The sequence below is a fragment of the Salvia splendens genome, chromosome 2 (assembly GCF_004379255.2).
Source record: "Salvia splendens isolate huo1 chromosome 2, SspV2, whole genome shotgun sequence".
Lineage (NCBI taxonomy): Eukaryota > Viridiplantae > Streptophyta > Magnoliopsida > Lamiales > Lamiaceae > Salvia > Salvia splendens.
Genome location: NC_056033.1, coordinates 14,491,293 through 14,545,025, shown reverse-complemented (window position 1 = coordinate 14,545,025; position 53,733 = coordinate 14,491,293). Strand labels below are relative to the sequence as shown.

Here is a 53,733-nt window from a genome sequence, read left to right as displayed (position 1 = left end):
TTTCAAATTTAAGTTGAGGTGCCTACGTATCCACAATTTTATTGAGGAATCAAAGCCCACGTAGTTCTCTTACCTTGCTTACCTTTTTGGTCGGCAGTGCTCGCCGTTCACCGCCCCCGTCGACTCATTGCTAATGTTGAGTGCTATCGCTTCTGACCTCGTCATCGCCATCGGAAGAAAATTCTTCACCATCACTCTCTACACGGAAGTCGAAATCCGGCTCTTGTGCTCTCATGTCCGCCTTTGCCCAATCGTCAAGTAACATAGTGGCTTCCATGTTCTTGGCGGAGAGATTGCTCCTTTTGTCGTCTAGGACACAACCGCCGACACTAAAAGCTTGTTCAACGGCGACGGTGGAAGCGGGAACGGCGAATATCTCCATTGTCGCCTCGTGCTCCGCGCCGCCTCGAAAGCCACTAAACCGGCGGTTAACCGCCGGTTTTTCCGGTTAACTGCCGAAAAACCGGCGGTTCCGACCGGTTTGGAAGATCAGCACCGGCCCCCATCCCTCTGCCTCGATTTAAGCGCCGGAACCGGCGGTTCCACGGTTAACCGCCGGTTCCGAACCGTCCCGAACCGCCGGTTCGGTGACGGTTCCGGTTCGAAATATCTTGAACCTGAACCGGACCGCGAACCGAATTGCGACGGTTCCGGTTCGGGAATATTGCGCCGGTTCCGGTTCCGGAACCGGAACCGGTGGGCATGTCTATACCAGATAATATTTTAGTATGTATTAAATAGGTATAAAAACTATAAAACAGTGTTATAAATTAATTAGCAATATTAGGTAATGCATTACACGAATTAATTATAAAAATCATAAATGACTGGCAGTTGTGTCTTGGAAAACGATCTATATAGTAAATGAAATTAATTGAATGGTCCATTTACCTTGCCCAATAAATGACTGTGCTGATTGGTATTTCCTCTACTTAAACTAATCCAATTTTGCAGGAGTTCAAAACCTTTTGATTACAACCCTAAAAAGCAGCCGCCTACCACTCTCTCCACAAGAAAAAGATAGAGACAAAGCCATTCAAAAAGAAAGCTACCTACACAGAGGCTGCTAAAGTTCTGAAAATGGATCCTTCCATAAGAACCTCTTCAAGTCTACAAAGGTGAGGAGATGGCCAAGCAATGCATATCAAAAGGTAACACATTTCATTAATAATATTAGTTGTATATCAATTCGAATAAGTATCATAATACCCTTTCTGTAACAAATTACCAATCATTAAGTACACTTCTAACATCAATAGAATACACCTAACTATCTTCCTATCAGTATAGAGTGTGCACTATACAATTGTATAAATTCAATACAGTTAATTCCAACCTTAATATCTCCATTTTATGCACAGGTTATGAATTCTCATAAGGAAGAGAAGCAATTCATACCATAAATTAAGGTAATTACATTGTTGTCCAGAATACTTGTACTACTTATCAGGTAATTACATTACTTTTCAGAATATTTATAGCAAGATAATTACATTACTTTCCAGAATACTTATCCTACTGCTTTCAAACCATAAATTAAGGAACCTTCTTCAATTGTGTTATTTGCGGATAGAATATATTGCAAGATTACTACAAATTACATATAGCACTGTACTGACCTATTCTTCAACTTTTTCAGGGAAAAATTGCATTGGAAACAGGTTTAATACTCTAAAAAATTGCTTATCAAGAAAGATATATTTAGATATTAAGCTGTCTCCTCTCTCTCTCTGTCTCTCTCTCTCTGTCTCTCTTGTATTCTCTCTCTCTCAATATCTCTCTCCTCTCTCCATCTCTCGTGTCTTATATTTCATATTTCATATTCTAATTTGTGAGTTGATGCTCTTCCCAATAGTGCTAAATAATACTAAATATCAGATTTTATAATTACAAATACTAACTTGGTGAACTGTTTTTTGTACAATAACACACTAAACGAATGAAATTATGTGTGTTATTTAATTATAGATGTATTCTTAATTTGTCACAGTAACACATTTGGAATTTTACTAGATATTTACAAAATGATACTCCTAAAAAGAATTTACAGCTTTGGAAACATTGCATATTTCTTGGTTGCAGTGTAGAATGGCCAATCAGCCGTCCATTTACAGGCTGTTGAAAACAATAACCTAGATAGCTTTGCAATTGTATTAAACATTAAACACTGTTTTAAGTAAATAAATTTGAATATAAAATATAATTGAAAACCTGCTCTTCAATGGTTGGCCATATGGAGAAATGACAAAAAGGGTAATCACAATAGCAGCACAATTTCCCGCCACTGTTACTTTAGATTAGTATAGATGTATGTCTACATAATTAAAGGTAGAATTTAACAGTAGATGTTAGTATACATACACTCCCTTCCCTCAATCTCATAAAAAATAAGTTATATTTTCATTTTCATCCGTTTCATAAAAATATTAATAATTATTTACAGAAATTTTTTTCTTTTCTTTTTACTTCATCATATAAGAGTCATAATACACTACACAATTTCAACTAATTTTTCTCATTCTCTCTTATTTTACCAATTATGCAAAAACTTGTGCCAACCCTAAATGACCATTTTAATGGAACGGAGGGATTATAAATAGGGGTTGTTACTGGTAAACCAATCTTACATGCAAAACGTCATATAATGCACATTATAGACACCAATAATGTACCAGTACATTATATATATATATATATATATAATGTACTATCCCTAATAATATACTCTCTTTGTTCCATAGTAGTAGAGAGTATTTTTGTCATTTTAGTATGTTCCATAGTAGTGGAGTCATTTCCCTTTTTAGTAAAAGTCAACACATTTCTTCTCACTTACCTTTCCTCTCTCCTACTTTCTTCTCTCTATTTTTCTCTCTCTCATACTTTATTATCTTTTAATTTAATACATTACACACCTTTTTATTATATTTCGTGCTGAAAAGAAATGCATCAACTACTATGAAACGGAGGAAGTACATAATTCATATAGTTTACATTATATACCTATAAAAATATACATTACTGATGTTTATAATGTACATAGTTTGACGTTTTGTATATATTTAGTGTATGAATCTTAACACATCATATATACTACTCCCTTCATTGCATAGTAGTTGAGTCTTTTTTTTGCCATTTTAGTACGTTCCATAGTAGTGGAGTCATTTCCCTTTTTAGTAAAAGTTAACACATTTCTTTGCACTTACTTTTCCCATCTCTTATTTTATTCTCTCTACTCTTTCCTCTTTCTTATTTTATTATCTTTTTATTTAATACATTACACATCATTTTCTTAATCTCTATGCCAGAAAGAATTGCATCCACTACTATAAAACGAAAGGGTACTATATCACTATAATATTGTATAGTCAAATTTGTGATGGATTAGAAAATATCATGACATAACACTTTAAAAGTTTAGTGGTTATTGTTGTTATCGCCCTTCGTTCCATGATAGATGTAACATTTAAATGATGATAAAGAAATTTTAGAAGATATTATTTTGTATATTAAATTAAAAGAGAAATATAATTTTATATATTATATGATAAATTAATAAAGAAAAATGTGATATATATATTGGGATGAAGGAATACTTGTTACATCATATATATGACAAGCTTCGGTATACCCACAAATTATTTGAATATATTACTCCCTTTATCCCAATTAAGTTAGAGTAAAAAAATTTGGGCACGGAGATTAAAAAATTGTGTTGGAAAATAGTAGAGATGAATAAAGTAAAAAGATAAAGAGTGAGTAAGTAGGTGATGTAATAAAGTAAGACTTGTTGAATGTTTTATTTTTTTTATCAAAAAAAAGGAAACAACTCAACATAGTTAGGACGTCTAAAAAATGAATACGACTCAATTTTGTTGGGACAAAATGGGTAATTCATATAGTTGACTAAAACGACACCTATAAGAGTGTCCATTATGGGTGGACAAGGCAACCGCCTCTGGAGGCGGCGCGGCCGCGACTCACTGTAGGGGAGGACGCTGGCGGCCGAGGCGAGGGGTGGAGGACGCGGGCTTGCCAGGTAGCTGGCAGGGACGGGGCGCAGGGAGAGGGGCCGCGGCGCTGCCCGCGGCGGCCTATAGCAGGGCCCTGAGAGCCGTGGCGCTGCCCGAATACTTTATTTTTATTTTTTTTTTATTTTTCGTTTTTTCTTCTATAAATATTCACTCTTCCCCTCATTATTTTCACACCACTCCAATCTACACTCTTCTAATTTTTTCTCATTTCCACTTTCAAAAAATGGATAATGACGATTGTCAACAAGTGTGGGATGAAGTGTTTGATTCTCTGGTTCAAGAGGTGCAGTGGCAAGCTAATGAGAAAGCGGAGCGGTTGGCGACGACGGCGGTTCCTCGTCCGATCCATCCTCGGCGGACAATCTGACGTGACCATGCGAGTGCTCACCAGCGGCTGATGAATGACTACTTTGTCGATAACCCCCGTTATCCGGCAGAGATTTTCTGGAGGCGTTTCATAATGTCTCAACGGCTCTTCACCCATATAGCGATGTCATTGGCGAGTCGGTACAGGTGCTTCACCCTCCGACGTGATGCGACCGGCTAGATCGGACTGTCGATGTTTCAGAAGTGCACCGATGATCCTAGAAGTCGTTTCTGACTACCGGTTGCGGATCTGGCATGCATATTTCGGTGTCACAGGGTCGAACAACGACATCAATGTTCTGCAGTCGTCGCATCTGTTCAATGACGAATGCCGGAGTGAGGGTCTGGAGGTCAGATTCGTGGCCAACGACACTCAGTACAACATGGCCTACTATTTGGCATATGGGATACAACCTTGTTGGCCCGTATTTGTCAAGACAATCCGCCATCTGGTTGGTCCGAAGAAATCCTATTTCGCGCTTCGTCAAGAGGCTGCTAGGAAGGATGTTGAGCGAGCTTTTGGTGTGCTATAAGCGCGATGGGCCATTATACGGGGCCCGACACGAGTTTGGCATGAAAATGATGTCGTCGATATCATGTATGCATGTATAATATTGCATAACATGATAATAGATGATAAAGGATTTGTTGCAGAGCGCTGGACATTAGATGAAGGTGTTAGTTCAAGTCACGGTGTTGCCACCACACCGATACAGATGGGTGTACCACGTAGTAATGAATACTTGATCCAATGGTTCACCGATATGAGGATGGAAACAACACATACGGCACTACAGGCTGATTTTGTTGAAGAGATCTAGGCACGTAGGGGAGGGGGCACATCCGACGTTTGATGTAGTGTTGTCTTTGTGATGTCGATAATTTTCGTTGTATAATTTTTATCTTTTTATAATACAATGAAAATTTGGTTTTAGTTTTTTTTTATGTTAAATTATATATTTTTTTCTAATTATTATCGCCCGATAATTTTTATTCGAATTGAACAAAAATATACCAACAATTAATAAAATATTGTGATTTGTGGCTGTGGACAAGTCCACTATAGGACTTAGACAACTATTTTTGTAGATGTGGACAACTTTATGTGGTTGTGGACAACTTTTTATAGCCGTGCCAGCAGCCATATCGAGAGCACAGTGGACACTCTAAGCACATAAGCGAAAATCTCTATCATTATTTGCGAAATTAAATTCTTAGACCTACCATTTTATAGTAAAATTAATTTAGGTTGACTAAATTTACTTTAGAGTGGCCGCATCTAAAATCAACGTTCGATTTAGAGCATCAGCAATGGCGGACGTCCATGCGGAATTCCCACCGGGGTGCGGGAATTTCGTGGCGGACGTCCGTCATTGTGCGTCCCTTCCACGGATACGGAATTCCGCGAAGGAATTCGCAGTTCTGCGGCGTTCCGTGGAATTCCGCGGGGAATTTCGTGTGGACGTCCGCCATTGCGTTGACGCCCGCAGAATTCCGCGCGGAATTCCCGTTTAATGCATTAAATGTTTTTTTCGGTTCCTATATATACATCCCGTTGAACTTCATTTCATTCGCACCACTTGTATTAACAAGTTTCTCTTTCTCTAAATTTCTTTTATATATCCGTAATGGCCGGTAGTGGTAGTGGTGGTGGTGGTGGTGGTAGTGTTAGTGGTAGTGGTGGTGGTGGGCATTATGAACACATGATGCAGATGATACACGCACGTGTGCGGGAGGCCGCAAAGAGGGAGGAACAAGCGGCCTTGGCGCCTCGACCCATCCATCGTCGCACTATAGTGCCCTAGGATCACCTCGTTGCCCACAGGCGGTTATACGAGGATTACTTTGCGCCGAAGCCACGGTTTGGGGAGAACCTATTCCGACGATGGTTTAGGATGCATCGGCCGCTCTTTATGTGTATCGTGGGCGCTTTGGAGCGTCGATACAGGTATTTTAGGGTGAGGGAGGATGCGGCTGGTAAACCCGGCCACACGCCGATTCAGAAGTGCACTGCCGCAATTAGGCAGTTGGCATACGGAGGTTCGGCCGACATGTTCGACGAGTACCTCCACATCGGCGAGACGACTGCGCGCGACTTCCTGAAGTATTTTTGTCAGGGCGTTAGAGAGATATTCGGGGATAGGTATCTTCGGAAGCCTACCCTCGAAGATTGTCAGGCTCTGTTGGATATGCACGAGAATTAGCACGGGTTTCCGGGGATGTTAGGCAGCATAGATTGTATGCACTGAGAATGGAAGAACTGCCCCACTGCCTGGAAAGGGATGTACACTACTGGTTTCAAGACCAAAAATCCCACGATGATCCTTGAAGTGGTAGCTGACTACCGGCTGTGGATTTGGCATGCCTATTTTGGAGTAGTCGGGTCGAACAACGACATCAACGTCCTCCAGTCGTCGCCCCTTTTCAACGACCAGTGCATGGGCGTTGGTCCGACCGTCAACTTCATCGCCAACGGCAACCAGCACAACATGGGCTATTATTTGGCGGATGGGATATACCCTATGTGGCCCGTCTTTGTGAAGACGATCAGGTTCCCAGCAGATGAAAAGAAGATAAATTTTGCAGGTCGCCAGGAGGCAGCGCACAAGGATGTGGAGCGGGCATTCGGGGTGCTACAGGCTCGATGGGCGGCAGTGAAGGGTCCCGCACGGCTGTGGTATGTTGACAACATCGCTGACATCATGTGCGCATGTATTATCATGCACAACATGATTGTCGAAGATGGAGGTCCAGCACTGACTGATTGGACCAACGATGGCGCGGATGCTGCGGGTCCAAGCCACGGCGTGGCCACTGGCAATGTCCGCAAGGGGATACCCCACGACGATGTCGATCGAGTCCGTGCATTCGTCGACATGTGCCAAAAACAAGCCCATGTTCGACCCCAGAACGATATTATTGAAGAAGTATGGCAGCGGATGGATCGTCGTTGATTTGGGGTGGGCATTATTGAAATGTATTTTTTAATTTGGTGAAATGTACTTTTCTTTTTTTATTAATGGAATATTTTTCCCTATTTGTGTCGAATATTTAATTCCGTAAATTTCTTACTTTTGGAAATTGTTTAATTTGTGAATTTGTAAATTTTTGTTATTGTGGGAATTCCTTCGGGAATTCCGCAGGGAATTCCGCCACTGTGCAGTGGGAATTCCGTATGACGTGGCAGTGTAGTGGGAAGTCCGTATGACGTGGCAAGAAGTGTTTTTGGGAATTCCGCGGAGAATTCCGCCACTGTGCAGTGGGAATTCCGTATGACGTGGCAATGCAGTGGGAAGTCCGCATGACGTGACAGAAGGTGTTTTTGGGAATTCCGTGGGAAATTCCACCGGAAATTCCGCAACACTATTGATGCTCTTATAGCTATTATTATTGCAGTTTGCGTCTCTTGAATTATTTTCACAAGTTTAAGTTTGACCCACAGTAATGAACTGTCTAACTGAACTTTCAGAAGCGTCTGTCACATCTATAATTATTTAAATTGTAAATAAATAATACTACATCTATGCATTTTTTCTTTTTATATAGTTTGCTCCATAAAAATATATATTTTGTAATTTTAAATTTTTTTTCTTCATTAAGGTAGAATTCATTCTTTACTAATAATATTTTAATTACTTTTTTTATCTCTTTTATTTTATCAATTATTATTGAATATATGCTCAATCAAAATAGTATAGATTATCGTAGGATGCAGGGAGTAATAATATACGATTGATAGTCTAGGAGTCATAAGTTATCAATAATTTATCAAAAATGTAGCTAGATAAATTATTTTTATCAAAAATGTTGCTCACCAGATGTCATAGCTAGACTCACAGTAAATTAAATCATTTTTCCACATATTCATCATAGATCCCAAAGTTTTGCTTTTGATCCATATTTACATTAAAATTAGATTAAGGTCCAAATTCTAACGGGACGGCCCAAGCTTACTGGGCACCGTAAGGCCTGTGGTATTTAAATCTCATATGCTTCAAGTATTATACTCTCCATAACAAACAAATTAAAATATAGTACTATTATTAATCAATAAATACCAACGCACTTGATAAGAGATAGAATGTGATTAGGGCTGGGGAAAAATATCGAAAAATGATATATCGCTCGTATCATATTGAAAATATCTAAAATTATCGAATTTTCGGTATATCGTAATTTTCGATACGATACGGTATCATATCGTAAGTTTTCGATACGATATGAATTTCCTTATATCGCGATATATCTTTATATATCGAATATATGATATATATCGATATTTTTTGGTATATCGAATTATATTGAAAATCAATCATATTGAATTATCGATATATATCGTATATATCGAAATATATTGAAATTTAATATATTTTTGAATTAATTTTTGTGTTATTTTTCAGTTTTGAAATTATATTTTTTGATATACAGGTATTTGAAACGGTACGATATTTCGGTATATCGTATCGATCTTTGATATATCGTTCTGAACGATATATCAAATTTCGGTACGATATATCGAAATATCGATACGATACGATAATGATATTGATATTATCCATATCGAAAGTTCGATATATCGAAACTTTCGATACGATAACGATATGAAATTCTTTCATATCGATATTTTCGATACGATACACGATACAACGTTTTCGATACGATATATCGTATCGACCCACCCCTAAATGTGATACGAATAAATGGTATACTATGAAATAAACGGCAAGGGAGAAAGAGGGAAAATAATTAGCGATAAAAACAAAGTATAAGGAGAGGGAGATTAATCCGTTTTAGGGATTAATCCGTTTTAGGGAGTAATCCGTATGTCATTCATTTGGTTAATTATTACATACTTTTCAGTTAAATATATGGCTACAAATATATACTATACTCCGTCCGTTTTATAGTTTGAGTAGTATTCTTTTTTGGTTGTCCCATATTAGCTAAGTCATTTCTTTCTTAGTAAAAAATTATACTCTCTTCGTCTCATAGTAGATGTCACACTTTCCTTTTTAGTTTGTCCCACAAAAGATATCACATTTCCTTGTTTGGAAAAAGTTTCCTCTCACATCAATTATAAAATTATATTTTCAATCACCACTTAACACACAACAACATCTCCTAAAATATCGTGCCATCTCCCAAGTGTGCCATCTTCTTTGGGACGGAGGGAGTACATTTCTTCTCTCCTATTTTATACTCTCTTCTTCTTTCTACTTTATTTCTTATACTACTTCTTCCCCATATCAATCATCGCTTAACCTGCATATTTTTAAAACTATATGTAGGGTTGAGTACTTGATATACACAGTGAACACATAACAAAATATATTTTTCATAAAACATGGTTTGTCAAGCCACCATTGAATGACCTCATAGCTTTAACTTTAAAAAGACTCGAGTACACTAAAACATTTCATCATAAAACATGGTTGCGCAGCCCATCATCCGTCACCCTCCTACCATATCTGAACATACATAATAAGGAATGCTACCACATTCCAAGTCACTAGATCGGACAAATCGAAAGATGATGCATGATCTAGCATAGGTATACACTAATTCGAGTAGGGTTTGTGGCTCTACTAGGATCCGAATTCGATTTAACATACTCCAAATCAACTTTCAGTTCAAGCCACTTCAGATAGGTTCTATAATACAAAAATATGACATGACAAACATACTCCAAATCATCTTTTACGTCAAAACATACTTAGAGCATAGTCTTTATTTAAAAGAAAATTCACCTCATTTGCTTAGTTCCTCAACTCGACTTTCCGCTCTGATCATAAATAATATGTAAAAATCTCTATTTTTAAAAGAAATAACATGCTATATTAGCCTTTAAGATAAAAGATTTAATTAATTAAAAAACAATGCATGCACATGTTCAAAATATGGCATGACAATGCATGTTCATTTTTGTCTTTTTTTTTTATTTTTTATAGGTAAATGAATTTAAATTTATTGCTATAGAAGTTTTGAACTTGAGATCTTTAGCATGAGACATTAACCTCTCTATCGCTTGACCCATTTAAACCAATCTTTTTTGTCTTTTCAGCATATGATAGTAGATGTGTTTTGCCTAATTTTATTTGGTTAGGTTTCCTCTATCGGATATGTTGCCCGCCTCACTTCAACGACTTATACAACTTGAAAGCTTACAGTTTTTATATTTTAGACGGCATATATAAATATATGAGTTTAACTAGTGAAATAAAATCTCAAGTTGAAGGATAGCACAACTATTTTCAAAGAAATCTCACCATCTTGAATATTTGTTTTCGCTTAAGCATGGCTTAAGCTTCAGTCAAGATATTTTAATAGTTTTTGGTTAACAACCACCTAATATATTATATATTTGTGTACATTATCACTACCCTTATATATAATTATAATATGACCATATGGTGTAAGTAAAATGATCGACATTAATGTCCGATTCAAACAAGCAAACAAGTGTCACTATTAGGTACAGACAAAAAGAAGTAGATGTAATAAGAAAAACATATTTTTCTCCTATCTAAAGGGTGAAAGTATTTCTTAATATTTTTACTGTAAATCTTTATCCAATTAAAGTTGAATATATGTCCTTATTCCTTGACGTCTACGCAAATTCTCTTATCTTGTTTTTTTTTCTGTAATGTTCTTATTTTGTTTTTCTTTGTTGAATAACTACAATACCAAATGTTTAGATCGAAAGTATTGTTTGTAATTGCTTTGATCACTATTACTTTTTGTATAATTAGTAAATATACGCTATTTGTTTTTCCAAAAGATGCAAGAAGAACTCTTGTTTTTTTTAATTTTCTTTTGATATGTATGCAACGCTGATGTTCATGATTGCTGCATGGTTTTTAGAGTGTCCACTATAGTATAGGCGCGCCGGCCGCCCCGGCTGGGGCGAAGGCGGGGCGGTCTATAGTGGGCGGGACGTCCGCCCCGAAGCGGACAAAAAAAAAGGGGCGGAAGGCCTTCTGCCGAGAAATGTGCGAGGACGCGCTGGTCTATAGTGGGGGCGGTTTGCGGCGGGGCGGGGCGTGGCGGGGCGGACGATTTTTTATTTTTTGTTTTTTTAATTCAATTTAATTTACCTATAAATACACCTCATTTCACTCTTTATTTTTACACCATTCCAATTCTTCACTCATACTTTCTCTAACTAAAATTTGTGGATTCATTGGTATTTAAAATGGACGATTTGTGGAACGAGGCGTGGAATTCTCTGATTCAAGAGGTGCAGAACGACGCCGACGCGGAGGATGCGGCGCGCGCGGGGGAGATCGCGGAGGCCGCGATCCCTCGTGCGATTACTCATCGTCGGACCATCCAACGAGACCATAGTGGAGCGCACCAGCGTCTAATGGCGGACTACTTTGTGGATAACCCCCGTTATCCACCCGTGATTTTCCGTCGGCGATTCAGAATGTCGCAACAGCTCTTCAACCATATAGCGACGAATTTGGCGGAGCGGTACCGGTGCTTCACCCTCCGAAGTGATTGCACTGGTCGGATCGGGCTGTCTACTCTTCAGAAGTGCACCGCTGCAATCCGGCAGCTTGCCTACGCCGGACCGACTGATATGTTCGACGAATACCTACAGATGGGTGAGACGACTAGCGTAACGGTGCTCAGACAGTTTTGTAAGGGGATCCGGGAAATATCTGGTAGGGAGTTCCTACGAAAGTCCACCCCTGATGAGTGCCAGAGACTGCTACATATGCAAGGTGCGGTTCACGGTTTCCCCGGAATGTTAGGAAGCATCGATTGCATGCATTGGGAGTGGAGAAACTGCCCGGTGGCGTGGAAAGGCCAGTTCACTACTGGTTTCAAAGGCAAACATCCCTCGATGATCCTGGAAGCCGTTGCTGACTACCGTTTGCGGATCTGGCATGCGTATTTCGGTGTTGCAGGTTCGAACAACGACATCAATGTTCTTCAGTCATCGCCTCTATTCAATGATGAGTGCCGGTGGGAGGGTCTCGAAATCAGCTTCATAGCCAACGGCACGCAGTACGGTACGAGATACTATTTGGCAGATGGGATATATCCTCGGTGGCCAGTATTCGTCAAGACAGTTCGCCAACCGGTTGGACCGAAGAAATAATATTTTGCGCGAAAACAAGAGGCTGCTAGGAAGGATGTTGAGCGAGCTTTTGGTGTCCTCCAAGTGCGATGGGCCATTATACGGTGCCCGACACGAGTTTGACACGAAGATGATGTTGCGAATATTATGTTAGCATGTATCATATTGCATAATATGATAATAGAAGATGAAGGATTTGCTGCAGAGCGCTGGGCACCGGAAGATGGAGCAAGTACAAGTAACGGTGTTGCCTCCGCGCCGATCCAGATGGGCGTACCACGGAGCAATGAATATTTGATCCAACGTTTCACTGATATGCGCAGGAGCACAACACATACCGCACTCCAGGCCGATTTGATTGAAGAAGTTTGGGTACGTAGGGGAGGTGACGGCTCAGTGTGAACACCATCGTGATGTTCAATAGATTAATATTTCATTGTATAATTTTTCCAGTACTTTAATACTACAAAAATCTAGTGTTTAATTTTAATTTCTTCACTTATAGCCATTTTTTTCTAATTATGTATAATCCAATAATTTTAATTATAATTAAATTAAAATAAATGAAAAAAATTGAGGCTATTGGATGTGTCCGCCTATAGTGGCGGAAACCTTTTTTTGGGCGCGAACAAAAAAAACTGGGACTGTGAATAAAAAAGGGGCGGAGCTATTGGAGTTGTCCGTCTTATAGTGGACACTCTTACTAGTTAGACTTAGCTTTTGCTTTGTTTATCTCTGATTCGGATTTTTATTGTCTTTTCTTATTTATCAGCATTGCGGTTGATATATTGTTTTTTTTAATCTTTTATTATAGTTGTTTTTTTGTTTTATACTCTACCTTACGTCCTTACTATACAATGCCCGATTTGAGATTTAGGAGTTATAAAAAAAGGGACAATAATTATTTAAATCACAAAATTAGATCATAATCATATTTATCCCTTAACTATCAAAACTGGAATACTAAATCACGAAATTTTATCATATCATAAACATCATTAAAAGATACTCCCTCCGTTCTAAGGAAGATGACCCCTTCCTTAAGCGGTATGAGAATTTATGCAATTTTATTTTGTGTGTGAAGATGAGAGAGTAAAGTAAGAGAGAGGGAATAAAATAGAGAGAAATGTGTTTCTATTTTTAGTAATGAGTCATCTTGGTTGAGACAAATCAAAAAGGAAAGTGAGTCATCTTTAATGGGACAGATGAAATAATATTTTGTATATGAATAAAACAATTAAGAAAAATTAAAATTCTTTAATATCTCACTTTCAAAAGTCATAATACAAACTATAATTTGATTAAATTTCTGGTTATTATATATCCTTAAAAGAAAAATGGTGTAGTTTTAGCCTCTTGTCAACTTACTGAAATTTCCAGAGAATTTCAGATATTTATTCCGTTAGTGTGTGTCACATTCAACTCGCCCACACGCACTCTACTCGTCTATGATTTATATACATATTCTTTCCTACTATTTTATAGTAGTAAAATGTAATCAACCTACTGCATTCATATATATACATCACTGTATATGTCATACAAGCCCTCATGATGTTGAGAGTGTTTTAAACATATATATTTAACACGGAATTGGAAGAGTGAATGTTAAAAATAATTCCAATCCTTCAATGTTAAAAATAATTCTATTGACATTCAGATGCTTATACAAAATTGTGGATATTTTTGCATGTAAATAGGTCATGAAAGTCAGACCGACCTAAAAAATAACAGAAGATATCATGACCAGCTTTCTAAGTCATTTAATAGAAACATATATAGTAATAATAGATTTATAATAATTCCTTCTAACGTCACTAAAGATATGTGCAGCTAATTTCCAACAACACTTATATTTTGCAAGTTTCAATTATATTGATCTTTCTCTATTCTTGCCTTGCTTGTGTGACGTTTGGCAGCATACCTCATTGTATCAAATTTTCCAAAGTTGGACAATTCTTTGTAGCATTTTTTCTTTGTAGTACCAATCCTAAAGTAAAAAATGACCACTCTGCATCCAGCTAGGCTATCTCTCTCATAGTATTATATGCATATATACGTAGTTGGTGTTAATTATTTTTTAGATGAAATAGTATTAGTACCCATATATAATCTAGGATTAAGTTGAAAGAATATTTTAGTTGGAAGGGGTTGGCTATATCGTCCAATGTGGATTAGTGTATTGATTCTTGCTAAAGTCCACATGTCAATCTCAGTCATCCACACTCTAGATTTAGCGGCCCTGATTTTGTAGTATATAAAGTGGTGTTGACATTATAACACGACCCTATTTACATATTTATAAAATTTACTTATAATACAATGCCGACATTGTGATATATAGTATCAAAATTTAGTATGTCGTACAATTCCGTTATACAGAATTTTGGTATGACATACAGAAAAGATGGTATGGTATTGGTATTCACTACTAGAAAATTGGCTTGTAATGACACTTAAAATTGTCACTAGAAAATTACTGTGCTGACACTTCATCTATAATGGCACTTATGCAAGTGCAACACCGGGTACCTGTAGTAAGAGGTAGTGTGTAGATAGTACATCTATGATGACACTTTTTATGTTGAAATGCAGTAACAATATATTATAAAATGCAGTGAAAAGCTAGTGTGTAGATAGTACATCTATGCTGGCACTTTTTATAAAGTGTGATAAAAAAAGTGTAGTGAGAAACAATTTTTCTAGTAGTGATTGAAATTGATTATACTGAAGGTATACCGAAAAACTCAATAAGATAAAGATTGGTTGATTAATTATACTTAATTTTTGATATAGTATACGACATGTCAGTTTCAGTACCGATTCACATTATATCCAATTAATGAGCTTCATAAAAAATATATATGAAAATATTTGTGTTAAAATGAAAATATTGAAAGAGGAAATTCTCTTAATAAATTTTGGAACACTACAAATGGATAAAATGAATAGTTTAGCTAAAATAACATAGTAGTAGAATTAAACATAGAAAGTGAAAAGAACTAAACAATCAAGTTGATGTGGAAAATTAAAGAGAGAAGAAGGCTCTGATTTACTAATGAATAGTTCAATGTCATAGTTACTATTTGTATGTTCTAAGAATTTTAATTGTATAAAAGTTCGACGTTTTCTAGACCTTATTTTAAAATTTTCAACTGCCCAATCCGAATAATTCTTTCCTCAAAATTCAAAAATTTGGACGCAATGAACCACTATGATGGATCCGCGAATTTCTGATGTTAGTAAATGCTGGTAGAGAATAAAGACTACGACACAAAGAATTTACGTGGTTCGATTTACTGAAGTAAATCTACGTCCACGGGAAGAAGGGAGGGCAAGATTGTATTGCTTGATCTGGGATTACAGCTTACAACACAGACTTGCTATATGATATTTTATCTCTAGAGAGCTTAACCTTTTTCTATCTGATCTAAGTTCTATTTATACATTGAACTAAGATCGTGGCTTGCATCACCACTAATGATGGTTGTGGATGTCGTGGAGGTCATGGCCTAAGATCGTGGATGTAGCGTAGGTCATGGCCTACGATCGTGGCCTGAGTTGACACCACGTGGTAGTGGGTGTGTTGGAAGTTGTGGAAATCCTGTATGGGTCCACTAACTCCTTGTTCGGTCGAATGCTGAGACCGAACTGCTTTGGTTGCCGATCTGAGAGTAGAGCTTGATGCCGACCTGAGAGCAGAGCTTGATTGGTTGGCTTTTACCGAGCTGTAGGCTGAGGCCGAACTCTTTGGTAATGCCGATCTGAGAGTAGAGCTTGATGCCGACCTGAGAGCAGAGCTTGATTGGTTGGCTTTTACCGAGCTGTAGGCTGAGGCCGAACTCTTTGGTAATGCCGAACTCATACTCTTCCTTGGGCTTTGGGCTGATGGGCCGTCATTGCTGTTGGGCTTGTTTAGTACGCACCCCATCACTACCCCCCCGAAGGGCGAAGTGAATCACTTCGGCGAAGTGAGTCACTTCGGCATTCTGGATAAAGGCAAGGGGGAGGCTGATGTCAGGGGACGTGCCTTGCATTAAATGCGACAGTAAAATCCGGCCGTTGAATCCTGAAAAGGTGGGATTCGAAACGGTGCGACGATTTTGAAATCTTCGCCGAATCTGATAAATACCTCCTTTCTTCATCATTGAAGCACTTTTGCGACTGCTTCTTCTGCACTCTCTCTTTTTTGCGAAAATTCTCTCTCCGCTTTCAAGAATTTCTTCAGACTTTCTTCACCTTCAAAAAGTAAGAAAAATGTCTTCTTCTTCTTCTTCGGAGTCGGGTAGCGGTAGGAGAGGCGGTAAGGGGTCTTCTGGCCGGAAAGAGTCCGGTGAGAAGACCGTAGAGTATTTCCATAGTATTTTGAGTAAGGATACTGTGATATCCCTACCCGAAAAATACTTTTTTCCTGGGGGGAAGGCGGTGGTACCTGACGGTGATCATAGGGCTGACTCCCCGCCGGAGGGTTACGCCACCGTGTACGAGGCCTGCTTAGAATGCGGGCTTCGTTTCCCCCTCCCTTCTGCCTTTATAGATTTACTAGATTTTTTTCAGCTTCCTTTAGGCCAGGTGACTCCGAACTCTTGGAGGCACTTGTCGGCCTTCGCTGCCGAACTCCGTAAGTTAGGGAGGGATTTGTCTTTGAAGGCGATCCTTAAATTCTTTCAATTTAAGAGGAAGGGGTCTTGGTTTTACTTGATCCCTGTACAGCCCTTTAGGGCCTTTTGTAAAACGAAGTGGCCGAAGTGGCAAAACCGCTTCTTCTACTATGATAGGACCGCGGCTCCTAGTTTTCCCTGGAGAGGGCCGAAGTCCGTTATCCGTCATCCTCGGCCTGAACCGTTGGACGAGCTCGATGACGAGCTCAACAAGATTCCCATAGTTAGGAAACAATACACGGAGTCTGAGCTCGTCAAGGGCGACGTCGTGTTCGACATCTCGTCTTCGGACGAAGAGGCCGAGGGTGAGGATTTCTCTTTATCTTTATGCTCTACTGCTTTAACGAAGAAAACTAACCTGGCTTTCTTGCTTTTTGGCAGTGTACATGTTGAATAAGGCTATCCGAAAGTCCTCCGAGCTTGTGGAGCCGGAGAGGCAGAGAGCCCCTCGCTCGGCGTCTGAAGCCGAGAAGAATCCGAAGAGGCAAAAGACCTCTTCTTCGGATCCGAAAGAGCCGGAGCCGTGTTCGGCTAAAGGGAAGGGGAAATTTCATGAGTCCCCAAGAGTGCCGGGGAAAGACCTGGTCATCTCCGAGGTGGTTGCAGACATCCCGGAACACGTCCCTGAGCCTTTTCAATGGCCGACGAATTTTGTGGAGGTAAGCTTTTTGACTTGGCTTCTTTTCCACATTTTTTGATGGCCATTCTGTTGAGTTTTTTCCTTGTTCATCTTCAGAGAGCCAAGCTCGTCTCCGTGGAGCTCTCCAAAGCATCCCACGACTACGAGGAGATGCAGAAGAAGTTGCATCTTGCTCGTAGTCTGGCCGAACAGGCTGAGGCCAAATTTGAGAGGGCCCGAGCTGCTAGGATCTCGGCTCAGGATGAAGCCCGGTCAGCCAAAAACCAGCTCATCATCCTGCAAGAGCAGACGAAGCACCGGGAGGCTCAGAAGGAGGCTGCCGCCGTGGCTGCCCAGGGGGAGGCTCTCCGTGTTTACACGGAGAAACTCTTTTTGAGCGGCCAGTTCTCGGCCTTTGTCGGTAGTCTGGTAAGGCTAATTACCGATAAGGGCGAGCAGGGGGCCGACGTCGTGCTGCCTCTGTACAGCCGAGAGATAGCAGCTTGGCTTCAGAATTTGCCGCTCCTTGAGGAGCTCGCTTCATCCTCGGTCCTGCTTTCTGCAGACCGAGTCCGGAGTTGTCGAGCTGATCGGGACGAGAACCTGGAGGCTATCTTTGCCTCCGTGGGACCCGTTTCACCCGCTTCGACTTACAACGGAGAGGGTGAGGCCGAGCCGCTGGAGCAGGATGCCGAAGTCGAGCGGGCCGGGCATCCGGAGAAGGAAGCCGATCAGGAGGCGGAGGCGAGGCCGGCAGGATGCGAGGCCGAGGCTGAGGTAGCTCAGGAGAAAGAAGCTGAACCAGGCCGAGGAGCCGGAGACGAAGCTGGCAGAGTATGATTTCGTCTCCCTTCTCTTAGTCTAGTTTCTTCCTTGTAAAATGGCGTTGAAGCCCTCCTAGTGTAAAAAATTTTCCTTGTGAATGAAAAATTCTCTACACTTGTCTTCGTATAGCTTTTCGTACTCGCCTTTATTCCTGTTGTATTTTACTATCTGCTCGGTACAGTTGCCGAACTAATATAGTTGCTTTGTACTCAAGGAGATGGAGATACTTCACTGGAAACGGCTGTACTCTTCGGCTTTAGACGAAGCTGAGAAAAGAGCTATAGCCGATCAGACGAAGAATGACGAGCTTTTGGCTCGTTTAGTGAAGCTGGAGGCCGATAATAAGGACTTAGAGTCCGATAAGAAGGATCTGGAGGCCGAGCTGAATACGACCATTGCTGAGAGGACTGCGTACGAGGATTACATCCGTGTGCGCGGGGGAGTGACCATATCAGATGTTCAGAGTCGAGTTGACGAACTGTGGGAGGAATATCATGTACTCCGGAGGAACAATGCGCTGGAGAGCTCGGCTTGCCAACAAGTTGTGAAATCATTACGGCGCTGGGCTTCTCGGTACGACATCATTCTTTCCCGGCGTCCCTCAATCGAGAGATTCCTTAGGCATTTCCCGCCAACAGATGCTCGCACTCCAGATCAAGCCTCTGGTTCCCTTGTTCAAAATCCTACTCCAAGTCAACAACGAACTCCGGAACAGCCGGAAACGTCAAGACGAGAACGGGCTCAGGAGCAACCGGAATCGTCAAGACAGGGACGGACTGAAATTCGCCGAGGAGTTGTGACTATGAGCGAGCAAGATCAGCAGATGCTTATTGCAGAGACTCTTCATCGCCGAGGGGTTAGAGCTTCTGGGGCTCGCGGAAGAGGTGTTGGGTCGAGGATAGCATCTCGTCGACCTGCTTATTCTTCATCTGCTCGGAACAACCGAACTCGGCTTCCAGAGGATTTTGCAGATAGGTGGCTCAACTTTAGCAACCCCGGACAGTAGAATAGTCCTTTGTAATAGCGTAACGCCATTTTGTAGGGTAGCGGAGTTGTATGCCGAACAAGATTTGAAAAATGAAATTTTGTTTTCGCTTCTAACACTGTGTATTTACAGCTTAGCGAAAAAATTTCATCGTACTTGTCCTCGGTCTTATGAAGTAAACTTCTTTGACCAGACTCGTCTTTGGTCTGATGAAATAAACATCTTTGACCGGACTCGTCTTTGGTCTGATGAAATAAACATCTTTGACCAGACTCGTCTTTGGTCTGATGAAATAAACATCTTTGACCGGACTCGTCTTTGGTCTGATGAGATAAACATCTTTGACCGGACTCGTCTTTGGTCTGATGAAATAAACATCTTTGACCGGACTCGTCTTTGGTCTGATGAAATAAACATCTTTGACCGGACTCGTCTTTGGTCTGATGAAATAAACATCTTTGACCGGACTCGTCTTTGGTCTGATGAAATAAACATCTTTGACCGGACTCGTCTTTGGTCTGATGAAATAAACATCTTTGACCGGACTCGTCTTTGGTCTGATGAAATAAACATCTTTGACCGGACTCGTCTTTGGTCTGATGAAATAAACATCTTTGACCGGACTCGTCTTTGGTCTGATGAGATAAACATCTTTGACCGGACTCGTCTTTGGTCTGATGAAATAAACATCTTTGACCGGACTCGTCTTTGGTTTGTGTTCTAATTTGGCGATTTTTGTTGCCGGGATCGAACTTTCCCTTGTCCTAATTCGGCGAGTTTTATCGCGTGGATCGGACTTTCCCAGTTAACCGAAGTGGTCTTATGCAGTAAACCTCTTTGACTAGACATGGTCGTCCTCGGTCTTATGAGGTAAACTTCTTTGACCGAACTTGGTCGTCCTAATTCGGCGAGGTTTATCGCGTGGATCGGACTTTCCCTTATTGCAGTTCGTTTCAGACGAAGTGCTTATTTCTTAAGCCGAATTGTGGTCTTGTATCTTCCTGAGAAGCTTGGACTCACAATCGTTGGCTTATTGCAGTTCGTTTCAGACGAAGTGCTTGTTAAGCTGAATTGTGGTCTTGTATCCTCCTTAGAAGCTTGGACTCACAATCGTTAGCTTATATATGTTCTAAAAAGGGGATCAGCCTTCGAAGAACAAGATACCTCAGTAACATTTGTAAGAGACGACACGCACATAGACAGACAAAACGCATATAGACAAACAAAAACGCAAGTAAAAAACAAAGAAAGCACATACCCCTAGGACCGAACTAGACACAAGACTGACCGGACTGTCTCTTACAAATGGAACTTTTTGAGGTTTGAAACGTACCATGTTCGGGGTGCTTGTTCTCCTGACATGTGAGTCAATTTGTAAGACCCTTTGCCGAGGACTTCTGACACCCGATATGGACCTTCCCATGTGGGTTCGAGTTTGCCCAGCTTTTCTGCTCGGCTTACTTCGTTGTTTCTCAAGACGAGATCTCCCACTTGAAATTGCAGCTTTTTCACCCTTTGGTTATAATACCGGGCTACTTGCTCCTAGTACTTGGCTGCTTTTATGCAGGGCAATTCTCTTCTTTCTTCGGCCAGATCTAGTTCGGCTCTCAGTCCGTCCTCATTCAGTTCTGTTGAGAAATTAAGAGTTCGGGGACTGGGTATGCCGATCTCAACTGTAATCACGGCTTCAGTGCCGTACACCATCGAGTTCGGCTCCGGTGTGACTTCGGTCATTTCGCCTGCCTCTGACTCCGGCTTGGATGACAATGGCGTCTTGGTGATGAGAGATGGCCGGGACGGGATCAGCATCCGAGAACGTAATCACTTCGTCCTGCTTCAGCCTTTTATGCGTTGGCTCCTCTCGATTGGAGCCTCTGCGCTCTGACTTCAGGGACGACTTGGTCTTCCCGGCTGGGAGAGCGTCAATAGTCTGGATTACTCCATCATATTGCGGCTCGTCATCGTCTTCGGGATCCGGCTGCCTTTTCGGATCCTGAGGAGCGCAGTTCGCACCTCTCTGCTTCTTATTCTTCTTTGACTGCTTGCTTTGGTATTTTTTCAATGTCCCTGCCCTCACAAGAACATCGATACCTGCAGCCAAGTTTCTGCACTCCTCGGTATCGTGACCGTGGTCTTGATGGTAGGAGCAGTAGTTATCCTGGGGTCGGCGCGCGGCTGATTTCGTCATCCGCTTTGGCTTTTCGAACAGGTCAGAGTGCAGTTCGAAAATTTCCGCTCTCGGCTTGTTCAGCGGTACGAACTGAGCGGGCGGCTTCTCGGGATTGAGACGGGGTCCCAATCTGTCTTGCACCGGAGTCCTTTGAATCCTTTCAAAAGGAGTTCGGCGAGGATGTCCCTGATCGCCAAAAGGAGTTCGGCGAGGATGTCCCTGATCGCTATGATCGGGCTTCCTCCTGTCTCCTCGGGATGAGCTGTCTAAAGACCGTTTGCGACGGTCAGCCTCATCGGCACGGGAGAACTGGTCCGCAATGTCCCACATCTCTTGAGCTGTTTGCGGACTGCATTCCACGAGCTTTCTGTAGAGAGCTCCGGGCAGGATTCCATTTTGGAATGCCGAAATGACAAGTAGATCGTTGAGATCATCTACTTGTAGGCATTCCTTGTGGAATCTCGTCATGAAGTCGCTGATCCTTTCGTCGCGACCTTGACGTATAGAAAGCAGCTGAGCCGAAGTGATCCGGGCTTCCGCTTTCTGAAAGAACCTCCTGTGGAAAGCATCCATTAGATCTCGGTAAGATCTAATGCTGCCTTGGGGGAGGCTATCGAACCACCTTCTCGCGTTCCCGATAAGCAGCTCGGGGAACAGCTTGCACATATGGACCTCATTGAGACCCTGGTTCGCCATGTTATACTGATAGCGTCCCAGGAAGTCATGAGGATCCACCAACCCGTCATAAGTCATCGACGGAGTTCGGTAGTTCTGTGGAAGGGGAGTTCGGGTGATATCGTCCGAGAACGGAGTCTTCAATGCTCCGTACATGGCGAACCCGACATCTCTTCGGTATGGAGGAGATGGAGATCTCCTGTGATTCCGGTACCGAGGAGGAACAGGAACATGTCGGGGTTGAGGATTCTTCTTCCTGGAAGACACGGCACTACTGCGGTAGTGACTTTCATGTCTGGATGAGGAAGGAGAATCCACCGTTTTCGTCTTCGGCTCTTGGCTCTTTTGCAGGAAGGCTAAGAACTCATCCTGCTTCTCAGCCAAGAACAGCTTGACAGCCTCATTCAAATCAGGCTGCTGGGAAGACTCGGTGTGTGGACCTTTTGAGCGGCTTGTTCCTTCATCGTGAAAACTGGAAGTAGCTGTCTCCCGAGGCTGTTTTCCGGACCTGCGGGCTGGACTAGCTTCCTCATGGTTTTCACGAACGGTATTGCGGGTAGTGTGTGATCTGGTATGCATTTTTTTGGGGTGGAAAAAGGGTCAAAAATTCGCTTTATCACAAATTTGGTTCTCTGTTTCCCACAGACGGCGCCAGTGATGGATCCGCGAATTTCTGATGTTAGTAAATGCTGGTAGAGAATAAAGACTACGACACAAAGAATTTACGTGGTTCGATTTACTGAAGTAAATCTACGTCCACGGGAAGAAGGGAGGGCAAGATTGTATTGCTTGATCTGGGATTACAGCTTACAACACAGACTTGCTATATGATATTTTATCTCTAGAGAGCTTAACCTTTTTCTATCTGATCTAAGTTCTATTTATACATTGAACTAAGATCGTGGCTTGCATCACCACTAATGATGGTTGTGGATGTCGTGGAGGTCATGGCCTAAGATCGTGGATGTAGCGTAGGTCATGGCCTACGATCGTGGCCTGAGTTGACACCACGTGGTAGTGGGTGTGTTGGAAGTTGTGGAAATCCTGTATGGGTCCACTAACTCCTTGTTCGGTCGAATGCTGAGACCGAACTGCTTTGGTTGCCGATCTGAGAGTAGAGCTTGATGCCGACCTGAGAGCAGAGCTTGATTGGTTGGCTTTTACCGAGCTGTAGGCTGAGGCCGAACTCTTTGGTAATGCCGAACTCATACTCTTCCTTGGGCTTTGGGCTGATGGGCCGTCATTGCTGTTGGGCTTGTTTAGTACGCACCCCATCACACTACGGCAGTGTGAATTTAAGTGTAAAGAGTAGGCTATTTTAAGAATGAATTAAATTATTAAATCATATATATGTTACCCATCTAATAAGCAAACATTATTTACAAACAGGTATAATCTCTTAACTTAGCTAACAAACGAACGCCACGCGTTAAGAACAAATGACCATTGACTTGGCATTTTTTTTGGACAACGACCTTGACTTCATCCGACAACAATTTCCTCGACTTTTCACATACGTATAAAACTAGGTTTCTTGCAAGAAATAGTGTGCCAAATCAATTTTTCAATAAATTTATGCACAATTTTGTCAATACTACAAATAAAGTTGCGGTTTAGATCTTGAAATATAGTATTTTCAATTTTATACACATTTATTGTAATAGGTTCTAACAGAAAAAATGTTAGGCTGTATTCTGATAAACACGTTAATAGTAATTTGAGCCATATTATAAAATTAAAATAACATTAAAGGCTACCACCTAATAATCAATTAAGCTACTGATGTTAAGCGTTCCAATTTCACTTTTTCTTAGAAATAGTAGGTGGACATTTAACGAATTAAGATACATTTGAAATGTTATTACAATTCATCACCAATTTTTATAACTTATAATCAATGATAAGGCACTGCAAATTAGAAGAACAAATTGTAGAATATGAATTTCAACCACGACTTTCTGGAAAGGCTTCAGGAATTTCCTAGTGACTTTCCTGTATCAAAATCACGACATCTATGGAGTCTTTCACATTATCTCCAATTATTCACTTTATTTTATTTATATATATCTGTCTTCCACACTACAACTCATTCACATAAACCATTCGCAAATTCCAATGGTAGAGGACTCAAATCTTACTATTGATCTCAACTCCAATCCCAACCAAAACCCTAATGAAATTAGTGGTGGAGAATTGAAGTCTCTTCCTAAAAACAATCAGGTATCTATTTATATATGTTTCATATAATACTTATAGGGGTTGTTCGATTTGCAAGATTGTATCTCGGATTAAATATGTAGTGTGTTTGGTTCATGAGACTGAATTTCACAACTTAATCTGGATAATCATGTGATAATTAGTAGTAGCAACCCCCTCCAACTAAATTAATTTCACAACTAATCCTAGATTATATCTTGGTATTATTTTATCTAGCAAACCGAACAACACCATAATCTACTTGCAGATTGAATTCTACACTCTGATCACAACACTAATTACTACTACTAAGCAAGGTTTAAATGAAAAATAAGAATATAAATTAAACAGAATTCAAAATCGATTGCAACTTCACATTGGTGACAAACAAGAAAATCGATTATGTGCAGGATTATGAACTGGTTGAAGAACTATGTCGAGTGAAATCCGAGAACAAGAGACTGACAAATTTGCTGACAATTGTGAGCACAAATTTGTGTGAGTGTAAGCAGATGCAATACGAGGAGGAAGAGCTGTCAAGAACAAGAAAGAGGAAAGCCGATGGCATTATTAATAATCAAAATCCCCAAAATAATTCACCCGATCATATCATGTGTTCTGGTGATTTGACAAATGTGATTAGACCAAATACTTCAATAGTCTATGTAAGAATTGATCCGTCTGATATTAGTCTGGTGAGAGCTCTCCTACTTTATTAAGTATCTATTTTTTCCTTTTCTTTTGAGGATGAAATAACAAAATATTGATTTCTTATTGATGTATAAGATGAATATATAGGTAGTGAAGGATGGATACCAATGGAGAAAATATGGACAAAAGGTGACGAGGGATAATCCTTCTCCTAGAGCTTACTACAAGTGCTCCTTCGCCCCGGCTTGCCCAGCCAAGAAGAAGGTATGAACACGAACACGAACACGAATACTTGTATGTCTCGTATGATTTTATTGTCGATAATAGATCTAACTTATTTATTCGAGTAATTAATAAGCTTGTCAGGTTTGTTTAAAATAATTTAGTACATTTTCCAAATAATTAAACTAGTCCTAAATTATTTTATAACTTATCACACAAAAATTATAAGAAAATTCGCACATATATATGTATGTACAACTCCATCCTTTCATCCTTTCTTTGAATATAAATTTTAGGACTAGCTTATTGAACAGTCTTATTTGTCAAAATTATAAATATGTGTAAAAGATGGGGTTGTGTAGATTATAAATATTTGTATATTATATTGTTACAGATTGACCCATATAAAATTCTATTACATAAACTTTTGCTTCCTACGTTACCGATTTAAAAATTATTATCGCAATTTAAAAAATTCATTTTTTCACTTTTGTATTGAGATTTACAATCACAAATTTTTCTTAAAGTCAAATAATTTTTTAAAATTCCTAACGACTCAAAACAACTCTTTATGGAAGGAGTGCAAAGTTGTCTCACATGTGAAGGTCCACAAAATATATATATGCACTAATACAGAGCCTTGATTTTTACGAACTAACATCAAATAAAAAAGTCAATAAAATATTTAAATACAATATATTATAGTAGAATCAAATTAAACTAAATATGCATAAAAAAAGAGTGATGTTCAAATAAGATGCTCACATAAAATAAGTAACATAAGAATATACTATATAGTGTATTAGTATAAAACAAAACTAAAATATTCTCACTGTACATAAATTTGTAGGTGCAAAGGAGTGTAGATGATCCAAGTCTATTAGTAGCCATATATGAGGGCCACCACCACCACCACCACTGCCGTTCGGCTCCAGCTGATTCTTCCGTGGCATCACCATCGGGCAGAGGAGCTCCATCTCCCGGACAGCCGGCACCCGTTCCGTGCGGCGCTAGTGATGAATGTAGCAAATCACAAAGTGGTAGTGACCAGAGCAATGAAATCCACCAGTTTTTGGTTGAAAAAATGGCTTCTTCTTTGACAAGAAATCACAGTTTCACAACTGCGTTAGCTGCAGCTATAACAGGAAGAATTTTCGATGAGGTTATATCGTCGGAAAGTAGTGACATTAATATTTCAAATTCTAGAGGTTTTTCAATGTAATTTTCGATTTTTGTTAGAGATTTAGGTACCTATACTAGAGAATAATGTTAACTATGATTTGTGTTATATATAGATGTTCTTCTTGGATCAATATTCTTGATGATAAATGCGCTGAAATTTGCCTAAAGGTACGTGTGACGTGTCTTATTTCAGCCTAACGAAGTATTTGCGATTGGAGTGAATTGGGAGTGAGATCGAGAGAGTCGGTCGATTTTGGGGAAATAGGGTAAAATGAAGTGATTGAATTAATTAGGGTAAAATTTGGGGGAAGTTTTTTAAAAATTGCATTTAAGGGTTTAGGGTTACTCAGCAGCCACGTTGGATCATTAAAATGACACGTCACCTAGTTCTTAATTGGAAAACCCGACACAAAAAAAACGGCGCACTCCGAATAAGGTCATGACATTGTATGCTACAATGGAAGGTAGTGGGAAAAGTCTGAAAGTCCATTACTCATGTTTGTATGTGTGTAGTAGGGGTGTAGTAGGAGATGTTATAGGCGATCCTTATTGCTGTTTTAGGTAATTGTCCTTCAAAAATATGAGAAAAATACGGAGAACAGAAATTTGGAGGTGAGCATAGAGTGAGGAGGAAGGGTATATATAGGCATGCACACGGGTCGAAAACCGCCTATTCCGGTTCATGAACCGGCTGTTCACGGTTCATCATTCACAAGGGTCCCGGCGGTTCCGGTTTCGGTTAAAAAAACCGCCATTTCATGAGGCGGTTCAAAATCGCCGGTTTTTGGCCTGAACCGCCGGTTCCGGACCAGTTCGTAAATTTTTTTTTTTTTGCACTTCATCTCGTTTTAATGTTTATTTCAACTAGACTACATGTCACAAGTCACAACTTATAAGTTACAATTTACACTTAATATTGGACTTGAGCTTTTGGGTTAAAAGAGAGTTTATTGGATGATTCTTTTTTATAGCTACATGTTCTTGGATGTGTTGCTCTTTCTTTCTGTGACGCCCCGGGTTTTTAATCCTTTTATTTTGATTAAGTCGGATTTATTAGCTCGATTAATTCTCGTTTGGAGAGCGTAGAATTTTTCGTGGTAACTCCCGACGTCGGAATAAATACTGTGTGGAGAGAAACAAGTTGCAAGGAGATTTATGCAAATAGGAAGGTAAATAATATACTTTTGCTGAAAGAACAATTTGTGGGATACAATTTCGTGAAATTATAAAGACATTAGTAGTACATACTACATAAGTGATGGAGACTACACACATCTACACTACATCATCCCTTCTTCCACCTCTAGTAATAGAATTCTAGAGAGTATCCTAATTTGGTATAAAAACCAAAGTAGTGCAAGGGTAGATTCTCTTCCCTTCCTCCATCTCTTTCCTTCTCGAAGTTGATCCCCATGAAGCTCCAAGCAATTGTGGCAGCGAGTGCATCTCGAGGACCCTGCCAATTTACACAAAAAAAGGGATTAGCATAGACTCATAGTTGGAAAATAGGGGAAGACCAAACCAAAATGTGGAAGGGGACAAGATAAGCTAAACAAGATAGCTAAAGAAACCAAATAAAAGCTGTAAGAGTCAGCCCGTCGGTTTTTCCCAAGGTATCATCAAAGAGGAAATCAGTCAAAAAAGCCTCGATAAAGTGAGCTCATCACCTAGCTCAAAGGAGCAAGGTAAATCCACACAATCCTAGGCTGGAGAATCAGCCTACAAACAGCCCTAAGGCTTACACAAATGTAGCATGTTCAACATACTTATAGAGCTCGAAAGGGAGCTATGGTGATAACCAAAAGGGGGATCACAATGCCCCAAGTTTCTGCCACAAGAGGCCAAGGCAGCTGCCTATAAATACCACCGCCCTCTTCCCCACTCCACAACCATATTCTATCAAATTCTCGCGCAAGGAGCGTGACGGAGTGAAGGACGACAGAGTGAGGGGCGGCGGCAGTAAAGGGGGCAGCCGAGAGCCGAGAGGAATCACCGAACGAGGTAATCCCCTCGATAACACCCTCTTTGCATCATGTAGAACAAAGATAGCACAAGAACTTAGTTTTGCCAATAGGATCCTCATATCCATTATAGAACAACAATAAACCATCAAGTCTTCCCACAATAAGCTAATCAAGGAAAAGTCAAGAATCGGTTTCACATATGCCACTGCAGTAAAGAATCTCTCCAGTGAGCTAATGCTCCCATAAATCACAACACATAGCCAAGAATCCCCATACCACCAAGCTACTGCCCAACTTCCCCTCAAAGCACAAAAATCACAAGAACAAGGATTTAATATAACAAGACAATAGCAAACTGCTGCATAGCTCGGAATAGATCACGAAATGGCGAAAGGGGATAGGGAAAGGGGACTTAGCTTAGTGTGTAAGGCTGTCCGGCGAGAGCCGAGCATCGGATGGCGATTTCGTCGGATGGGAGAAGAGCGAGAGAGAGGCGATGCCTCCTCCGCGTCGGTAACTCCGTCGGAGGCGGCGGAAGCCTCGCCGGCGTGAGGAAGAACCGGCGCTGCAAGGATTCGATGGAGGCGGCGAGCTGCTGGAGTCGACGCCGAGCGACGCCGCAAGCGGCAGCCTTGCGCGCTGAACGGCCAAGCTCGACGGAGAAAGGGCAGCTGCTGCTACTTCAATTGGTGATTGCTTAATTGTAGAATTGTAGTGTTGAGGAATGGAGCAGAGGAGGAAGCGAGCGCCGGAGGAACCCGGCGAGTCTGGTCGGCGAAGGGAAAGGCGAGAGGAATTGAGATTAGGCGATGCTGCGGTGGTTCTCAAATTAGGGAATTGGGAGAGATCCCTAAATCTGGAAAGAGAGAAGTGGGGGAGAGAGAGAGAGACGCGGTGAGGAAGAGAGAATGAGTCACGATGGGTGAAAAGAAATGGGCTACCCATTTTGTGTATCTTATTCTAGATTGGGCCTTTTGTTCTAAATTAATTAATTTGGGCCTTAGTAGCTTAGATGAGTATGGGCTGAAAATTTTATTTAAAGCACTGGGCCAAATTATTTAATTACTTGGAGCAAGGGAATTGGAAATAAAAGAATGAAAAGTGAGGAGTGGGTCGACGGAACTAATACGTGGAGAAATTGTGAGTAGGGCCATGAAATTAATTAAGCTGGGCCAAGGAGGATTTTGAGAGAATAAGTGGGACACTTTATTACATTGAGGATTTGGACCTCTAAATTTAAACAAAGAAGATGGGCGGCCTTAAGAAAAAAATCCGAAGAAGAAGGAATTTAAGGAGGGATTTTAAGGATCCATATTTATTGAGAAAATAGAATTTCTCCAACGGAAGTAAAGAAAATAATTAAGTGCTGCAGAGCAGTAAAGCCAAGTTAGGATTTAAAGAGAAATCCTATAAGCCGAGACTAAGGGATAGATGCTATCCTATAGGATGCATGCATTTTTTTTAGAGAAATGGTTCAAGTGCTAATTCGCGTGTTACGCTATTATTTTTCAAAGGAGAAAAATATTCAGGGGCAAGTGAGGCCCAGCGAGGAAATTAAGTGAAGATAAGCACAAGAGGTGGGCTTTCTTTTAATATCCAGCACTATAGTGTGGATATAAAGCAAATGTTTTGAAGTTATGAAATATCTTTTCTGAAAAATGAAGATGTGATCATCTCTTTTAAAGTTGTTGTCATGCCATAAAATATTTGTTTTGATACTTGTCTGTGAGGGCTATATGCCGGGAGTTTGGCGATGCCAACAAAATTGATAACGAATTCGGGTCTGAGAGTGGGTAAAATCCCAACACAGACTTATACGCGCGAGCGCTGTGAGCCATCCTAGAGAGAGGTTGGCCGGCGAGGGTGTTCGTTGAAGGTGGCCACCTTCACGGCACTGGTTTCTCAGACAGGGAGGGAATACCAAGAACTTAGACTGATCAGTCGGACTTTTAAGATCACAAAAGAATTTAGTATGCTCGGGCCTTTTAAGAAAACCCCCGTGTGATACTGTGGATGGATGACAACTTATGTATGTATGTTTTGTTTTTGGCACGTGTCCACTGAGTACTCCTGTACTCAGCCCTGCATGTATTTATAAATGTGCAGGTTGAACGTCAAGTTGAAGGATGAATTGATCGGAGTCGATGCTATTAAATAAGCTTGTGGATTTCTCGGCGATTCGTGTCTTCATACACGAAGTCGTTTAGTAGGGACCTCTTTCCGCTGCATTTATTTCGTTAAGTGAGAAGCTTATTGTCTCACCTTCGAACTCTGATTTGGTTGTTGTGGTGAATGATTCTATTTGAGAACATGTAACCAAATATTCGGTTCCTTGTTTGCAGTGTTTATTTGACTAGTATTCCTTCCAGTTTCCCTTGATTTTCACCCCCCTTCTACCCCGCTTCTTTAATCCCCCATTAGTCGCGAATTACTCAATCTTGTTATCCTTAACGAGAATTGGGTCGTGACACTTTCAATGTGGGATAAAACTCCTTATTTATAACTACATGATACATCTCTATCATCTTTGTTTATATTAGTTTATATCTTAACTATCTTCTATTATTATAACTTAACAACAAATATAATTACATAAAATATTATTCTTTAATTCTTTATCATTATCGATTTGTTTGTGTATAAGTTTATGTGTATATTAACTAATAAATACCATTATAATTTATACACATTAAGAGAATAATTATTATACAAATTGTATTAATCTAATAATAACTATAATATGAATAATTATTTATCTATATACAAATCATATTACTCAATAATTGTTTATTCTTATCTATCAAGAATATATTCACAAATAATAATTTTATTTATATAAATTATACTACATCTATTAGAATAACAACTATTATACAAAATCATAATATTAGTCTACTACTAATATATAAACAATATATACCACTAAACAAATCATTCTTTAGTTATCTATTTTTATCATTATTATACCAATTATATTATTTGTTATTTTTTTCACATTTTAATCAATATATTGAGAAAAATCAACAACATACTTACATTTAAATCCAATTATTTGAACACGTCAACATTCTATAAATATACAAATTATTAGCAACATGCAACATTCAAATTTAATTAAACTATTCTAGTTGATGCTATTATTATCTATAAATTTGGCTTAGAAAAAGAATCATAACAAAAATAAAGATAAAGTTAGTGAATAATAAAATGTAGTAAAAAATAAAGAAAAGTAGAAAACAATAAAAGTTTTGTATCCCATATTGGAAAATGATGAATGAATGATCTAAACATGTAGTTATAAAAGAAAATACTTCAACATATTTTGTCTCACATTAAAAGTGAAACAAAAAATATTCAAGGATGTCTACATAAAAGAGAAACAACCAAGAATGGTTTCTTAGAATTCTTAAAATTGAGCACATTTAAATCCAATTGTTATTATTATTTGAACACATCCACATTCTATAAATATAGAAATTATGAGCAACATGCAACATTCAAATTTAATTGAACTATTCTATTTGATTCTATTATTATCTATAAATTTGTCTTAGAAAACGAATCATAACAAAAATAAAGATAAAGTTAGTGAACAATAAAATGTAGTAAAAAATAAAGAAAAGTAGAAAACAAATGAAAGTTTTGTATCCCACAATGGAAAAAGATGAATGAATGATCTAAACATGTACTTATAAGAGAAAATAATTCAACATATTTTGTATCACATCGAAAGTGAAACACAAAATATTCAAGGATGTCTCTATAAAAGAGAAACAATCAAGAATGGTTTCTTAGAATCATAGATCCAACAAATAAATCTGGGCTATTATAAAATTATTGTATTTATTTATTTGTAAAAATTGATTTTTATATATAAAAATTTATTTTATAAATAATAAAAAAAAATTAAAAATTTTATTGAATTGACGGTTCGAACCGGTGAACCGCCGGTTACGGTTCGTGATATTTCCGAACCTGAACCGGCCCGCTTGAACAGCCGAACCGCCACCGCCGGTTCCGGTTCATGAACTGGGGGTTCCGAACTGCCGGTTAACCTACGGTCCGGTTTGGTTTGTGCATGCCTAGGTATATATAAGAGAAATTTGAAAGCTGGGACGAGCCATCGGTCTCAAGACGCCCATAACTTCCGTCGTTGCATTTTGCATACGCTCTTATGCCAATTTGATGAGTCAATTCTGAAATGAATTGAAAATTTTGGCTCCAAATTCCCAAATTGGAATCCAAAGCCCTAATTATCGCCTCTGCCTCACCGGCCCGCTTGCGTCGCCGTAAACTCTGCCGGAACTCTTTTGCTTGATTGGCGGCCTCCTGATTCCTCCACTCTGGATTTCGTGGTTTGATACTATCCATGTTTCTAAGTTGCGAACGATTTGTTGCTTGCGCATTAACTGCTGGCAAATTAATTTGATTAGATCTATTGATTCCGTAGATTCGTATCGCTCCTTGTGATCCGAATAGTAATGATTATCTGAACTGTTCGCTCTGATCAGGTTGCCGTCTAATTGGATTTACTCCGAAACCAAAAATGGCGAGCCGTGTTACTACTAGTGAAGAGGAACGTACTACTACTGACTTCCGATGTGTGCGGTGTGGATTTCCTGTCAAAACACTGTACATTCAGTATTCTCCAGGAAATATTCGCCTCGTGAAATGCGTAATTCATCATTTTCGTTGGCTCATTCAAATTTTGTTATTACTTTTTGACCTTATGAGTTAATCAATAATCCATCGGGATTAATTTTAGGGAAATTGCAAGGCTGTTGCTGATGGGTACATCGAGTGTGAAGTAATGGTAATTGAATCAAAGAAGAGTATAATGCATGATTTTGAGTATATGATGTACATTGTTTTCGTTTTCTTGTCTTTGTACTATTCAGATTCTCATCCTTGATTTGATTCTGCACAAGCCCAAAGCGTATCGGCATGTATTCTACAATATGTTCAGTAAAGAGACTGTAAATTTTGAGGTACTCCGTATAATATAATCCCTTGACATAGTTATATTTTGAGTAAATTTTTATACACTGTTATACTATTGGATTTTACTTACCATTTGTAAATGCATTTTTTTCTTTCCGACAGAGTTTGTTGTGGAAATTGGTGCTGGTGTATGGTATGTTGGATATCTGTATCCTGTGATTAAGTGTTGTAAATTTTCATGAATTTTGGAATGATGACTTTGTGCGTTTGAATGCCATAAGAGTATATGTGTTGCCTTAGCTGCTCTAGACAAAATGTGGGTTTTGAGCACAAATGAGAAGGAATACACCATGCCTGCGAGTTTTACGTCATTTCTTCTGGAATTTGGGAAGGTTTGAAGTAAAAAGTTACTTTGCTTTATAAAATTGACTCTTGGTGGCAGATATTGACTTCACTCTGTATTTTGTTGGTGGGTGCTCCCAGATGCTAACTGGTGTAATGTTTGCGAACCTCATATTTATTAGTGTGTTGTTCTGTTGCACAAGAAAGCTTCTCAGCTCAGCAACTATTTTTCATGGGTAAATATTTACTCGTAATATTTGTAAATATATTCCTGATGTTTGTCTAGTTATTTGCATCATGCTTGCTATTCTTTGTCAAGTAGAACTATTCTTCACATATTATTCTTCACATATTAGCAAAGATTACATTATAACTCCTTATTGATGCACACAGCAGTTATACAAGTAAATGATACTCTGATGTATAAATATGATGGAAACCTTCTCAACAAGTGGGATAATTATGCTATCTTTTTTAGTCTTTTTATTGCAAGAAAGAAGTTGCAGGAATTAAGTAGCACACCTCTTTACTTGGCAGGTGGAAACATATGCTGTTTGTAGTCGTTGTTTCAAGTTACTTCAAGCTCTTTGTTTTGGCCATGATGGTATGTTTCATACTGATGCTTGCTCTTATGAGCATCATGTTGTTATATTTCCTTGTTGATTATTACATCGCACACATTTGCATGTGTTGACCTTTGTTACTAATGAGGGAAAATGATGCAGTTCCCTCCGAACTATCACCATATTTATACTTTTTCTCCCTCACATATATTTGATGTAACAACTCCAGCCACTTAACTATCTGAACTTTGCGAAATTCCCACCATAGCACGCGGACATGGGAATATTTTACCAATGTTGCTTCTTTCAGTCAGAATTTGCCACCAACTATACCACTGTTATTCCTGCACCCTGAAATTTTCCACTTATGAAACTTGCATCTGTCACACAGTTGAGTTGGTGATTTGTGGAAAAAGTACTTATGCCAATCTGTAGTCCTCTCTTTCTATAAGTGACTACTATGGGTTACCAATGTATAGATTTGCTTATTTTGTTCAATCCCAATTTGTGTTCTGTAGGTCTGGGAATTCCCTTCCTCTGTGATTGTAATCATTGACGTGTTTGTCTTATCATCCAACACTGTGGCGTTAAAAGGTGGGATACATCGACACTACAGATTATTCGCTAACTCGTTAATTTACCTTGAAATCATGCCTGTTTCTGAAATGATCATGCCCTGTGAGGAAAACCCATCACACCACTTGCAATCACGAATTACTTAGTTTAGCTACTGCAAATTTAATGACATCATGCTGATCGTCACCATGTTAAACTAGTGATCACCAACTCAGTGATGAGTAGATCCTTGCTTGTGTGTGCCTTGGCACATGGTTTGAAGTGTTTCACCAGTCGGAGCAAAGCGTTCGGTCTGCAAAGCTAATTGACAGAAATGGCATGGCATCAACAATGAAATCATCAAGCAGTTTGGTGTTCCCATCCATCAACTTCCCCTCCTTGAGGTGAAGAGGATTGACCTTTATCTTTGGCTCTAATGTATCCAATTCAATCATTTCTGAGATGTTAATTTTGCTCTTTAAATTTTTTTCAGTGGATGGTGAAAAAGTTTAAGCTGTGCTGCTGTTCTTGTTGATCCTGGCCTGAAACCGGTGGCTTGTGTGTTATAGTCGTTTATTGGAGTGTAGAAATCTAACCTGAGAATTTTGTCGACGCATCGTTGAAATGTGGGCAGTCCACAGGATATTGTTGGCTCTTTTTCTTGGTATGTTTCCTTCATCCTCTCTCTCATGCAACTACATTTGGAATAAGATGTGGTTTACTGTTGGTTTGTTTTTAGAAATTTGTTCAAAATCTGAAAAAAACTATGAATGTAATTATACTCTAATTTCAAGAGTGTCTCATATACTATTTTTTAAAATTTAGAAATTATATTTATTCACTTTTCAAAGATTAGAGATTGTTTATATAGTTCGTAATAAAAATAAGAGTAAAGGCCAAAAGTGGTCCTGAACATATGCTCATTTTACGATTTTGGACCATTTCAACTCGGATCACAATCGGTCCAAAACTAACTTTTCCGTCAAATTGTAACGGTCAACGTTTTTAATCCTGATTTTGACCAAATTAAGCTGTTAAATATGACTACTAACTCCCTAATTATATCATTAATTATTTTAAAATTAAAATCATTTAAAATACAAAATAAATACTACAAAACAAATACTAAATATTAAAAAAGATAATGAAATGGAAATGCCACATCTCTACTATCGGCGAGCCGACATAGTGGTCGCAGCTACCAGCGAACCATCTCTGCTCTCTCTCTTGAGCACCCCTCTCTTTCTATCTCGTCCATTTCACTTCTCTCTGCCATCGACCTCTATGCCATGGCCGCCGCAACCCGACGGTAGTAGCACAGACCGGAGCTTCTACAAATGCTAACAATCATGATTTCTTGTTGAGGAGATATGAGCCGATTCGCTTCATGGTCGCCGTTGTTCATGCCATAGTTGCCATCTGTGAGCTTTTCCAATTTGGTTGGATGTAGATCTGAATTTGTGTTAATTTCTGGAATTTAGCCTCTTTATTTTGAAATTTTTTATTAGATTGGAGCGGATTTGATCTTATGATTTGGCAAAAAAAATTGTCAAATTTTGGATGAATCTCTGGGTTTGGTGTAGATGTAGGTCGATTTCTATTGATTCAGCATCATAAAATTCTTAGTTCTGGAATTTGATTCTTGATTTTCTTTTTTTAATTTTTATTTGTTTTGTAGTAGTATTTATTTTGTATTTTAAATGATTTTAATTTTAATTTGTTATTTTAATTTCATTTGTTTTTAGTATATTTATTGTTAATATAGTTGTTTTGTTTTATTAGGAGTAATAAATTAGAATAATAATTAATGATATAATTAGTGAGTTAAAAATCATAATTAAGAGCTTTAATCGGTCAAAATTGAGTTAAACCCGTTGACCGTTATAAAATTAACGGAATTGTAAACGGAGGATCAATTGTGATCCGAGTTGAAATGTTCGGGATGTAAAAATTCAAAAGATAAAGTTTAGGACAAAAATAGTAAAATAGTCATATGTTCAGGACCAGTTTTGGCCTTTATTCTAAAAATAATTACACAAAACCTCGTTATCTCAGCAATATAAAAAGGTAATGAATGTCATATTTTCCCATTCACGAACTATACTATTTTGCATATAGTAGTATTAAAATAAGTGCCCCGTCTATTTTGAGGACAAAATGAGTACATATGCTCCTCCCGTCTAAAAAAATAGACAAGTTTTATCATTTTAGTTCGTCCACCAAAATTTAGACTCTGTTTAAAAATAAAAACTTTTAAACCAATATTAACCATATACGTCATTCTAAATGTAGATCCCACAATCTACTAACACTATTTCCACCATATTTTCTCTCTTCCTTTCTTACTTTACCAATTATGCATTAAAATATGTCATTTACAACTTAATCTATTTTTTTTAATAAATATTTCTTATTTTACCAATTATGCATTAAAATCTGTCATTTACAATTTAATCTATTTTTTGTGAACAGGGAGTATTTGTTTTAAGTGAACTAAAAAAAATCTGTGAACGTTGAGATTTATTCTTTTCTGATACCTTAACTAAATAAAAGTTATAAACAAAATATCTCCGACAATGAATGAATCAGATTTGAGATTATTTTGCATTATTTTTTGTTTTTTTTTTGTTCTTTTCATTTTTGTTCGCTGATAGATTGTACAGTTTGAATTCAAAGTCAAACTTATGTATAAAAATGTTCGTTGTATTACTTGGAATTCCTGGTCATCATGAAATGACCTTAAGATGTGTCCTAGGACAATTGTCTACCTAGTTGGTCAATTTACAAGTCTTCGACATTCTCCCAACTCAGTAATCTTCTATCCAATTGATAGAAACTCCAATCAAGTAGGACAAGGTGATAAATAGGAGTAGTAAATTATATATCCATATAAAAAACTTCAAAATCCATCCACATTACTATTCTCTCCGTTCCATGTTAAAGAATCATTTCTATTTTTGGCAAAAAGTAATACTCACTTTTACTTTAGGGTTATTTACCTGTAAACACATGAACTTTCACTATTTTCTGGTTTTTCCCACGAACTATAATTTTTTAATATAAATGCATGAACTTTGAATTTTTCTGATTTTTTCCCTAAACCAAAAATCAAAACTAATGTGGAATTTTATTTTGTTTATTTTTGCACATCGATTTCGATTTTTGGTTTAGGGGAGAAATAAAAAAAATTCAAAGTTCATGTATTTATATTAAAAAAATAAAGTATGAGGGAAAAATCATAAAATGGTGAAAGTTCATATTTTTACAGGCAAATAACCCTTTACTTTATTCTCTCTTCATATCTCTTATATTATTCTCTCTTACTTTTTCCAACATCCATTTAAGAGCATGCACAACGGTGGCGCCGGGCCCCGCGTCCGTCCGCGCCGCTGGCAAGGACGAGGCTCGCCGCCGCTGCTCGATGCATCGAGTAGCGCCGTGCCAGCGAGCAGGACACGTGTCGAACGGCGATTGGGCAACGACATAGCCGTTGCCTTTGAATATATTTTTTTTATTAAAAATCTGTTTTTAATTAAAAAAACCGATTAAAAATTAAAAAAAATTCACTTCCCAAAAAAATATATCTGTTTATTACCGTTTTTTACCACTTTTAAATTTTTATTTTATTTTTTTCCCCCCAAAAATACACACTTTCATCTATAAATACACCCACTTTCACACCCAAAAATTCACATCAACCTACACAATTCTCATATTCATTCTCATCTTCATTCTCTCATATCCATTCTCAATCTTTCTTCCGCCCTACAACATAACAATGTCCGGCCAAGGCGATGACCACCCGCCCTCTCACGGTTGGAACCCTGAATGGTTCGGTTCACAACCGTTTCCTAGTCCGGAAACGGAATATTCGGCCCCTCCTCAAACCTAAAGTTCGGGCGTTCCGGGTGGCTACCGACCATACCCAATCGACGATCAAGGTACCGTTCCGGTGGTTGGCACGAACCAATCCGGCGAGCACTTTTGGTGGCGCGTCGCTCGCCGGTACAATGAAACCCGGCCGCCGGGAACGATCGAGCGCAACAAAAGTATGGTGCGCAACGCCATCGGCCGAGCCAACGATGAAATTGGAAAGTTCAATGGCTATTTCCTCCAGGAACAGCGGAATGTCGGGAGTGGCCGGAGCGAGGTCGACATCATCACTGCCGCGCTGAGCACCTACCAATCCATGAACTGCAAGTCGTTCAAGTACCTCAACGTTTGGCAGGATACGCGGACGCACCCGAAGTATATGGGAGGCGTAACATCCTCCTCTAGCGGCTCCTCCAAACGATCAAGGTCGGTATCCCTATCCGACGCCGGGTCCGAAGAAGTGGCTAGCCAACTCGCCGGAGATAATTTGGGTAGCCCCGACGCCGGACCGAGCGGTTCCCAACGCCGACCGCAAGCCGTCGCGCCGAACCCGCTCCCTATGCGCCACCTCCACCCCCGAACAACTCGTTGTGGATGCTCTTAGGCCAACTCAATATGGCCGATAGGTCAACTATGACCCCCACGCAACTTCAAACGCACGAGGCCATGATATTGGGTCTCCAAAAACAATTGGGGTTAGTGCCGCAAGATCAGTAGTTTTCCACTGATAATATTAGCCAATAATTATGTATTTTTTAATTTTTAAGAGTTTAATTATGTAATTTTTAAATTTTAGGAGTTTAATTATGTAATTTTTAATTTTTAGTATTTTAATTATGTCTTTTGTATTTTATTTGTAATTTGTAATATTTATTGTGGTGTTTTAATGAATTTTAATATTATGAAAATGTTTTTGTTTAATTGAATTTTAAATTGAATTGTGCTCGTCCTTGCGGAAGAGCACAGCTGTGGGTGTTGTGCTATTGACAGAGAGCAGGCAGGAATAGTGGCGCCGGGCCCACAACCGTGCTCGCTGGCAAGAGCACGGTTGTGGATGCTCTAACACACTATTCTTAAACTACATGTCGAAAAGAATGCATCTATTAACAAGGAACGGATAGAGTATAATAATGCTTAGTCTCATTTAAGATAGACCATTTTTTTAATGATACAAGATTTTGGATGGACTTGTTTAAAGTGATAAAATAAAGTGATAAATATGATTAAATATTTTAATAAGATAGACCCCTTTTTAAAATATGATTAACTATTTTAAATATGGTAGAATTTTTTTTTGAAAGGATAAAAGAAACAAAGAAGATAAAAAAAACCCCTTAACACACATAATATGTTTAATATCATGTGTTTCTAAGATTCATTCATGATATAAAAAAAACCAAAGCAAACATAAAAATATAAAATAAGAATAGGTAATTATCATATTTAACACGCATTTATAACAGTAAAATAAAAAATTATAAGACGCCACATGTCATTCCATGCCATTTATGCTATAGTACGCACGATAAAAACAATCTAATCGTAATAATTAGAGGTAATTAGTTGGAAAACATAAATCAATGACGACTACAAAAGGATTATATATTTATATGAAATAAAATAATTGTATCGCTCCTTAATCATTTGACTACATACACAAATCTAGTTGGTGTTAATATAGTACTCCATATAAAAACTGCAAACTTAAAACCTATACCAAAAATTTGGTGTGTAATATTAGGAAACTTTTCAAAAATTTGTTTTTCCTCAAACTTTGAACTTGATATAATACCACGAACTTAAATAGGTGTCGAATTGATATAATACCACGAACTTAAATAGGTGTCGAATTTTTCTCACCAATGACAAAATCCTGCTACATTTCATTTGTAATACATCACATAATATATATGTTTACCACTGAAAAATAATAATAATGTGATTACAAGGTCCCTAAAAGGGTTATCCATCTCATTTTAATGTAGTTGGATTTTGTCGACGGTAAAAAAAAATTCAACAACTATTTAATTTCGTGATATTATATGTCAAGCTAGAAGTTCATGAAAAAATAAATTTTGAAAATTTTTCGAGTTATTAGACTCCAATATCCCTATATTTAAATGGGAAAGGTCATGCAAATAAGCAATTATACATGTAAATATATTTAGTCATTCTTTTATCTTAATTTTCAGAAAATTTAGAAAATAGGAAAAATATAATATGGAGTATTTGGTGAGCCGTGTGGTCAAAGTGGGCCCAGAGCCAAAACTATTCAAATGTGGAGGCTACAATTGGAATGGATTGTGTTGACCAAGAAACTTAGCAACCAATAATATTGTGTTTACCAACATTTCTTAATTCGCTTTTATTTATATAAATAAAATAAAATACGCATTTATTGTGAGTTGAATGACAAAGAAAATTCATTTCAACTTTAGTCAGTTTATCTTGTCGAAAAGACCTTCTAAATTTAGGCATCTATAGATTTTAATTTGAAAATTTAATAATCCATCTGCCTTTAATTAGGAGTATCGGTGATTAAAAATTTCGATTTTTACTATGAGTGATAGTAGGTGTTAGAGCATCCCCATTCGTGCTCTTGTCAATGAGCACGGATGTGGACCCGGACCGACTCTTACTTTCTGTCCTTAGGTAAGAGCACAACACCCACATCCGTGCTCTTCCGCAAGGACAAGCTCAAAGGACCCACCAATTCTATTATTCAATTTAAATAAAAACATTTCCACAATATTAAAATGCATTAAAATTACCCGAAATACTATTACAAATTATAAAAAAATAAAAATTAAATAATTAAAATTCTAAAAATTAAAAATTACATAATTAAAATCCTAAAAATTAAAAATTACATAATTAAACTCCTAAAAAATAAAAATTACATAATTAAAATCCTAAAAAATAAAAATTACATAATTAAAGGCTAAAAATACCCCCGTGGAAGACTATTCATCCGGCTCTACCCCCAATGTTCTTTGGAGACCCTGTATCATTGCCACATGCGATCGAAGTTGCTTGGGGGTCATAGTTGACCTATCAACCAAATTGAGTTGGGCCAAAACCCCCCACAACGAGTTAGTGGGGGTTGAGATGGCACAAAGGGAGCGGGAGCGGGAGCGGGATCGGGGGTGGATGGAGTCGCGGCGCGAGGGCGGTTGGCCGTCGACTTCTTCCTTCTTTGCAGCTGGCGTTGGGAACTACTCGGGCCGGCGTTGGGACTACCCAAGTTAGCTCCGGCGAGCTGGGTGGATACCTCATCGGAGCCGGCGTCGGATAGGGATACCGACCTCGACCGTTTTTCGGAGGAGCTAGAGGAGAATGATATGCCTACCCTATACTTCGGATGCACACGCACCTGTTGCCAAACATTGAGGTACTTGAACGGTTTGTAGTGTTGGGATTGGTAGGTCGCCAACGCGGCACTGTCGACCTCGCTTCTGCTGCTCCCCGCCGACCGCTCTTCCTGGAGGTAATACCCCTGGAACTTTTGGATTTCTTCGTTGGCTCTGTATATGGCATTGTGCACCATACTCTCGTTGCGCTCGATTGTTCCAGCCGGCCGGTTTTGATTGTACCGGCGACAGATGCGCCACCAAAAATGGTCCCCGGATTGGTTCGTGCCAATCTCCGGATCTTCGGAGATAGACAAAAACACTTTGAATAATTGATCCATCTCCCCCGAAGTGTACGGGGTGCGAACACCACGAGTAGGAAAAGGAGGAGTTTTAGAGCCGCCGCTCCCTCCCGCTCTAGGTACGGGTGGTTCGGGTGCCCACCCGTCCACCGGGTAAGGCCGATAGCCACCCAGAGCTTGCGAACTTTGGGTTTGAGGAGGGGCCGAAAATTCCGTTTCCGGACTAAGAAATGGTTGCGAGCCGAACCATTCATGGTTCCAACCGCGGGAGTCGGAGGGGTGATCGCCGGGGTCGGAGGGGTGATTGCCGGAGTCGGACATTTTTTTGTTGTAAGAGTGAAAGAAAGATTGAGAATTGTAAGAATGGAAATGAGAGAATTTAGATGAGAATTGTGTAATGTGGTGTGAAATTTTTTGTGTGGAAGTTGAGGTATTTATAGATGAAAATGTGAATTTTTGGGGAAAAAAATTGAAAAATAAATTAAAAGTGAGGAGAAAACGGATATAATTTTTTGGGAAGTGGGAAAATATATTTTTTTTATTTTTAATCAGATTTTTTAATTAAAATCTGATATTTTTTAAAAAAATTTGCCTACGGTAATGCTGTTGGCCAATCAGAGGAGGACACGTCAGCTGCTCGCTGGCACGGACGTGCTTGATGCATTGAGCAGCGCCGTGCCAGCGGCGAGAGCGCAGCGGCGGACAACGGGTGCCGTGCCGCTGGAACGGACGGACGGACATCGTCCTTCAACCTCTGCGGATGCTCTTACATTCCACTTAACTCCTTATATATTTTATTGTAAAACTTGTATATAAAAATATGAGATCAACTTTCGACTATATTTTTCAGCCACTTTTGTTTATAGTAATAGTAATTCTTAAAATTCATAACGAACTCAATCGAGACTCTTAATAGCAGATATATCGATGAAGTGATTTGTAAGAAGCATCTATAATATCATTTCAACTTCACCTAGAATTCCTTCTCTGATTCTTGATTCTTCATCATAAAACAAAATCTGATCTCGTATGTTAAGATACAGTTTGAAGTTCAAATCATTCCCAGTCATCAAATTTATAATAGTAAGTCTAATTTATTTTTATATAACTTTACTTGTTTTGTTTTTCCTTTGAGAAAAGCGATTCCTACAAAGTTTGAATTTTGGAAATATTAATTTATAAGTGAACTAAAGTAATCTAGAAGTTTTGACATTATATTGCAATGGATTCAGTAGAATCTAACACTTGACAACTTGTTTTCTTGCTTGTTAATGAAAGCTTGATCTCTGCAAATATTTAATATAGATGCTATTTTAGACTTTGTATTAATTATTCCATGTTACCGTTAATCTCTCTCTCTCGAAGCACTACAAAGTATATTTCAGTTCTAAATCCGAAAGCCACAGTGTTGTCCACTCTATGTTATTCCTATCTTGACTTGTGGAGTACAACAGATGACAAAATAAAACACAACATCATAAATTCAAAATACAGTTACATTATAAGTTGTGGTGCATTACAAAATAGGAAACTTCCAATACATGCCTTCATTCCACTCCACTTCTAATAATAATCGTTAAATAAGGAGGTATTCTATCATCAACACTAAAACAAACGCAATTCTACACTTTCCAAGAAACAAAAACTATAAAATATTTCCATTTTATTTAAGACTTTCCAAAACTCCACAATTTTTGAACATTCAAACCTCTCTTGACTGCAAGCTCAAAACTTGATATCTTGACAAACTATATATATAACACAATCTTTTTTCCCTCTTCAATCAAATCATCCCCATTTTCTCCTAAAAAATTTCCAAAATGGCTCCCTTTTTTCTACTATAGGGAGACTAAGACCATTTAACAGAAGAGAGACGAGTTTGGTGTAAGAATGGATGCGGGCGATCTGTACAGAGCGAGCAGTAGCTTGAGATCGAGTAGCAAACGAGACGAAAGCTTCAGAGCGAACAGCTCAAGCATATGGAGGAACACCGGGCTGGAAGTGTTCACACGATCATCGCGTGAAGAAGACGACGAGGAGGCCTTAAAGTGGGCTGCGCTAGAGAAACTGCCCACTTTCGACCGCCTGAGGAGAGGCTTGCTCCTCGGGTCAAGAGGCGCCAACGAGGTCGAGGTGCACGACCTTGGAATCCAGGACAAGAAGCAGCTCATCGAGAGGCTCGTGCAAACTGTGGAAGATGATAATGAGAAGTTCTTGTTAAAGCTCAGAAACAGGATTGATAGGTGCGTTTGTTGTGTCACTGATTTTGATTCAGTTTTCTGATTGCTTATATCATCGATCTGCAGGGTTGGGATCGATATTCCGTCTATAGAAGTCAGGTACGAGCATCTTAATATCGACGCGGAAGCCTTTAGTGCAAGCAGGGCTCTGCCTACTTTTGTCAACTTCCACAAAAATCTGTTTGAGGTAAGTAAAGATGAGAAACTGAAACATACATACGTATTTAGAAGAAGGGAAAAAAATCAACATTTTTTAATCATATTTATGTAATTTTGCAGGGATTCTTAAACACACTACACATACTTCCAAGTAGAAAGAAGCCCTTCACAATTCTTAAGGATGTAAGTGGAATCATTAAACCATGCAGAATGACTTTGCTGTTAGGTCCTCCAAGTTCCGGGAAAACTACACTTCTGCTTGCGTTGGCCGGGAAGCTTGATCCAACTCTAAAAGTACGTACTTCTTTTTTTCTCGTGGCGATATGATTGATCGGTGGGGATCATTTGAATGTGTTTCTTGAACTCTAAGAATGAAAATTTGGGCAGGTTTCAGGGAGAGTTACTTACAATGGGCATGAAATGCATGAATTTGTACCGCAAAGAACTGCAGCATACATAAGCCAGCATGATCTGCACATTGGAGAAATGACTGTGAGAGAAACCTTGTCATTTTCGGCCAGATGCCAGGGTGTTGGATCGAGATACGGTTCGTGAAATTACTGTTGCTAATTGTTATTAGAAAAAATTTAAGTATTTTAATTTCTAAGTTAAGTGCTGTCTTGTTTGCTTTTGTTGAACAGATATGTTGGCAGAACTGTCAAGAAGAGAGAAAGCAGCAAATATCAAACCAGATCCTGATGTCGATATTTATATGAAGGTAAACACACACTCACGGAGCAGATATAATTAAATGCAAACTCTATATATTGTACAAACTTCAAACTATGATACAGATCGTTAATTTTAAGATTTGATGTGAACGATGACAAATAACGTCAACAGAAAATGTCAACACAACGTCAACATTGTCAACCGATTGACGTTATTTGTCATCTGGTGACATCAAATCTTGAAAGGGAAGTGGCGATTGCCTTTTTTTGATTGGCAAGACAGTTTTTAACAGTAATTGGTTGGAGATAATACTATTTTTTAGAATTGATGACAGGGAAAGAAAGTTTGTTTACAAGAAAGTGACAATTTGTTAGTTTATTTAATGCCAATTATTTGCATTCTGTCTTGAAGCTAGGTATCTGCACATATTTAATTAGAGTAAAACAAAACTGTTTTTTGTGACCACTTAACTACTCTAGCGTTAAAGATTCGTTTGCAATATCTTTCAATTATTTAGATTGACCCTTAGAAAATTGCAAAGAAATGAGATTCAGTTTAATTGCAAAACAGGGTTAGTAGATTGACCCTTAGAAAATTGCAAAGAAATGAGATTCAAAATTTATTTTTTACTACATGATTTCCTGTATTGAAATTTGAAACTCATAATTCAAAATGAAACTGACATAAATGAGCATTGAAATCAATAATGTAGTCAACTCAGCTTAATTCAGAACTATCAGTATTTTCAGAATCTTTTTATGAAAACAATATGTTTCATATTATGTAGGCAGCAGCAACAGAAGGAGATGAAGCAAATGTTGTCACAGATTATATTCTTAAGGTACCTGAAGCAGAGATTAAACTCAAAAGTTAATGACCATTCCAACAATATCAACAATTCTTTTCCAGGTTCTGGGGCTTGAAGTCTGCGCGGACACTTTAGTCGGGGACGAGATGATAAGGGGTATTTCGGGAGGGCAGAAAAAGCGCGTCACGACTGGTAAACAAACAGAGTAGTAGAAATGAACTAAAGAAGTAAAAAAAATAGACTGACACATTTTTGGTGTAAAAAATCACAGGAGAAATGCTGGTTGGACCAGCGAAGGCGCTATTCATGGACGAGATATCGACTGGTCTTGATAGTTCGACAACTTTCCAAATTGTGAATATGCTTCGGCAATATGTCCACATCATGAAAGGAACTGCATTCATCTCCCTGCTGCAGCCAGCACCGGAAACCTATAATCTGTTTGATGACATTGTTCTCTTGTCCGATGGTCAGATCGTCTATCAGGGTCCTCGAGAGAATGTGCTAGACTTCTTTGAGTCCATGGGTTTTATATGCCCTGCCCGAAAAGGAGTGGCTGATTTCTTACAAGAAGTAAGCAAAAGAAATGATCAAAGTTAGTTTATAGCCTTTCAAAGGATCTAATCTCTAATGCAAAGTGTGAAACTAATGCAGGTAACTTCGAAGAAGGATCAACAGCAATACTGGGGAAACAAGAATGAGCCATACAGGTACGTCACAGTTAGCGAATTTGCAGAGGCCTTCCAATCATACATTGTTGGACGGAGGCTTGGGGATGAGCTCTCAGTCCCATTCGATAAGACCAAAAGCCACCCTGCAGCTTTGACAACGGAGAAGTTTGGTATTGGGAAAAAAGAGCTACTAAAAGCCTGCGCCGACAGAGAATACTTGCTGATGAAGAGAAACTCATTTGTGTTCTACTTCAAGATCTTCCAGGCAAGCTATATAAACTTAAAATCGCGTTGGTTACAAAAAAAGCAATTAGTAATATTTTCTATATCTGGTTTCAGCTGACTGTGATGTCATTGATTACGATTTCACTATTCCTGAGGACAAAAATGGGGAAAGATGATATAGCGGACGGGGGTATATACACGGGTGCTTTGTTTTTCACTGTCATTATGGTCATGTTCAATGGTATGTCTGAGCTTGCCATGACGATTTACAAGCTACCTGTGTTCTACAAACAAAGGGATATGTACTTCTTCCCGCCGTGGGCATATGCTATACCCTCATGGGTGCTGAAAATCCCGGTCACCTTCCTTGAAGTTGCTTTATGGGTATTTGTCACCTACTATGTAATTGGATTCGATCCAAACATATCAAGGTAAGACCTTATCATAATATTCTCGTTCCCTTCTTCAATTGTAGCAACTTTAAAAGAGTCCCGGATGCAGGTTCTTGAAGCAGTACCTTCTCCTTTTATTTGTGCATCAGTCAGCATCTGCATTGTTCAGATTTATTGGTTCAGCCGGTAGGAACATGATTGTTGCAAACACATTTGGTCTATTCGCATTGCTCCTGCTTTTCGCCTTGGGTGGTTTTGTCCTAGCACGAGGTATAACAAACGAGACCAAACACTCCAATCTTTCTCATGATAAAATAGTTGGTTATGTTCCCTCACATTTTATTGGTAATGTAGGGGATGTGAAGAGTTGGTGGCTATGGGGCTACTGGTCCTCTCCACTCATGTATGCTCAGAATGCAATTCTGGTCAATGAATTCACAGGGCATAGTTGGAGCAAAGTAAGCACACATATCCATCTATATGAGTAATCTTTTTCATAGTGTACATGATAGATTCATATCCAATCTAATCAAGATACCATTGTTTTGTTTTTTTTTTTATAGTTGGTAAATGGGACCAAACTGGGAGTTCTTGTTATGGAGTCTCGAGGGTTCTTTCCTCAGGCATATTGGTATTGGATTGGGGTAGCGACATTGTTCGGATTCGTATGGCTATTTAACATCCTTTACCTATTATGTTTAACATATCTTGATGGTGAGATTCACAATTATTAAACTTGTACATGTGTTGTACATCAAATTCAGAAATTAACCTCTTTTTAACTGAATTAAACAATGCAGCATATGAAAAACCACAAGCTGTCTTACCCGAAATACTTGAAGATGATTCCCATGTGCATGGCTCTATCAGCAGAAATCCAGCTCAAGGCAGTGAGGCCATGCGGAGAAGCATTTCGTCTGGATCTTCATCTGTGAGGTCAGATGCCATCGAACTCACTGAGAACCGGAAAAGGGGAATGATTCTTCCATTTGAACCGCATTCTCTCACATTTGACAACGTCAGATACTCAGTGGACATGCCGGCGGTAGGTTCATGATTTAATAAGAAAAGGCAGTAGAATTGTTTAGAGATGAATAACATAAGACTATTCAATTTGCAGGAAATGAGAGCTCAAGGAGCCACGGAAGAGAAACTGGAGCTGTTAAAGGGCATTAGTGGCGCTTTCAGGCCAGGTGTTCTTACGGCCTTGATGGGTGTTAGTGGGGCTGGTAAAACAACGTTGATGGATGTGCTAGCTGGAAGGAAAACCGGTGGTTATATTGATGGGGATATCACAATATCTGGATACCCAAAGAATCAAGAGACATTTGCTAGGATATCGGGATACTGTGAGCAGAATGACATCCATTCTCCAAATGTCACAGTTTACGAGTCCCTTGTTTACTCAGCTTGGTTGAGATTGCCCAAAGAAGTTGATGAAAAAACTAAAAAGGTTAATAAGATGACATTCAATAATAAGCCTTGCCTTGTTTTCTATCTTGACTTGATTTTGATATTTTACCTCATTTTCTGCTAACAGGTATTCGTTGATGAGGTAATGGACCTTGTAGAACTCACCCCCTTGAGAGAAGCACTAGTCGGGTTGCCGGGAGTCAGTGGCCTCTCAACCGAGCAGCGGAAAAGGCTTACGATTGCGGTTGAACTCGTTGCAAACCCTTCAATCATATTTATGGACGAGCCGACTTCAGGGCTGGATGCCAGGGCTGCTGCAATTGTGATGAGAACAGTCAGGAACACGGTAAATACAGGAAGAACAGTGGTGTGCACCATTCACCAGCCTAGCATCGACATATTTGAAGCATTCGATGAGGTAAGCTATATCATTACATAAACCTACAGGCTCGATATTTATGTTGCTTGCTCTACATATCATACTGAAACAACGTTTTGATGTGATATGGCAGCTATTTTTGATGAAACGAGGAGGGGAAGAGATATATGTTGGACCATTGGGTCGCCATTCCACGCACTTGATCAAGTACTTTGAAGCAATTGAAGGAGTGCCGAAAATCAAAGATGGTATAAATCCAGCTACCTGGATGCTGGAAGTAACTACTTCAGCACAAGAACTAGCCCTGGGGATTGAGTTTGCCGACTACTACAAAAAGTCGGAGTTATACACGTGAGTCAAAGTTTAAGAAGAAGTAGGTCTAGGATGCAACACTACTAACAAACATATGCATAAAATAAAATTGACAGGAGGAACAAGGGCGTCATCAAGGAATTAAGTGTGGCTCGTCCGGGCACAAAGGACCTCTACTTCCCGACTAAATACTCCCAATCTTTCCTCACACAGTGCATCGCCTGCCTATGGAAACAACACTGGTCATACTGGAGAAATCCACCGTACACAGCTGTAAGGTTCTCGTTCACAACCTTCATAGCCCTTATATTTGGGACAATGTTCTGGGACCTCGGCTCCAAAAGGTTAGTAAGCGCACAACTAGCCAGAAACCTATTTAATCATCACTTCAATGCTCTAATACTATTGTATTGGGTATTGCAGCGACACTCAACAAGATCTATTCAATGCCATGGGTTCTATGTATGCTGCTATCAACTTTCTGGGCTTCCAGTATGGTTCAACAGTTCAACCTGTAGTTGCCATCGAGCGAACCGTCTTCTACAGAGAGAGAGCAGCCGGAATGTATTCAGCATTACCATATGCATTCTCACAAGTGGGTGTGCTAAGCTTAGCCTAAGTCCAATTTAAGTCAGAATTACTTACCAATCTTCTTTTCCTCTCTGTGCAGTTCCTCATCGAAATTCCTTATGTCTTCGTGCAATCACTCATCTACGGTCTCATAGTCTTCTCGATGATGGGATTCCCCTGGAGCGTCGAGAAATTCGCATGGTTCATATATTTCCTCTTCTTCTCATTACTCTACTTTGTCCTCTACGGTATGATGACAGTGGCCGTCACACCAAACCACAACATCGCCGCCATCATTTCTTCCTTCTTCTACGGCATCTGGAATCTCTTCTCGGGTTTCATCATACCCAGACCGGTAACTATAAAACACCCCTCATCAACTACATATCACAAAATCAACAACTAACACCTACATTTTTCGATAACAGAGGATGCCTGTATGGTGGAGATGGTACTACTGGGGTACCCCCGTGTCCTACACGTTATACGGCTTCATAGTATCACAATTCGGAGAAATAGAAACCGAGATGGAAAACGGTGTCACAGTGAAAAAGTTCTTGGAAGATTATTTTGGATTCGAGTACGGTATGCTCGGGTTTGTGGCAGCTATACTATGTGGATTCGTCGTTCTTTTCACATTCATCTTCGCCTACTCTATCAAGACATTCAACTTCCAGAGGAGATAAATAACTGTTTATGTTCACCTACAATCATTATGTTCAGAGATTTTGTATACGTAAGTCTTAGGATTGTAGTATATCATAAAATCAAGTTTGTACAATTTGCATATTAGTTCTTATATATTCAAAGTGTGTATGTGATCTAAATAGTCCTTTTCGTTTCAATCTGAAGCCTTCATTTGTAACCTTAATTTTACCACAAAATCAATTGGTTTCAATCAAGGATCTATGTATATAAGATCATTCACTACATCTCTACCTCAATCGTCATATGCACAAACGGAATCATCACAAACTCATATACATCAAAGTGTGAATAATCCAAAACAAAATACTTCCTTCGTCCATTAAAAATAGATCATGTTTGTCATTTTAGGATGTCCATTAAAAATAAATCAATTCTGTTTAAGATTTTTTTTTCGAGGCAGGTTTTATTCTCCACTAATAATACTCCAATTATTTTCTTCTTTTTATCTCTGTCACTCTACCAATTGTGCATTAAAATATGTGTTGTTTCAAATGTTGTCTATTTGTTAGGGACAAATAGTAGTTACAATCAAATTTACCTCAGTTTAATCCACAACAAATTTCTCATGAGTTTAATATTTTTGACATTGTTTTCTTACCATTAACAATATTTTTAGTGTAACATGAATATTTGTGTACTGATTTATGTTCAACAACTAATTGAAAATAGAATATTCAATATTGTTTCTAAAATTAGTAATTTGGACAATATTTTATAACATAAACTGTTGGTGCTAAATTGTAATTAACATTCCCAGTATTCGATTGAAAAGAAATTAATAGTAACTAATTATAGGTATAATCAGCACAATGTGCATAAATACGACCTTTCTTCGTCCAATTTGCAGCGATCCACTAATTCATTAACCATTTCAATAGTGAACCACTTGGCTGGAAGTTTATACTCCATCCGTTTCATAGTAATAGAGACATTTCATTTTGAGCACTCATTTTAGAAAAATGATAACAAATGGTTAAAATAGAGAAATAGTAAAGTAAGATAGAGAATATGGTAGATAATACTCTTCTACACTATTATATATTTTACTTTACTCTTTCTCTACTTTAACCATTTATTATTATTTTTTTCAAAACGAGTGCTCAAAATGAAATGCATCTATTACTGTGGAACGAAGGGAATAAGAAATTTGATTGCAGCAATAAGATTTCATTCAGTATGAGAAAAAACATAATCTTAATCATCATCTTCGATTTAGAGTCCATGCCCATTTTATTTTGTGTTGAGTTTGATTGAAGCTATTAGAACCTTTATAGTAATGTATGAATTTATTTTGCGTTGAGTTTGATTGAAGCTATTAGAAACTTTATAGTAATAACTCATTAAATATGGTGCTTAATAGAATAAACTTACATTTAATTTATACAAATCATTAATAAAATACAATATTTGAATCTTAATCACAACACAATAAAACAAGATATTAACTTCATCACTCAAAATAAGGGTTAGTGTTATAATATAATCATATTAGCATTAGCATTTTGCTATTAACAATATCAAAAAAAAGTGGTGTTATTATATACTCCTTCTATCCCACGTTACTTGAGACATATTTTTTTCGCAGTCGTTTTTGGAACACATATGCCGACCCAAATAACCTGATAAAATTATAGGGTTAGGACTTTAAAATTGCAACCTGCATATAAAATCGGGTTTTCGGTCCAGCCCATTACGGGTTAGCATGTTGATTGTCCATTAATTATTTTAAAGAATATGAGGTTTCTTATGCGCTTCAAATTTATGTTTCTTTGCTAGGATCATATTTGTGTAAATCTTCTTGGGTTTTCTTCTTGATTCTTTATCCGAGTCGTATTTAAAAAGTCGAATCAAACAGATCTGAGATTCTATAAATACTACTCCCTCTGTCTCATAATAAATGTCACACTTTCCTTTTTAGTTTGTCTCACAAAAAATGTCACATTTCCCTTTTTGGAAAAAACTCTCTCTCACATTAATATAAATATACTATTTTTTCTCTTCACCTAACTTACAAAATAACATCTCTTAAATTCTCGTGTCAATTCCCAAGTGTGTCATCTATTATGGGATGAAGAGAGTAGAATCCCAAGTATGTTTTTGAATTATTTTTTATCGTCATGCAACCTTGGCGAATATTCGGAGCACCACAATCGTCTACTAGTGGTTTGTGTGTAACTAAGTTGGGGTTTTTATTTCAACCGTCATGTGGAATTTGCATTGAAAAAAATCATAATATAGAAAAAATCAAAACTCGGAAATCATTTTCTAGAATCTACTTAAAAATAAATGTATGAATCAAAATACATTTAGTAGTACTACAACTAAGTTGGGGTTTTTATTTATTTTTTCTTGAACCAAATCTAAGTGAAATCAGAATATAATAAAATTTCAAATCAAATTTAATTGAAATTAAAAAATTCGATATGATTGGGATATTCTGCTTCAAGTATTTTCCTCGCCTCTACTTCAATTTGAAATTCGAAAAAGAATCAAGTAACTTTAGTTTGATTTTTTTTCTGAGCCCTGTACATAGAGATTTTAGGTTCAATCCTACCCACATGTAGATCCGGATTTAGATGGGTTGACCGACCCCACCAACGGTCCACGAGTCCTATTGAAATCGGG

The 53,733-nt window shown here is 38.6% G+C and overlaps 3 protein-coding genes across 3 annotated transcripts; all 3 read left to right on the top strand.

Moving 5' to 3' along the window:
- Window positions 1-24,507: 24,507 nt before the first annotated feature.
- On the top strand, window positions 24,508-26,800 carry LOC121761710 (WRKY transcription factor 18-like). Its single transcript, XM_042157344.1, has 4 exons — window positions 24,508-24,638; window positions 25,025-25,309; window positions 25,413-25,529; window positions 26,338-26,800. Exons 1-4 carry the CDS (start codon window positions 24,534-24,536, stop codon window positions 26,707-26,709), a joined length of 879 nt encoding a protein of 292 aa, XP_042013278.1. The 5' UTR covers window positions 24,508-24,533; the 3' UTR covers window positions 26,710-26,800.
- Window positions 26,801-32,722: 5,922 nt separating this feature from the next.
- LOC121789577 (protein ARV 1-like) lies at window positions 32,723-36,762 on the top strand. The gene is made up of 11 exons (XM_042188002.1): window positions 32,723-32,988; window positions 33,145-33,308; window positions 33,399-33,446; window positions 33,532-33,621; window positions 33,737-33,782; window positions 33,884-33,966; window positions 34,058-34,152; window positions 34,454-34,520; window positions 34,998-35,073; window positions 35,256-35,438; window positions 35,528-36,762. The coding sequence occupies exons 2-10, from the start codon at window positions 33,180-33,182 to the stop codon at window positions 35,357-35,359; spliced, it is 738 nt and encodes a 245-aa protein (XP_042043936.1). The 5' UTR covers window positions 32,723-32,988; window positions 33,145-33,179; the 3' UTR covers window positions 35,360-35,438; window positions 35,528-36,762.
- Window positions 36,763-44,187: 7,425 nt separating this feature from the next.
- On the top strand, window positions 44,188-51,265 carry LOC121789570 (pleiotropic drug resistance protein 1-like). Its single transcript, XM_042187999.1, has 21 exons — window positions 44,188-44,802; window positions 44,866-44,986; window positions 45,079-45,252; window positions 45,346-45,505; window positions 45,600-45,676; window positions 46,418-46,471; window positions 46,540-46,630; window positions 46,710-47,011; window positions 47,093-47,374; window positions 47,449-47,765; window positions 47,836-47,996; window positions 48,081-48,184; window positions 48,290-48,440; window positions 48,527-48,771; window positions 48,847-49,179; window positions 49,267-49,557; window positions 49,652-49,869; window positions 49,947-50,174; window positions 50,254-50,425; window positions 50,501-50,755; window positions 50,829-51,265. The coding sequence occupies exons 1-21, from the start codon at window positions 44,450-44,452 to the stop codon at window positions 51,084-51,086; spliced, it is 4,347 nt and encodes a 1,448-aa protein (XP_042043933.1). The 5' UTR covers window positions 44,188-44,449; the 3' UTR covers window positions 51,087-51,265.
- Window positions 51,266-53,733: the final 2,468 nt, after the last annotated feature.

Bases quoted from the DNA above. Each gene is read 5' to 3' on its own strand.
- LOC121761710 (XM_042157344.1), top strand. From the start codon at position 24,534: ATGGTAGAGGACTCAAATCTTACTATTGATCTCAACTCCAATCCCAAC. The intron at 25,310-25,412 runs GTGAGAGCTCTC...ATGAATATATAG, and splicing joins ATCCGTCTGATATTAGTCTG to GTAGTGAAGGATGGATACCA. The intron at 25,530-26,337 runs GTATGAACACGA...ATAAATTTGTAG, and splicing joins CTTGCCCAGCCAAGAAGAAG to GTGCAAAGGAGTGTAGATGA.
- LOC121789570 (XM_042187999.1), top strand. From the start codon at position 44,450: ATGGATGCGGGCGATCTGTACAGAGCGAGCAGTAGCTTGAGATCGAGT. The intron at 48,185-48,289 runs GTAAGCACACAT...TTTTTTTTATAG, and splicing joins CAGGGCATAGTTGGAGCAAA to TTGGTAAATGGGACCAAACT. The intron at 50,426-50,500 runs GTGGGTGTGCTA...CTCTCTGTGCAG, and splicing joins TACCATATGCATTCTCACAA to TTCCTCATCGAAATTCCTTA.
- LOC121789577 (XM_042188002.1), top strand. From the start codon at position 33,180: ATGGCGAGCCGTGTTACTACTAGTGAAGAGGAACGTACTACTACTGAC. The intron at 33,622-33,736 runs GTACTCCGTATA...TCTTTCCGACAG, and splicing joins AAGAGACTGTAAATTTTGAG to AGTTTGTTGTGGAAATTGGT. The intron at 34,521-34,997 runs GTATGTTTCATA...TGTGTTCTGTAG, and splicing joins TCTTTGTTTTGGCCATGATG to GTCTGGGAATTCCCTTCCTC.